This window comes from Semicossyphus pulcher, unplaced genomic scaffold (genome assembly GCF_022749685.1).
Source record: "Semicossyphus pulcher isolate SPU_LCO1_2020_fin unplaced genomic scaffold, fSemPul1.0.p SCAF_23, whole genome shotgun sequence".
NCBI lineage: Eukaryota > Metazoa > Chordata > Actinopteri > Labriformes > Labridae > Semicossyphus > Semicossyphus pulcher.
Genome location: NW_027211697.1, coordinates 6181938 through 6254026, shown reverse-complemented (window position 1 = coordinate 6254026; position 72089 = coordinate 6181938). Strand labels below are relative to the sequence as shown.

At 40.9% G+C, this 72089-nt stretch overlaps 2 protein-coding genes across 2 annotated transcripts; both read left to right on the top strand.

The window, feature by feature from the left end:
* The first annotated feature begins 25877 nt into the window (after positions 1-25877).
* LOC138603183 (primary amine oxidase, liver isozyme-like) lies at positions 25878-33789 on the top strand. Its single transcript, XM_069674885.1, has 5 exons — positions 25878-27474; positions 28516-28634; positions 30919-31085; positions 32243-32375; positions 32481-33789. The coding sequence occupies exons 1-5, from the start codon at positions 25902-25904 to the stop codon at positions 32757-32759; spliced, it is 2271 nt and encodes a 756-aa protein (XP_069530986.1). The 5' UTR covers positions 25878-25901; the 3' UTR covers positions 32760-33789.
* A 22303-nt stretch (positions 33790-56092) lies between these two features.
* LOC138602982 (primary amine oxidase, liver isozyme-like) lies at positions 56093-69298 on the top strand. The gene is made up of 5 exons (XM_069674623.1): positions 56093-57650; positions 58739-58857; positions 60898-61064; positions 66968-67100; positions 67206-69298. The coding sequence occupies exons 1-5, from the start codon at positions 56093-56095 to the stop codon at positions 67488-67490; spliced, it is 2262 nt and encodes a 753-aa protein (XP_069530724.1). The 3' UTR covers positions 67491-69298.
* Positions 69299-72089: the final 2791 nt, after the last annotated feature.

The following is a 72089-nucleotide window of genomic DNA, read 5'->3' as shown; positions in this document are numbered from 1 at the left end:
GAGACGTCAGAGAGCTTTGCGGGAGTGGGCGGTAATGGTCAGAAATCCAACGGGAGCGGGTGGAAGTGGGATTAAAAAAACAGTCCTATGCAGGGCTCTACTGTACACCAGGTAAGCATTAAGCAATATATAATTACAAGAATATTAAAGAAATGTTACCAATCTGTCAAAGCTATATTGTATAAACAAATCCTAAAAGGCTAGCTTATTTAAATAACTGGATATATTATAATATATATGAATGCACAAACATCACAACTGAAATATTCCCTTACACTGAGAATCAAAGACTGTATTCTTGAAAAAAATGATAGATGCTACATTCAGTGACACTGATGCAGAACTTTGAGTATAACTCTATTTCTAAAATATCGCCTACAAAGTATGCAACAGTTTCTTAGACTGTACTAGTGAAAATTTTATACTCACCTACTCATCTGTAGCAAAATTAAAGGAAATGTTGTTACACTGAAAAATTGTCATAAGATCAGTGGACTATTAATAATAAAGGACATTTACATTTCTGGACTGTGTGTTTTTTCATTAATTTATGCATTTATGCTTGTTGTTTTGTATTGATGCTGTGATATCCTATGTTGATACTGCAAAAGTTGCTTATATCTGAGTTTGAGAGTTTTCTACTAAATTTAGAATCTCATAATTTAGGTTAACAATGGCAGAATCAAGTAGTTTGGGGGACTTGGAGGAGCAGACAGCTGATTTGCAGCATGGAGTTCATGATTTGAGTGAGCATCACACAGAGGAAGATGAGTCTGAGAGTCCTCTTCTAAAGGAAACGACTGAAGGAAGAAAACAAGGCATGACTATTCTCCAAGGAAAGATTCAGCACACTGATGAGCCACCTGAAGGCCCCCCTTCAATGTGAAGAGGCCAATAAAAGGGAGAAAAGGCTGCTCTCCATGTACTAGCAATGGAAAGTCCTTGTACGAAAAGCAAGAGATCAGCTGAAGACACATACCAGAGAGTCAACTCTGGTGCCTCATCGAGGAACTTTCCATAATGTATGATGGAATTCGAGATCTCACAATACCTTCCATTGAAATAAGAAGACGAATTGACACGTGTGAATCAGTGACAACAGATATCATCACCATTGCTTATGAGAGAACAATAGACAATGAAGGTGACTTTAATTAGGAACAGGAAAGGCGCCGCCTTCATGAGCTGCTCCACCATGACTATGCTAGGTCTGTCTATGGATCAGCTGCTTCCGTGTTAAGTCACAGTAAGTCTGGCCACCACTCTGTGACTTCACTGATGGCAGCCAAACGTGCGGATGCAGCAGCTGAACTGGCAGTGAAGGAAGGGGAGTATGAGATGATGTCAAAGGAAGAAAGACAAAAGGAATTGATACGAGAGCTCAAGGATAAACAACGGAAGGCTCTGGAGGCAAAAAAGTGCAAGTTGGAGAGACTACAGGTGGAGAAGGAAGTAAGGGCAGCTCAAGCCAAGCTGAAGGTTTTTCGACAAGGAGATGAAATGCGGAGCTCCAGACTACATTAATATTGAAATGGTAAATGGACTGTACTTATATAGTGCTTTTCTAGTCTTCCGACCACTCAAAGCTGCTTTTACACTACATGTCACATTCACCCATTCACACACTGATGGCAAAGGCCTAAGTGCTAATCTCCAATCTATGCCCATTCATACCCGATGGCTATGACACCGGGAGCAACTTGGGGTTCAGTGTCTTGCCCACGGACACTTCGACATGTGACTATAGCAGTCAGGCATCAAACCCCCAACCCTCCTATTGAGAGACGACGACTCTACCACAGCCGCCCCAGGAAAAGGAAAAAGGAAACAGAGAACCTGCCTGTAACTGCAGTACCTCCATCCCATTTTGCACCACCCTTAATTAATGATATTTCCTCTCTTTCTCAGGTCTTTCAAGATGGCATAACCTTATATAGGCTCCCTGCTCCAGAGCCATTTGTCTTTAATGGTGATCTTATACAATTCATTGAATGGAAAGCAACATTTACCTCAATCGTTGACCAAAGAGCAATCACTCCAGCTGGAAAACTCTACTATCTTATGAAATATGTTGGTGGACCAGCACACCCGGTGCTAGCTGGTATCTTGCACTGAAACGATGATGATGCCTACCAAGATGCCTGGAATTGTTGCTATGGCCAACCATTCACCATTCAGAGAGATCCACCGAGGTCCACTGAGATTTACACTAAGGATGCGAAAGGACTCCTCGGATCTGTGAAGATGCCATATGAAATGATTGTGAAGAAAATAAGAAGCTCATTCATAAATTGCCAGACTGGGTAGTTTCAAGGACTTCAAGGACGCAGCATTCCTGTCAACTGAAGCTGAGATTTTCTGCAATCCAATTATGTCATTTCATTCTCTTCATACATCAGACTCTGAGAAGAGAAATCTCAGAGACACAAAGAGAAACAAGGCCAGCCATCTCACCACTCAAACAGTTATAGCCAATGGAAATAAAAGGTCGGACCAGAAAAGGGTCAAGTCACCTTGCATAGTATGCCAAGACAACAGACACCAACTTCATACATGCCAATTGCCAAGTTCAGACAGATGAGCCACGGAACTATGCAGAAGAGAAGAAACTTTGCTATGGATGCCTGAAACTTGGCCACAATGCTAAAGACTGTCGTCATCGCCACTTCTATGACACCTGCAAGGAAAAACATCCTACAGTACTCCATGACAAAAACTATAGAAAGGAAAGGTCCTCGTCAGAATCAGGTGCAAATCAAGGTGCTGCTGCCAGGTCACTCAGTGTAGCAGGTGAAGGGTCAACTAATACATTGATGGTGGTGCCAGTGTGGGTGTCATCTAAAAACAATCCAGTGGCTGAGAAACTTGTCTACACTCTACTCGACACACAAAGCGATACAACATTTATCGACCAAGAGGTAATTGACGGCCTTAGTACGGATAAGTATCCAGTGAACGAGGAACCCTATTATGTGTGGACAGATTTAGGATGGAGTGGGGCCCTCATCACAAGGTTATGATTCCCTGAGCACAAGAAGTCTGTGTCACAGAATCTCTGTTAAAGAGATGCCTCCAGTAACTCCTGCGGATGTTATTCGGATTCTGGAATCTGACTTCAAGGATGGCAGTGATGACAACAAGACAGTTTCACAAGATGACATCACATTCCTCAACAAGCAGACAAAGGCATACAGGAAAACATACATGGTCATTACGAAATGCCTCTTCCCTTCAGAAACAGACCCAGCCTGCTTGACAACAAAAACTCAGCTATGGTACGGCTCAATCACCTCAAACGAAAATTGTAAAGGGATGAAAGGTATAAAGAGCATTATGTTAAGTTCATGGAGGTCATCGAAAGGGGAGAAACAGAACAGATAGAAGAAGGAGGGAGTGAAGAGATGGTACATCCCACATCATGGCGTTCGTCATGCAAAGAAGCCAGTTAAACTGCACATGGTGTTCGATTGCTCAGCTAGATACAAGGGAACCAGCTTGAATGACCACCTCCTCTCTGGGCCTGACATGCTAAACAACCTGAGCGAGGTTCTCATCCAATTTTGACGGCACCCTGTGGCACTGACATCGAAAACACGTTTCATCGGTTTTATGTTGACAAAGCTGATCACAACTACCTGCGCTTTTTTGGTGGAAGCAAGGAGACCTAAACTCACAGCCCAGCGAGTTCCGTATGAAGGTGCATCTGTTCAGCACAGCCTCATCTCCTGGATGTGCAAACTACGGCCTGAAGTACCTAGCTAACAAGAATAGCAACCTCTACCCTCAGGGCTCACAGTTCATCATCAGGGATTTCTACGTAGACAACAGAGTCACAAGTGCTGAAAGCACTGAAGAAGCTATTAAGATTGGAAGAGAAGCATGTGAACTCTGTGTCATGGGTGGTCTATGTCTAAACATAAACTACACTGTGGCTCAGTCACATGTCGGAGTGTCCTTGGGCAAGACACTGAACCTTAAATTGCTACCAGTGGCATAGCCATCGGGTATGAATGGGCATAGATCTGATTGGAGATTGGCACTTAGGCATTTGCCATCAGTGTGTGAATGAGTGTGTGAATGGATGAATGTGACATGTAGTGTAAAAGCAGCTGTGAGTGGTCGCAAGACTAGAAAAGCACTTTATTAGTACGGTCCATTTACCATTTACCATTACACAAATTTGTGTCCAACGATGTCCTCGCGAGTACCACCCTCCGGACAAGCAACTGACGGGAAGAATATGGACCTGGCACTTAAAGATCACCCACTTTAGAGAGCTCTTGGGATTCAATGGGATGTGGAGTATGACCACTTCCAGCTTAACGTCAAGGAACAACCTGCAACACGCCGTGGCATTCTGGCTACAGTGGCCTCCCTGTATGACCCTCTTTGGTTTGTGGCACCATTTCTGCTCAAAGAGAAGATCATTCTTCAAGAGATGTGTAGGCTGGGACGATCCTCTCACAGACAAGCTTCGTCCAAAATGGGAACAGTGGATAAGTGATCTGGCTCATTTGGATAAGGTCACCATACCCCATACTTATGCACTTGCTGGATTGGGAAGGGTCACTAAGACAGAGCTGCATCATTTCTTGGATGCCACCATGAAGAGTTATGGTCAGTGTTTTTACCTGAGAAGAGGGAGATGTTCACTGCGCCTTAGTTGTAGGTGAATTACACGTCTCACCAACCAAAGTCTAAGACTGGAATTGACAGCCGCAGTTGTTCTACAAAGCAGTTAACCTGTTAAAAACAGCAACTTTGCCCAATCAGGATCTTTTGTCCAGTCAGTCTATTTCAGCCAAGTCTGATTTCGATGTGTATTCACCCTTTATCCTGAAAGTCTGTGTTTCTCTGGCAGATGGAAACTCAGTCAGTCATCCTGGAAGGGGTGCTGCCACTGTCAGAAAAATCCTCTGTCAACTCTGATGCTTTGGTCCGAGGGTTTGATATGCAGTTTGTGGGGGTGCCTTTACATGCTATTCACCTTGATACAGATTTGGTTAAGGGGCGAGTAGTAGTAGGAGTTGGTCCACAGTTTCCTATAGAAGGGGTGTCTTTCATTCTGGGTAATGATTTGGCCGGGGGCAAAGTGTTAGTTATTCCTGAGGTGCTGTTCCTCTTTCTGAGCATCCCGATGATTTGAAGCTTAGATATCCGAAAGTGTTTTCAGTTTGCGCCATTACATGTGCAATGTCAGACAAGCAGAAGCAGGATATGTCTGACAATGAGGGAGAGGTGGAATTGGCTGATTTTGACCGTTTAAGCCCTTCATCAGTTGTTCCACCTCCAGTTCCGACCCCACCATTTGTTGTTTCTCCTCTAGCCTGGGGTGGTTTTTTCCACTGCTGTGAATGAAGCAGGCTCAGGACTGTGTTGGTCCCTTTCCACGCACCAAAGCCGGTAACAAGTTTCTTTAGACTATAATGTGCTCCATAACCCCGAAGCAATCCCCATGCGTAAAATCACGGCTGCTGCTGTGGTCAAAGCCTTGGTGAAGTTTTTTTTTTCGCTATTTGGGTTGCCTAAAGTGATACAGACCGATCAGGGACGCCTTTGCCTGCCACCTGGTTGACAACACACCTGACCCCTTTGGCTATCCTTGCGGGTGGTGGGTCCACGAGGCAGGGGCTCCACGTAATTTTTTTTGGGCAGAGCCCGGCCGGGCCCCATGGATGAGAGCCCAGCCACCAGACGCTCGCCATCAAACATCCCCCCCCAGGTCTGACTCCAAGGGTAGCCCCAGTCTCCCTGATCCATTCACCTAGAATATGTTAAATTATAAAGACAGAGAAAGTAATTCTAATCTTGTGAAATGAATGCAGAAATGCTGGCATATATGAGGCTGGCCTAAGTCAGCTCTCAGAAAAACTGCAGCAATCCAGGAGATCAGTCAACAATCTCTCATAGCATCCCACAGGAGTAAAAACAAAGGAATCCGGTATCAAGCATGAATAAACAGAGCAATTATGATTTTTTGAAGTTTTAGTTATGTAAAGGAACATAAACAAACTGTAGATGTATAATTTGCAAACTGTTCTAATAATAGAGATAATATCAACTGCTGCTGAAAGAGGGACTTTTATGCAGTGCTTTAAATGTCCACAAGAGGTCTCTCTAAACATACAGGAGATCTACAACATGTTTTGTTGAAGTCCACCCAAAACGTCATTAAAGGACGTTTATGAGCAATAATGTTTACGAGCAATGTTTATGTCACTGGTTATTCACATCACAATTTTTATCAATTATATTAAAAATAATTTGTCTTGTCTAACATTTTTTCTTCTTCTTTGTCTTACTCCATCACTTGAGCTGCTGCCATTCACCGTGAATGACAAGATGGTTCATTCAGGGTCCATAAAGAAGAAAAGCTCCGACCTATATGAGAAGATGGAGAGCAGATGGAGGTTGTGTTATTGACAACATAAATTAATGTTTCCTGCTAGTCTAAACTGCAACCTTTAAAAGAATTTATAGATGATTGTAGAATATCTGAAGAGTGCAAGATCAGAGAGTCACTGTTCCTGCAGTGCATGTAGGGGGGGAGCTTGTAGCATAACCTAAGTCCTGTAGGTATTGCCCTCATCAAAAGTGGGCGCCAGACACACAATTAAGCTTCAAAGTCAAAATACAAAATAAAGTATAACCTCTCAAACATTTTTAACATATGTTCAGGACAAAATAAATAAATTCAGTTTAATCTCTTAAGGTAAAGGAAACAAATCAAACCCGCTCTTGGTGTTTGCTGGTCCTAGATTCCAGCTCAGCTCCAGCAGCTCAGGGTTTTTTACTCCACAAAAAAACTTTAGATATCTTCAAACAGTCCTCAAATAGACTTCCTTGTTTGTTCCTCTGGCTATTACACTCACTTCTAAGTCCTGCAACAGTTTTTGTTCAATGTGACTGTCCTTTTGTTACACACACAAATTTTACAGGTGTCAATAATTATTCCTCTCTACTCTGCTGGGCCCCATCCTCTCCCTCACTGCAATCCTCTGCTGTGCAGCAAAGGAGCAGTCTGCTATTTTTGGCTGGATACTACAAGCTTACTCTAGACAGGAAGGATGGCTTACCATAGGACAAGCTGCAGAGCAGTGCTGGTCTGTGTTTCAGTTGAATAGCAGTTTAATAGCAGTTGACACAAATCGCAATAGCAAGACAAAATAAGACAGAGTTCACATACTGCAGATAGAGATTAAAATTCTCCAACTAGAAATAAATGAATGTATTAAATTCTGGTCTAAACTTAAAAAAGAGAAATAGATCAATGTTAGTTTATTTTAATTGGTATATTTTTCCATATTCGAAAGAGAGAAATGTTTTGGCCCAATAATGTCTTAAGTGCACATGCTATTACATAAAAAAGGAACTAAAGATTTACTTACTTTAATCTTTACAAATCCAGTCCATCAAAACAGCGAGATGAGCTTGAAGAAATATTTGCAGGTTGTCTTAGCTCACGGCCTGATGGCCTCGACCAATAAATAAACTCATTATCCACGTTTCGAGGATATCAAGTATGTTTTTTTTTTAAAGACATTAAATGTAATGTTGTAATTTTGCAACAGTGGGTTTAACAGGATTAAGAAGGAATTAATGAAACACAAAAGGAAAAAAACTCCATAAGAAGCAGGTTAGAAATAAATATCTAAAATGAAAAATCACAAGGTCCAGAAAACAAACAAACAAAAAAGACTAGGATTAGCACTAAGATGTCATCCACACTAGAAACATGGTTAGATTAGTACAAAATGATTAGGCACAAAAACAGGGGAGACAAAGACTGAATGCTTTGGGAAGGTGAGGCTAATCAGACGCAGGCAAGACTAACTAGACACAGGTGTCTAGACACGCAATCACACAGGAGGGAAGTTAAGCTGCATACACAAGCGGGAGGATAGATGACAAAATAAAACAGGAAATAGAAACTGAACCCTGAAATAAATGAAATGCAAAATATTACAGTGGCAGTAATAATTTTTGCATTGTGTTCTGTCCCTAACTTTGAGCAATGAAGAAGCTGTCTTGACGAGAGATGGAATCGGTGGGTTGGGCAGTCAGGTGATAAAGAAAGGAGGAAAGGTCTGAGGGCATCTGGTGTGGAGAACAGCACTGACAGGACCTTGTAAAAGTTGAAATGTGGCTGAATCCATTCCCTATGATCCATCCTAATGACAAAAGATTATACAATAAATTAGACTGCTCATTAGTAAACCAGTGAACTGACTGATTTACCTTTCTTTTGAGAAATTGTAGACCACTTTTGTGTGATGCAGGGGATGTGCAGTGTATTGTGGGATACATTCCTTTCGTTCTCCTTCTGTGGTTAGATCCAAACACCAAATAAGGTGCTTGAGTAAGTAAACAAGCCTCTTCTCTTCTGGGAAAAGCTCTCCTTCTCCGTAGTCACTGGGCAGTAGGATAATACAGAAGGACAAACAGCTTTATTATAATAAGGATAAGGAATAATTTAATATGTATATTTAATTGCACTTACACTTGGATGGACATAACAGCTGACAGCAAGGACAAAAATAAGCTGAGCTAGTAACAGTAAAAAATAGACAGGACTATCAGGGTTGGAACAATGCCCTGACTTATATTTAAGATGATGCAGGAGCCATATGTTCCATTCCAAGTTGTGATGTATTTGGACGTTTTCAGGCTTATACTAATGAATTATTTTGTATTTAAATTCAGCATGATTCCTCTGACAAAGAGGCGAGGGCTCTTCCCATAACACTTCAAATGTTTCACCCAGTGATCTTTTAGTCTGAAAAATAGTTTGTCTTAAAACAGAGCAACACAAAGAAAGGCAGAAACTCAAATTAGAGTCAGGTTATATAAAACAGAAGATTACATTGTCTAAGACTCAGAGGAGACAGAAGTTATTCCCTGCACATCCACCAGCTCTGCTCCTTCTCCTCCATGGCCATCTACAGTGTTTGACACCCCCAAAAGAAAGGAGAGATAATGAAGTTGTTGGAGTTTTTAAGAGTATACTGAGAAGCAAGAATTTACTTTATAACTTTTAGTATAAGTTTTAAACTTTTGATTATTAATGAAAGAAAAATCAATTTCTCAAGAAACTATGAAAAATCAGGGGGTAGGCATGAAATGCTACTAGGCCGATTATTGCCTAAAGTTTGTATTGTCATTATTTTATAAGCAACATTTACTCAGTTCCTTAAAACTAGATAGGCCCTGATTTTAAAGTGAAAGTGTTTCAAAGTAAGGCTGTACTCACATTACACTACATTGTTATGTACCACGACAATCTGATTACCTTTTCTCCTCTCTCTCTGTCTCATAACTACGACGGAGTATTAGGGCCACGTTGAGGAAAAAAAAAATCTCTAAGATTTCAAGAATAAAGTCATAATATTAAGAGAATAATGTCGTAATTGTACGAGAAAAAAAGTCATAATCTTACGAGAATTAAGTCATAATCTTACGAGAATAATGTTGTAATTTTACGAGAAAAAAGTCATAATATTACGAGAATAAAGTCGTAATTTTAGGCCATGGTAAGCCTGTATCTTATTTTGAAGGGTAATATCAAAGGTACCTGGTGTGTTCAATAATACAGCTCTGCCTCAAGTTGTGTTAAGCCTCCTGTGCAATTATTTACAAGCATGACTTCACAAGATGTTCCCTGTGAAGTTATACTTCACACGTTCCTCATTTAAGTGAAGGCGGCTGTCTGCTCTTCTGATATTTATAATATTTAGGCTAACAGTCTAAAATTACGACTCTATTCTAATAAAATAACGACTTTATTCTCGTAATATAACAACTTAATTCTCATAATATTAGGACTTTATTCCAGTATTTTTACGACTTTATTATCGTAATATTATGACTTTTTTTCTCGTAAAATTACGACTTTATTCTCGTAATATTATGACTTTATTCTCGAAATCTTAGAGATTTTTTTGCCCCTCAATGTGGCCCTAATACTCCGTCGTACATAAGCATGTTGTATGAAAAAAAAAAAATTCACACTGCTTAATTTTCACACTGCATTTAGTATGGTGACATTTTATACAGCCGTTTTCTCTTAGGAGCCAAAACTCTGATTTTATTTGTGTTTTCCTGTGTGACAAATAGACTGCATCAATAGACAATTGTTCCATTCCACTGATGTAAAGGAGCAGAATGCAAAACAGAAATAAACCAAACTGTAGCTGCCCAGAAACCAGATTGATCTCTGGTTAATAAGAAGCCCTGTAACATACTGCCATGACCTGCTTTTAAATGAATCTTCTGCCATAGCATAGACTCCAAGCCATCTACACCATTTCTTGTGTGAAAGCATCTCCCCTCTCCTGTCACAAAGTACAGTTTGAAGGCAGATAAAAGTCCCTAATCATCTAATGTATTCCCAGTATTTCTCATAGTATCTCAAACTTGCTGTGGTGAGGATAGAACACTACATACAGTATAGAGTCATTTAAGGTCATCCAGATGTTTTCCCCAAATAAATCTGTAGATGGAAAAGAACTGAATTAAACAGTCATGTGGCTGTTAATCAGCAGCGAGAGGTTTGTGAGGTTGGAATGACTAAAGTGTTTTGAGAAAGACCAGACAAGGCAGTCTACTCTGTTAAAGGTATGAGTGCAGCAGTGTGGAAGACTGAAGCACACAGTTCAGCTAACACAGATATAAATCTAATGTAAACAGTTTGTTAGAGCTCTTTGTTCTCTCCCAGCTCTTTACACAGAAGCAAGAAGGGAGGACATGAACGAATATAATACCCTCTATGGCATGATTTCCCCCTTAGGCAACAAACTACCTTTTTGGACCTCACATTACGACTCCAAATAAAACAAAGCGTCTTTCAAAGTATGCACATTATAACCAGACTGTGTTTAATGAAAAGAGGGGCTGAAGTGTCTCTTGTCTGGGTTCAGTGAGTAGTTAGGTATTCTTTTTTACATGTGCAAAATTATGTATATTTAATATATTTGAAAAATGCATTTAGAATTTAGTTTGCTTGTTTAAAGACCATTTGCTTTAATGGAGCCTTTTTGTTTGTTGGCTTAGGGCAATATTGTGCAGTTGGACCGCTTTTGTTTGCACAATATCCTGCCAAAGGAAGGAGATGTACTTACATGCATAACTGTGAAGATAATCAATGTTTCTACTTTCCTGTGTGCTGATACTTGCAGAACATGAACCTAAAAACATTTCATGGGCATGAAGGAACACGATAAAGCACTTCGGGTCATTTCTGCTGACAGTGAGAATGAGCTAAAAGAGTCAGGGAGAGTCCATCCCAGAATCAGGTTTGAGTCAGCAAGGAGTTCAGTGGTCAGTTAGCATAGTGCAAAGTTATGTAGGTCCTCCTCAAACACAAACTTGTGCTTTTCTATAGGAAGCATCCTGGATTGTGAGACACATACACCAATCAGCCATTACATCATGACCACCTGCCTAATACTGTTGGACCCCCTTTTCCTCGACGAGACATGGACTCCACATGACCTCTGAAGGTGAACTGAGGTATCTGGCATCAAGATGTTAGCAGCAGATCCTTTAAGTCCTGTAAGTTGTCCTGTAAGTACCATTCCTGGACCATTTGTGCCATGTGGCAGGGCGCATTATCCTTCTGAAAGAGGTAGCTGCCATTAGGGAATAGCGTTTCCATGAAGGGGTGTAATTGGTCTGCAACAATATTTAGGAAGGTGGTACGTGTCAAAGTAACATCCACATGAATGGCAGGACCCGAGGTTTCCCAGCAGAACATTGTCCAAAGCATCACACTTTCTGTCGGCTTGCCTTCTTTTCAACAATTTGCAGACCGGGAACACCCCACAAGAGCTGCAATGTTGCCCTTGTCAATGTCGCTCAAATCCTTACGCTTGCCTGTTTTTCCTGCTTCCAACACACCAACTTCGAGGACAAAGGGTTCACTTGCTGCTTAACATATCCCACCCACTGACAATCAATAAATCAATCAAATCAATCAAATTTTATTTGTATAGCGCCAAATCATAACCAGAGTTATCTCGAGACACTTTACAGAAAGAGCAGGTCTAGACCGACTCTTTGTTATGTTATTTAAAGAGAGGCCCAACATGAATCCACCATGAGTAGCACTTAGCAATATTCGGCACATTGGCAAGGAAAAACTTCCTTTTAACAGGCAGAAACCTCGAGCAGAACCAGACTCATGTTGAACAGCAATCTGCCTCGACTGGATGGGCCGAAAATGGGATAGAAGGAGATGCAGGACAGAGACAGGCAAAAAGAGCAACAACAACATATGTTCTTGTTACAACAACAACATATGTCCTTGTTACATGAACAACAACAGACACATGACAGGGGCCATTGTAACAAGATAATCAATGTTATTCAATTTATCAGTCAGTGGTCATATTTTTAGGGCTGATTGGTGTACATTCAGAGCTTAATAGGCTAACTGTCCCAATAACCCTCAGGGAATTTCAATAGTTTAATGTCACAAGAGTGGAAGGAAATTCATTCTCTGTTTCCCTCAAAAAGTTGTACATGAATGTTATTTCAACAGGACATGACCAATAACCCTGCTCTGAACACAAAAACAGTAGGATACAGTATTGACTTTTAGGAAATGCTCAAAGACAGGCCTCCTGCCACATCCTGGCCTCCTAAAAAGGTTATCTTTTCCTTGTTTTCAGCTGTTTCCAGTTTTATTTTGGTATACTTCCCTGTCCTCTTGCAGATATCTTCACTTCCTGCCCTTGACTGTTTCACCTGTAGTCTGCCTCTGCCCTCATTTGTTTTAGATACTGTAGACTGTCTAGATATTTCCATCTGTCCATCATCACTACCCCCTCTCTTCTGTCTATTAGTCCCTGTGCTTAGCCTAACCTTAGACTAGTTTTGAATACATCAGACTATTTTTGGACTGAACCCCTATGTATGAAACCCTGCTGCAGTACAGACTGTCCTGAGTCTGCAACTGAGTCTGTTGTCAGTTGACTCTATTCTGATACATGCAATCCAATCAACCATATCTAAGTCTGCGTTGTTGAAATACCATCAATTCTTTCTTTAAATATTGACTTTAATCTTGAAAATGTTCTAAAAGTGACCCTAAAACTTCAGCTATATGATTCATTCTTCTAATTGCTAATAAATTGTTTCAGACCGAATAGAGATGCAGCTTATCCAACACATTCCTGCCGAGGAGGACGGAAAGAAAGATAAACAACATTGGAAAGAGGATGGGAGGTGAGGTGAGATAGAGTTGGGACCCTAAATAATGAAGGGAGGACATGTGTAGCAAATTATTCTTGTTACTTTTAAGAAGAAAAAGAAGAAGAAGTGATACTTTATTAATCCCCATGCTACACACACATAGGCCGGAGATACACACATGCAGGACTCCATGGACATGCACTAATGGAGAGATGTCATAGTGATGGAGCTGCACATGTGGTGGGGGCATGCTCAAGACACCTGGACGGAGCCCAGGAAAGGAGCTGGCACTTCTCCAGCTACCAGCCCAATTCCATGCTTGGTCCATACTGGGACTTGAACCGGCCACCCTCCAGTTCCCAAGCCAAGTCCCTACAGACTGAGCTTTTAGTCATTAGTTCACAGGAAAGGAAACAGAGTTCAGTCAGTGGACTGACAGAGGCAGTCAGAGTTCAGTTAAGGTCGGTGCTGTTTTCTGTACATTCTTTAAAGAAAAAAAAAACTACGCCCTGTGCACTGCCTCTCGGCATCTGTGTCCAATCACACTTGAAGCTGTTTGTTGGCACTTCCTGACTTTGTTCCCTCCTGTCTTGATTGTTGTTTGTGTTGTATTAAATCTCAAATATACATCGCTTTGGACAAAAGCATCTGCAAAATGAAATTGAACATAGAATGTATGAGAAAAACATCACTTTCTAAAGTATTATTTAGCACATTTGCATATCTTACAACATAAACATAATATTACTTTTGGTTTGCATAGTACTGCATAGTACTGTACATTAAAGTGATTATCTCGAAGATTTTCATCTAAATAAATGTCTGTTAAGTCATTATCTATCACCGAATGAGGTAACACAATGGTGATTGAGCCTATGGCCCACTGATGAAAGCCTTTGCATTTGCAGTATTACACACTGGGCGCCCAGTTAGTGACTCGTTTTCCATCATCCAGCAGTGGTTGGTCTACTAGAGAGGGTAGGCGGAGCTCTGCAAGTGTTGTGAGTAAACAGTAATCTACTATGGCTGAACAAACAAAGAAAAGATTGATAACTACAGATACAACTCCAAAGATAAGTGAAAATCCAAAGAAAAAAAAACAAGTTTGACACTAAGATGAAGGCAAACTAATAAAAAATAAAAAATTACAACCGAAGACAACCGTGGACGTCACACATGCAACACTGTCTGGATATCTGGGAAGTGTGCTCCGGCAATTACCATTTTGCAGCCAAAGAGAACAAAACTGAGATCTTCGAGATAACAACTTTCAACAATGAGACAATAGCCTGATTTAAAATCATGAGTTGGTTTCATTTTAGTTAAAAAAACAAAGTTTTATGTATAAAATCAAAGATTATGATAAAGCCCATCCTACCTCCTTTCAAATGGCTAACTAAATCACTGTGAAACTTTGCTGTGGAAAATTTTAACAAAGGCTCTTTGGCACAATGCTTTTAATCAGTTCAGTGATGACAGGCATTAAAAAAAATCTTCTTCCCGACAGTTTCCTTTGTTTATGGATGCCATACAGAGGCATCAAGTTCAACATAACTCGGGTATCTTTTCCTTCACTTAAACTAACAAAAATAATTGATAAGTCAACCGAGGGTTTGTATGAGCGTGTTCACATCCTGTCATGTTCAGATCAAATCTGACCGATTTACAACTTTCAATCATAAATATTGTGTTTTACATTTGATTGCCTCAAGGTCTTATGATATCCTCCACAAGAGGCATTTGAACATATAAAATTGCTGATCACCATTATCAGTGATATTTCAGTGGTTTAGTCAACTTTGTGACACCTGTGGTGTTCCCGGTCAAAAATGACCGCCATATAGGAAATGTATGGGTAACACTAGATTATGTTCATCCATCAGATGGAAAACATCCCCATTCACACCCACACATCCCCCCACATGAACCACACATTTCAGACTGAACAACTGGACTGATTTTTTGAACCAGTTGAAGAGGAGATTGAAGTTGAACCAGAGATGGAGGAGGATGTCTCAGAAATGGAAGACAACGATGGATTTTGGAATAACAATAACAATAACTTTATTGATCCCCAAAGGGAAATTCACTTGTCTGGCATCTCATCTATCATTTACTGAAGAATTAAAAATAATAAACATTTATTCTAATTCTAAAATATTCTTTATATATTCACTACAGTTATGCGTGTGTAAAAAACACTAGTCTGAGACATTGTTTACAGCTTAAAAAGGTGTTTGGGGATGATTAATGGTTTTTGTGTTGATGTAAGAGCAGTTAAAACAGACCGGTCAAATTTGATGGGGAACACCAAAGTAAGGGGAGAAACGAACACGACAGGAGGGTTCAGACAGACTTAGACTTATTCTTTTGGCCTCTGCCTCATGCCGTATCAAATGGACTTAGGGAGCAAATACATGTAAAAGCAAGAAGAATGCTTACTTATAAGGCTTCAGTGTTTTATTTTTGCCTGCGCGGATTAAAAGCATCCAAAAGTACCATATCCTTCAATTATTATGGAATTTTGGCCGTAATTATATTTATGCTCGTCTCTTGTACGCTCTAGCACCTGTAAATAATCAGCTGCGTGCGGTGTTTACAACCCTCTTAGATGAGCAAAACATTCTTGAGAGGACTTCTGGTCTGGACAGTCTGGTTTTGGGAGGTGTCACTCCACTGAAAAAGTTTTTCTAAGAGTCTCAAACATCTTAATGTGCAGTCATCTGAATCAGATTTTATTCGCAAAAAACTATTGAGTGTTAATTTGGCTTTGGCCATATTATGTGTTTTTTTTATTACATAACATTATTGTATTTTTTCTTACTGTGGAAGTTTCATATCCATCAGCTTCCTTGACAGATTATGCATTTATGTAGGTAAATGCTGATGCACATTAGCTGTTATGCAATCATAGACTGGACTATTGTCTGGCGACGATTTAGCTTTTTATTTATCTCTATCTCGCACCTAACAATCTGGTCATAATCGTCTTCCCTCACCTCCAACTCAAACCTTTAAGTTGGTTTCATTGTAAGACAATAGCCGATTGGTTCTGACACTGGTTGATTTTTAAATGTGCTATAGAAATTAAGTAAAATGTCTTCACTCTGTCCTCTTCTGTAAAAATCTACCCTCTGATCTACAGGTTTATAAAGACAAAGCTCTGAGTCTTGACAAAAATGGCTAAACTCAGGCCAGTGGTGTTCTTAGCTGAGATGGAGACAATTATTCATGTGTTTAGTTCCTCCTGTCTTGACCAGTGCAGCTCCCCTTTTCACCTGCCTAAGCAAGGTATACCTGGACCACTTACAAGCAGTAATAAAAATGCTGCTGCCAAGCTACTGACCAATATTTTAGATGTATTTACTAGTAGTTGTTGTGAAGCATTATCCTTAAGGTGTGGCTAAATGCCGTTTTGCTCCCAGAGTCCAATGTGTGTGTTGAATTGATACCAAGAAGTTTGAGTGTTCCAATGAAAGCTTTAGGGCAAGTTTGCACACAATATAAATTGTACTATAATTGAATTCCCTGATTCATTGCAATTATATTCATCTTGTTCCATAAAGACAAGATCATACCTGTCCTTAATGCCAAGCTCTCTGATGCCTTTGGGCACACTATTACATTTTAAGGCCTTTAAAAACTGTCCATTCTCCATGTTCATCAGTTGGCAAAAGTTTCAGATTTTGGTCCAATTTATTCTAAAGAAAAATTCTTATTGCAAAATAAGATAATAATAATAATTATATATATATATATATATATATATATATTAATTATTATTATTATTTGTGAAACATAGAAATCAGGAACTTTTGTATTCTTTGTTCAAGAAAAAAACATTGACCCCAACATCTTGTATAACATATGACTTGCACAGAGAAGCTTCGGGGAAAGGGACTACATTCATAGAAGTGCACAAAGCACCGGGGGGCTGGGAGCTTAAGCATCCTGTTTACTGATTGAGGCTCGTTTTTACATAAGAAAAAGGAGGCACAGGGGACTTTCAGTAACTCCAGCTGCATCTGACCTTAGTTTACCACAAGTGTACATATGAGAGGAGTGTGCATTGAATGATCCGACGTGCATTCTGCATAGAGGGAACTCTCTAATGAGTTGGCCAACTGGAGCTGAGACTGGGAACCTGTCCAGGAAAAAGCTGGAATGCATGAGGACCACAGGGTTAACTAAACAGCCATTTTTATAGCTTAACTGGGAACAGACGTGTGTGTTTGTGTGAAAAAGTGCATGACTGAATATGTGTAAGTTGGAAATGTATGTGCGGGATCCAGGGGTCGCTGCTAGGGAGAAACCAGTGTGTGTGTGTCTGTGTGTGTGTGTGTGTGTGTGTGTGTGTGTGTGTGCATGCATGTGTATGTTAAATAATGAGTTGTGCAGTTATCCATCCTGCTGTCTTTAAACATTTCCAAATGTTTGTGTTCACATGTGTGTGTGTGTGTGTGTGTGTGTGTGTGTGTGTGTGTGTATGTTTAATGCATGAGTTTGGCAGTTACCCATCCTGCTGTCTTTAAACATTTCCAAATGTTTTTGTGCGTGTGTGTGTGTGTGTGTGTGTGTGTGTGTGTGTGTGGGAACACGATAGTAACCCTCTTACTTCTCTCAACATTCTTTACAACAGCCAACCAGAGAGGGTTATTCTCAGGTCAGCTGCCATCTCAGTCCAATCAAAGAGACACAGCCCTGCCAAGAGGAGTTACACAACTAGTGGGGTTTTGGTGGGAAAAAAAACCAGACATAGGCTACTCATGCTGTTCTGATCCAGCAGATCTGCAACTACCATGAAATACAGGAAAGCTTATTGGCAGCTTGGTTTTGAGAGTTTCTACATTTATTTAATGTTTGTAACATGTCGTCCGAATGACAAGTAAATGTTTTTTTAAAAAGATGAGTAATCAGAGCTGTTGCACCTAAAGATTAACTCGCTGGTGACTCGGATAGAAATGTTGACATGGAGAAGACAGATCTTTGGGTGGGTCATAATTAATTAGCCAAAATTGTAACAGATTAGATACAGTATATAGCCACTTTCCCACTGGTCAAAAAACCCACTAACCAAAAGAAAACGCTCAGGGAGACCCTGGAAAAAACTCTTTAGTAAAACAAAAATGGGGGGATTTGAAGCGAGAACAGAAAAGGCTTTTGTGATAATAAACCCAACAAAGTTACAATTTTGATTTCTACTAACACACTGAAAACACAGGAAGACACAGAGAGATGCTCTCACTATCTCTGGAGGTGAGACTGGGTGCTGGACTCCGAGGGTATATATTAGCTCCCACCACCTGCTCTAATTCAAGAGCAATCAGGCACACACACACCTGACTCTGCTCTTTGATGATTCCTCTGCCAAACTGAATGGCCCAATCCCAATCTCCACCCTAAAGCCTAAGCACTGAACACTCACGGACTTTAATGGGGTCAGGCGTGCAGTGTGTGAGTCCATGAGGGTTTGAGAACGGCATAAAAATGAGGAATGGGACCGTTATCATGGCATCGCACATTGCCTGGAAACCAGATGGGCCATTAAATCTAATAAGTAAAAAAGCCGACCTGCAGCATGTATTTGTCTTACAGTGTTAACATATTTTAAGATAAGATAAGCTTTATTTAACAAACTATCAAAAGTCAGAAAGGCATTGATGTTCATAATTTGCGAATATTTAATTGTTGTCACTTACAGATAAACGGATTTGCAGTTCCCGTCACTGTCCATGCTCGCATTGTTTACATTTCTTATTATTTTTTGGTCAAACTTTACTGAATCGTCACCAAGTTCGCTATGAACCCTGGGTAAGTCCCTCAGGAAAGTCTGCAGATATGCGGACTCACGGAAAGTCTGTAATTTGGCGTTGTAAAGTCCGCATCCGAGCCCTCACATACTCTGTGATCTGACAGTGGGACAGCACTAAGCACTCACGCACTTACCAGGAACGCGCCTCAAAGTCTGTGAGTCCGTGAGTGTGGAGATTGGGATTGGGCCAATGACTGGCCAAAGTGAGTGCCCCTCACATATAAGCAGGTCTTCACAGGTCTGAAAAACCTGCATCAACATGCTAAATTAAGGTAGGAAAGGGGCATATTAGTATATATGTAGTAGCCATACTTTCTATCACCTCTTTGGTAAATGGACCGTACTTATATAGCGCTTTTCTAGTCTTTGCGACCACTCAAAGCTGCAATTTGGGGTTTAGTGTCTTGACACTTCGACAGGTAGCCTAAGGGAAATGGGGATCGAACCTCCAACCTTCCAAATGAAAGACGACCAACTCTACCACTGAGCCACAGCCGCTTTTGTGTCCTAATCTTCCCATAATCTACTTTGGTTTGTGGATGTTAATTTACACACAATACACACAACCATGGTGAAAAAGTGTAATCACACCACTGTGATGGGTCCAAAAACTGAAGACAGTCATGTCTTCAATCCCATCTTGTTTAACCTGTGATTCATATGTGCGCTATATGCGCCACCAGGGCCGTGCACAGACATTTTTTGGGGCAGGGGATCAAGCAAAAAAAAGGAAAAAAAAGGCACTTGCTCCACCAACATTTTCGCACCCTGATATTGTCACACCACCGCCATCCATAATCACACATAATGTTGAAAACATGGGAACTGTTGTTACATCTGTGCATATGGTTTACTAATCCAGGATCAGGGAGGTGAGAAAGATGTATTTTGCATTTCATTGCATAAAGGTGTGTTTGCCTCTTCTTGCAGTGTTTATGCTGCTTCTTATTTCACAATCAAAATGTATTTATTGACAGACTGAAACTTTTATTTTAACAGGAAAAACACACTGCCGTCCAACTGTGACACGCCCAAACAATAATACACTTTTAAACATCACATTTAAAAAACAAGGGAAGGGAAGCCCCCCTTGGTCATATCTGTGCACGTGCGCATGTGCCACAGATACTCTTATCTGCGAACACCAACCCTAAATTTTGTGTTTAATGTAACCAGAGGGTAAGTGTTGCTATAAAGGAGTAAGGATAGAGTGATTTGAAAAGAATGTGGGACAGGGGTTAGGGTTGGCAAATGCCCTCTTGGATCCCACCACTTTGGCTTCTGTCTTAAATAAAATAAGAAAGGGAACCAGTAAGACATGTGATGCCACTTTATTTTTAAAGACCAGAGACCAGTCATGTTTTAAGACATATAGTAAAGTGAAGACATAAAGTGCCTTTTATAGGCTCTCCTTTTAACACATATAAATTGTCTTGTTTTATCTTTCTTCTCTGTAGCACTTTGAGATTCCCTAAATATAAAGTGCAATACAAATAAAATGTATTATTATTATTGTTATTATTATTATTATTATTATTATTATTATCATTATTACATATAAAATGCTGTGCTTGAAATAATAATGCAGAAGACACAACGGCACAACTTTAGGTGAAGCCCCATCACACTCCCCCACCCTCACAATCTTCAACAGCACCGTGTCTACTGTGGACACCTTCAGGTTCCTGAAGGACCTGAAGTGGAACTCCCACATAGACACTGGCCCGGCAGTGGATGTTACCTGCGCCAGTTCAGGAAGTTCAACCTGCCTCAGGAGCTGCTGATCTTGTTTTACTCTGCCATCATCCAGTCTATTCTCTGCACTTCCATCACTGTCTGGTTTGGATCTGCCAACAAACAGGACAAAAGCACACTGCAACAGACAATCAGGTCTGCAGAGAGGATTATTGGCACGGACCTGCCCTCCATCCAGGACTTATATCGGTCCAGGGTCAGGAAACAAGCAGGTAACATCACTGCAGACCCATCACACCCAGGTCACAAACTGTTGGAACTACTCCCCTCCGGCAGGCGTTACAGAGCACTGTACGCCAAAACAACCAGACACCGGAACAGATTCTTCCCCCAGGAGTGTCAGGGACAATAAATGTGTAATAAACTAATCAACTGTACATGTGAGTTTCACAAACATCCACTGTGCATGAGAAATATGTTATTCATCATTCATTGTCATTGCTTAACTTACCATCTTATCATGTACATATTATCACTACATTGAAGGTCAATCCACTTTCTCTGTAAATACTGTAAATACTGCAACCGTCTACCTCTTGTTGTGTTTTCTTTTAATAATGTATATATATACTTATATATATTTATAATTAATAATAAAACATATTTTGTATCCATAGGTCTGTAGTTTAAGATTCAGTTTTTAGTGTCTAAGTGTCTGTGTTACCTCGTCTAACCTGTTCTTGTTTTTAAGTTTAGTATGTGTGTCTGTACTTTGAGAGCAGAGTCAAATTCCTTGTATGTGCCCACATACTTGGCCAATAAAGCTGAACGTTAGTAGTCAGTAGTGAGTTTGCAAAAAATTAGGATGACGGTTACAGCTGGCTCGCGCATCGCCGTAGTAGTTGCCATAGGTTGCAAATATGCATAGCGTCACCCCGTCTGTTAACAGGATTAACTCCTTAGGTTTGTGGCGTCTGACACCTGCCAATCTGAAAACATGTTGTTCAGCCTGTCCTATACACTGCAGTTTAAACGCAGACAGGCCCAGCCATGGAGATGCTTATGTTGTCCCTGATATGTCTTGTAGCACATGAAAAACACCACATGGAGATGTTTACAAGGATTTTCACTGGAGGGGGTCTTTAAGAATGGAGGTGACACTGAGATGACAAGAAAAGAGGCAAAGTTCAAAAAGGACATGCAAAAAATGAAGAATACTCAAGAAGCTAATGGATGAATGCTTGATTTGTATCCATTAGGGGTTTCAGTGGAAACACAGTAATGAATGATTACAGTTGAATAAATATAAATGGAACATTTTGTTTGAGGATCTGTTTTAGGCAAAGCTACAGTGGGAATGTGTGGTTACAGCTTTAGAATGACCACTTCTGAATCACATAGAAATAAAAGCTTTTTTTAGTATCCTCAGTCTCACTTCAACGTTCTGTTGTTTGAGATAAGCAGAGATGTTACACACACCCACCTTCCCTTTTTTGCAATCACTCAATAACTGAACTGTAAGGATGGCAGTCTCACTGTCTTGTTCTTGCCTCTTGGATGGCCAGGTAGGGAGATACGGCCCTCTGCCCTCTCTGAGCAATATAGACACAAAAATATGGATAGTTCTGATAGTGTCATTATAATGCCACCAAAATTGTGCATGAAGCCCAAATTGCATGTTTACAGGTAAGTTATCCCACAGGTGCCTCTCAATTAAATGTGGCTTAACTAATACAGACAATGTATGTATGTCATGCTGTTGTCGGGTTAAGGGAACCAAAAGATCCACACTCCTGTCAAATCCTAAAACGTTTACAGTATTTAGATAGCTAATCCTCAGTTATAAGTTATGATGACAAGTATGAAGAACAGGTCCCTAGATAGTAGAGCAATAAATACTACGCCAGCATAGCTGCAGCTGCAGCACTTGCATCACAGAATCACTGACTTAACTCACTGACTTGAAGTCCTCCTGAATCCCCTTTGCTGCTCTATACCTCCTCTGTGGCTGCTTTCAGCAGAATGACTGCTAAATACAGAATAAGTACACATTATAGGTTTTTGTAATGTAGTTTGAGTAGAAGGCAATAGTTCACACCAGAGTGTTACAATCATGTTAAAGATATTACATTTTCCCTGTAACCTAATAGTTTAGTAGCCTACTAACATAACAATTGCACGTACTAGACTTTACTGTTTATCTCTTACTAACCACTTAATACTCTACACTTAATGTTCTGTTTCTCTGGGGTTCTTTCGCGCCATCTGCCAACTTTGTCAGGACAGAAAAGTTCCAAGTACTCCTAACAGCCACTCCCCTCTTTTTCAACCACACACACACACAAACACACACACACACACACACACACACACACACACACACAGACATGCATATCTGAGCTAATGCAAACCCTGCTGCGGTTGGGAAGAAGATATTACATAAGAGGATAGCGGAAAGCTTCTACCCTCAGGTCACAAGAATCCTTAATGAGTTTATGATCCTTAAACTTGATCGTGCTGCTCCCTGAAAGCTGGACGTGTAAATAAGCAACTGTTTGAGCACAACAAGTTTTGTACAGTACGTGTTCTTTCATGTGACTGGTACTTGACAAAAAAGTCTGTAACTGCAGGTTTAAATGTCATAGACAGGTTGACATGGTGATCACAAAGATTAAATGTAAGAGAAAGTGTATGAATGAATGACATCCATAGTAAGAGAAGATAAAAGTATTCAGCATGCATAATCAAACGATTGCTTATGCCCATGAGAATGTCACCGTATTGCCACATTGTCTTTATTCAAACTGACCCTAATCTGTCCCATACCCTGTTTATGCCCTTTTGCATCAACATGTTTAAAGGGATTGTGGGAGAGAATGTTGTGTGCGAGCCTTATCTGAAAAAAACATTTCCCACTGGGATTACAGGAAGCACAGCAGGCTGAAAGCAGGCCAATTACAGCTGACTTCCCTTTCTGTGTGACCTAACAGAACCTGGAACAAACAACAATGGGGGTCCTTGGTATTGTTGGCCCTTCGACCTGCACGTCCAATGTTACAGGGTTCATTTAGGCAAGGGTGAGAGAGAAATAAACTTGAATACTGGGCTGAAAACATTAATAGTCATTGATAACACCTGTCTTGTTATGACGATATAAAAAATCATGCCCCTGTACTTCACAGGTTACCTATATCTACCAAGTGCTTGGGTAGCAAGGGGTTGCTGCATTCTGTGCATTCTGCACTGAAGAATCACTTTCTGGATTTTTACCCAGAATTCTTGAAATTACGTTTTGATTGTCCTATTTTTACCTTAAGCAGCTATAGCTATAGTAATAGATATTCTATATAGCTATAGAAATTCTCTACTTGTTAGTTGTTGTTGTTGTTGTTGTTGTTGTTGTAAACCTACAGCCAGGTTGTCAACTTCCCCACCAACCTATTCATATAATTAACTCTCATTCATGGCGCTCTCTCTCTCTCTCTCTTGCTCTCTCTCAGTCACTCAACCACCCACTCACTGTGCATTGCTGCAGACAGATTAGTTTTGAAGTTGATCATTTACAGACATGTCTCTTGTATTTAGTTTAAAATAACAGAAAAAACAATAAAAGTAGCTTATCGAGACAAAGCAAGTGAAAATGATTTACATCATGTTAAATGGTGTAACTTAGAAGACACCACATAATGCATTTATACTTAAAACAAGACCATCTAGATTTTGTCATTTTAAGATTATAAGACTTGGTAAGAGCTGCCGTTTTTGCAGTGCAGCTGAAAGAGAGGAGAAAGGATTGAACGTTCAGGTCCAGTTAGAAAAAACACAACTCTATCTATTTAGCTTGTTCTAACAGAGAATGGAGGCGAAAAAGAAGGCATTTGAAATGACTTCTCAATAACTGTTGATGTTTTTATTATTGTATGTGCTGCTGTTTAGCTAACGCACCATACTTCTACTGATGTGATACCACATCACACTTTGATATGGCACAGACAGACAGAAGGTAACATATGATGGAGAGAAAAAGAGAAGAGAGACAGCAGCAGATGATGAGAGGTGACTGGTGAAGACACTGCACTACACATGTTTCTGAAAATGTGTGTGAATAAAACAAAAACATTTTAATATTACAATGACCTTAACATTAAATAACTTTTACCAACTCTAGTCATTTAATGTAGGTGTTCTGAATTACACAAGTTTGAGGTACATAAACATTTTCAGGATGTGTTAAATAGAATCAAAGGTTGCTTATCTAAAAATTTCCCAGCGGAGGATCCCCCAGATCCCCATACCAACCCCCCACCGAAAAGCCCCTCAAATCCTATCACACAGGAGTAGGCTAGATCTATAACATACCAAATCAATAAATTGACTCTGTAATGGCTAACTGTTTTTGCAAATGCAGTACAAACAAAATGGCATTATGTGACACAATTTGACCTGGATCATGTTACATTGTATTTAATCACCGTGTTCATGGTGCATTACTGAGATTTGAAAGGGGGCTCCAAAGCCTAATCTCACCCTGTATGTTTTTGTTGCTGTTTGGGCTTGAAAACTGTTAGAACAAATCTTTAACCACGGTCACTGAAGGGGATTTGATTTTCAGAAAATGTGGTTTTAACGTGAAACAAATATAAAAATGTTTTTTATGTTTTTTAAAATGCTGTTGGAAAAAAATTAATAAAAAAAGAACTAGTGTTAAGTCTTGGAATCCTGGTTACTGCACTGAGCATTCAAAGTATGATTTATAAACAAATCATGTGATCATGTGGCACTTTTGACATGGATGTATTTCCTCAGTCAGATTGATTGTCAACAGCGAACACCAGAAAGCAGGTTTAACCCGTCTTTATGTCATGTGATTTGTCCTCGTTTTTTTGTCCAGTTCTGTGTATTTATTTTTTATATTATTTTCAATATTTGGTTTGAGTGTGTCCATTATAGAAATCTGAAAAATAATCGTGATGTTTATAGAATGTTTAACTAGCGTGCGTAAAATACTGGCTTTGAGGCTGAATAAAACGCTCCATAACTGTTCACTTAAAAGAGGGAGGGAGAAGTTGTGTTTGTGAGATTCCTACAGAGCGGGGTGGGAACTGAAGGGTTGAGGGGTGTGCCTCATCCTTCCAAATTAGTTTGAATGCTCGCTCCTGCCCAGCGCCTAAACCTCTCCTCCCTTTCTACACACCCGTGCGTAATGGTAGAGCAGAGGATGAACTCTCTTGTGAAATGGGCGCTGATCCTCTTTGTCCTCGTCTCCATCATTCTCAACATAGTCCTGATTGGCATCCACCCGAACAGGGCACCCAAATGTTCCACTCGGCGTGTCCACCCGCTGCTGGACAAGCATGACGAGCGTAGTGTCGTGTTCGCTGACCTCACCCGGGAGGAGTACTTGCAGGTCCAGCAGTTCATGCTCAAGCAGAAAGATTTGGACATATCCACCGACCAGAACACTAGGCCATCGGGAAATTTCTTGTTTTTAATAGACCTTTCGTTGCCAAAGAAAGCGGATGCGCTGGATTTCTTGGACATGAATGGTGCCAAGCCGGTCAGAGAGGCAACGGCGGTGGTCTTCCATGGTGCGAAAGGCTACATCAAGGAGTACGTGGTGCGGCCCCTTCCAAACCCATCAACGTGCACGGATGTCACCAAGGAGAGGTACAAGACAGATCTGCCTATTAATGCACGCACCGTCACCATTGGGGAATACGTATTGATCTTCTCGTTTGTAGAGGAACAGGTCTTCTCCAAGCTTAAGAAGCTGATGAAAGAGAGCTTCAACGTTGATGCAAACAATCGGCTAAATGCATTCGAGCAGATGCCTCGTGGAGTCCGTTCGGGAGACAGAAAAACTTGGTTGTCTTTCTTCAGGGATCTGAGCGGCATGTACATCCACCCTGTGGGCTTCGAAGTGTTGCTTAACCACGAGGACGTAAACGCATCTAACTGGAGAGTGGAGCGGCTGATTTATAACGGAAAATACTTTGACAGCGTAGAAGATCTTAAACAGAAATATGAAACGGGTTCTGTAAAGAAAATAGTTTACAAGGAGTCAGCTGACTATGGTTCACTGAAACCAAAGCTGAAGCCTCAGCAGATCGGTCCGCAGCAGTTTAACGTGGAGGGGAAACGCTACAGCATCAGCAACAACCATGTCTTGTACTTGGACTGGAGCTTTGCCTTCGGCCTCAGCTCGCTAACGGGCGCGAGGGTTTTTGATGTGCGTTTTAAAGGTGAGAGGATCATCTACGAGCTGAGCGTGCAGGAGGCCATGTCAGTGTATGGCTCAGTGAGTCCGGGCATGATGATGACAAAGTTTCTTGACACGAGCGTCGGGATAGGGCGCTTTGCCCACGAACTGGCCCGTGGTGTAGACTGCCCCTACGATGCCACATACGTGGACACATACCGCTACATAGATGTCCCAGGCCCGGTCAGATTTCGGAATTCGATCTGCGTCTTTGAGCACAATTTGGGTCAGCCCCTGCGGAGGCACTTCGCTGACTTTTTCCACAACAGTTACGGTGGGATGGCAAACAGCGCCTTAATTTTCAGGACGATCACAGCTATAGGAAACTATGACTATATGTGGGATTTCATCTTCTACCAGAGCGGATCAGTGGAGGCCAAGGTGCATGCCACCGGCTACATCGCCACTTCTTACCTGGTAGACGGTAGTCTGAAACACGGGCACCAGGTGGCGGAGAACGTGCTTGGGAACATACACACCCACTTCATCAACTTCAAGGTTGATCTGGATGTGTTGGGTGAGTGACAGTACGCATGTAAACAGGATTATATTTGCAGGGCAGAGATCAATAAAGGGCTGGGTGTGGAAAAAGTAGGCTAATCGTCTAATTTAAAATTGTACTCTCACACAGAGATTAGTTCTAGTTTAGTAACACTCCACAATAACGATATATTGTGCTAAACGAATGGCTCATAATGGTTAAGGAACTATTTCTAATAAGATTAGTTCACGATAAATAGATTATCAGTGTTTATTCACAGTTACTTAATTATTGTGCAATCCAATTAGCTGCATTCCAGAACAGAAGACTTTGTTTTAGACTCTGCATTTGCTCAGGCTCTCTGAAAGCAGAAGAGTACAGTCCTCATGGAAATATGAAGCTTTGATTTTAATTAGAGCTAGGGTACACTGATGAAAGTTTATGTATAGCTGTGTCCTTTAATAATAATAATAATATCTGGCTGCTGACTGCTTTAGAAAGAAAACTAGATGATTCAAAGCCTGTTGTCATCTGCTGATTTGACAACTTGGAACCCAAATAGATGTAAAAGGGACCAAGTTAGGCTTAGCACATTTTCTTGGAAATGACAATAAATAATTAATCTTTGTAAGTGATACCTTGATACTCAGGCTTAACACAAAGAACAACAACAAAAAAAACAAACAGGGAATAATCGCACAACATGGGCAAGTGTCCGAAGTGGTTTAACTTCTGTGGGACCGGTTACACAAAAATAAGCATGTGCTTACACATCATCTTATTATCTCTTATTAAGACAATTGTAGATTATTCTAAAACAGTGAAGTGTGAAAACTGAAGCAAAGACTCTTAAACACACCAGAGAGCCAAGATGAACTGTAGAGTTGGCGATTCCCATTATGTATATTGAGTCATAATTCCTTAAATTGTCAAACACAAGCGATGTAGTGCTGCTTTACATTAAAAAAATAAAAATAAAAAACAGACAGCTGACATTGATCTACATGAGATCTAAATACCCTGTCCAGTTTGACTACAGGAATACGTTTTAACATGTTTGCATGATTTCCTTTGCAGGACAGAAGAATTTTTTCCAGACCAAAGATATGAAATATGTCAACACGTCTCTGCCATGGATGCCTGAACGCTACGCTATGATCCCTCAGCTTGTGGAGAATCAACTGAAAACAGAAACGGTCAGCCTTTGTTCTTCATTTGAAATACTCAACATTTATTTTACTGTCAACATAGATGGTGAATTTGTTTTAATACAGCTTCAATCAAATGCTATCATTTCAAACTGCCTTAAATAGCAGTAATGTCATCGTCCGTGGCACAAGCTCACACTGACTGATCTGACAGCAGCCTGAGATAAATGAACTGGAGCCACAAACATGAAGAAAATGACTTTATGTCTGCAATGGGTCATATGACTGAGTGTAAAGTTCTTAGTGACTGCACATAATGACAATCCCACAGTAAATCATCGATTCTGTGGCTTCCCTCAGCTCAAGGGCCGCTCCAGCTTGTTCTTTTGGTTTAAAGGTCCGGAAACTATCTCAGTAATCTCACTTCCAACAGCAGCTGGCAACAGTGTTCAGCAATGGCTCTGATACACTTTACACTTGAACCCACGAGCATGACACCAAAGCAGTCAGTTCACCTTCATTAAGTCAAAAGGCAGGCAAAGGTTTAAAAAAGAAAGGCAGTCAAATCAGGCACTTATCTAAAGGGTTAAGGCAGACATTCATAAAAAATGAGGGTCCAGCAGTGTTTCAGGACCGCAGTGACAGGCAGGTGAAATAAGGGTGGTAACTAGAGCAGATGACAACTACACTATCAGATAGAGCTGACAACTACACTATCAGATAGAGCATGGGCAGAGATGGTTTGCCGTAAAGTAAGCTGAGATGGATGAGGGAATGTAAAAGGAGACTATTGGCTTTCTTGCGACTATCCAGGCTGTCTTATGCTTCATGACAGGTCTCACTTTCTTCTCAACAAGCATTACAGCCAACTTGATAAACAGTGTCACTACTACAATCACAGAACTAAATAATTAGTTCATAAACATCATGAAATGTGCAGCTTAAGCACCAACAAAACAGTGGCTATAATAGGTAGGTATAAAATATTTATCTCAGGTGTGCTGCAAGTGCCCATATACAGTATGCACTATATGTATGAACAAAGCCAAGGCCACCTATACCTGTGTGGCTTGGACATATTTAAATTGTTAAAATTTTGCAGGCGATTTTTATTTTATCAGTTTTTGTTGTAACATTAGTCCTCCCAACATCATTTTTTAAGGTTAGGGTAAGTATCAAGTGTCATGTCGAATTAGTTGCACCCAACAGGCAGGCAAAGAGCCTATGTGGTGGATGCTTTGCTCATAGAGTGTGTGTTTGAATGGGTGAATAAGCGGCATAAATACAGAGGTGTAAAGAGTACTGAAATATTCTACTCGAGTAGAAGTACTGTTACTTCACTGAAATTGTTCTCAAGTACAAGTATTTGGCTAAAAAATTACTCAAGTAAAAGTAAAAAGTAGCTCACTTAAAAAGTACTCAAAGTAAAGTTAGTTACTCTACCACCCCGCTGATTTTTAGATAAACAAATGTATCCTAGGTTACCATGCAAATGAAATAAAATGGAACTTTGTTATTTTCAAACCTGGGCCCTTTGTTTACATGTTTTGGTGTCAAAATGAAGAGAGATGGACCTTTTGTTCAAGAGTAAGATCCTTTGTTTAATGAGAAACAGCAGTTATATAGCTCTCTTCATAGCCACCAGACTCCACTGACAAAAACAGAACATGTGAGTCAATTGGTCTGTGAAGGTTCTCAGTCATCCAGGTCATTGTAATCTAAAGGTTTAGTCAAGGCGGACATCTTCAGAACTTCAACCAAGTCCAGTTGCCTTTTGGAGAAAGTCAATCATTTCTAAAGAGCTCCAGAAGTCTTTCTCCTTCCTTGGTTAAATCTCCAGCAACAAAAATACTGTGTTTGTGGTAGAAGGATTATTATTTTATCATTGTAATAAACGGTTGTGAATGACTCAACCCTATTAAGGTTGGACAAGTTATACCTTAATAATAAGAAGGTAGACATGATGCACCTGCTGGAGCAAAAGGATCATGAGCTTGTGGATTTATGTTGTTCCCATGCTGGTAAGATGTAACACTTTTTGCCCATGACGTGTGAGCTGTAGCACAAATTTGGTTTACTTTGTACCTGCATTGCCCTGTTTGGGCTCAGCCTGTCGCCTCCACTGTCAATCAACTACAGACACCATGTGTCATGTGTGTTCTTTCAGATACAAAGAAGAGAAATGTTTTTTTTCTAATATTTGAACTTTGTTTTGTATTTACAAAATTTAAACAAAAGACATTATTTTGCACTGCATACATGGATGACTTATTGTCGTATCATTTGAATCTTAGTAAATGTAAGACAAATTTCTGCTGTGATACCTCCACAGGAAGCTGCTCTACGTTATGACACAAAGACTCCGCGCTACCTCCACATTGCCAGCAACCAGACCAACCAGTGGGGTCATCAGCGCTCCTACAGGCTGCAGGTGTTCAGCTCCACTGGGGACCATCTCCCAGAGAGCGAGGCAGAGGAGAGGTCCATGTCCTGGGCCAGGTGAGACCTCAAATCACAATAAGTCAGTGGTTGCGAAAACAAAGAAGTATCTCACAATATAATACTCTGAAGGCTCAATAAAAACTCGAGTTACTCTTTTTAGAAATAAGTGTACAGAAAATCAAAGTCGATACTTGTTATGCACTTTAGCTTGAAAGAAACAATCAAAGGATGAGACCCCCTGTGGCCAGGGAAGTGCTGCAGTCAGAGTGTATGTTTGTGTTTCAATGTTTACGTTTTTTTTGTAGTCGAAGTACTTTGGTGATATAAAAAGACATTTGCCGTGTGATCGGAAAATGCATGTCCTAAATTGCAGTCACCTGACAACATATTACGCAGTCAGGAATGTAAAACCCAAATAATATAATATGCAATTTGGGGGTGATGTGGTTCAGTCAAGGTTTCTCCAGCTGAGGATCTTAGTCAAAAAGAAATCATTTTTAATCTGTATTTTTTTCATGTGGTGCAAGTTCTCTTTCATCTCTTTTCCTTTTTGTTCTGTCCAAGTAAGTAAGTCACTGTCGTCCACGTTTTTCAGAGTTTTTAACAAATACAAGACAAATGAACACCTGTAGCTCTTTAGCTTAACCTTTTTCCTGTATCACTAAATCCATGTCACTATCAGGACTGATTCTAGGGTGCTGTTGTTCTTCTTTGTCTCATTCTCCTTACTCTCAGTCAACTCAACAAATTTTGATGCCATAAAGTCAAGAGACTTGTTAAATCTTACTTTAGTACATCATCTTTCATGCGTGGCACACTGTTTCCCATGGTGCCCACCCATTAAAAGTTTCAAAGTCTTACTTGGCAATGCATGATCAGTTTCCTGTTTGCAATATAGACATGGACATCCACGGTTCAATGTCAGTATGACATATTAGATGATTCTATTAAAATTATTTATGTGCAGTAGCCCAGTCAGAGTTGTGCCTTCAATGTAGTGATACAAAGGTAAAGGTTTGGTGGTGAATCATGGGTGTTCAGAAAATCAGCTAATACAACATAATAATTTTTAGCCTTTCAGTTTGTTCTAATCATGATCTATCTCTAACCTTAGGTTTGCTCTTGTTGCCATGCATAGAAATTCATGATAGTTTGAATGCATTACATTGCAAATTGTTGACGTGTCTCTCTGCGCCTCTTCGGTCTGTCCCCAGGTACAAGGTTGCTATCACCAAGCATAAGGACTTAGAGCAGACCAGCTCTAGTCTGTACAGTCAAAACAACATGTGGACTCCGGCTGTCGACTTCAGCAAGTACATTGAAGACAACGAAAACATCGAAAACGAGGTGTGTTTTTGTGATTATAATATGATAATATAAATATTTGTAAACATGTCATTAGATGACTTAGCTGAAGGGATTTTCATGACCTGTATGAAAATGTGTCCGCAGGACCTGGTTGCCTGGGTGACGACTGGTTTCCTCCACATCCCTCATTCAGAGGACATCCCAAATACAGTAACAGTGGGTAATGGGGGCGGGGTAATACTGCGGCCACACAACTACTTTGACGAGGACCCATCCATCCACTCTGCTGATGGGGTGTACATTAGCCCGGGCAAGGAAGACAGCTGTGAAAACAACAGGATGGCCTGCCTTGCTCAAGAGACCTGCAGCCCCGTCCTCGATTCCTTCACCTACGACGGCTTTGAGGGAGTCATGAAGTTTTAGGGCTGGCTCTGATTTACTGAGCGCTCCAAGGTTATAGCTTTAGGGACACTAAAACCCAGCGATGTGTTTATCTACCAATATAACAAGAAGCTTCTGTCAATGTTAAAATGTTTATAGTGCAGTTTGGGACAGGAATATATTTTTGCTACAAGTGTTTTAAAGCTGAACCAAGCAATACATTGCGTAAAGGAATTTTCCTAAATGTTGTAAAATATGCTTCCAGGAGGGAGAGGGGGAGATCATCCTGGTGTCAGGATGTGATTAGCCTTGCTTAGCATAAACACTGGAAGTAACTTCAACTTAAGTGTCCCTTTAGGGAAAAGTTGGGATCATTATGTATTGATTGTAGTCGTGTCTGCCTTTACACCAATCTTACAACGACGCTTCAAGGGAAAAAGTCTGAAATGTGACAAATGTAATTTTTCATAAACAGATAACTTTATTGATTTCTGTTGAGAAATGTGTTTTATGCACTTGAATAATGCTCGTTACTTGTGGGCCATTCCTGACATGTATTTACTGACTGATGTAAACATGTAATGTTCCTCTGATATGCTTAACCCTGATCACCTCACTCTTTGCCTGCAGGTGTAGCCTTGACCTGTACAGGAGCTCATTTGTCTTGCTTAGGGATGCAAGAATGTTCCTTTATGTCCATATCCTGCACTTTGATACATTATTATTAACCTTTTCAATTTATATTTTAAACACAGCATTTAAAGTACCACAATGGGCAAATTATTGGATTTGTGTAAAGAAGGGGGTAAACTCACTGGCTGGGAAGCTTTAGGCCTCAAATGTTTTTTAGGACTCTTCATAAAGTTGTTTAATTTTTTGAAGAGAAATTGGGTGATAATTTTACAAATATACATGAATCATCCTAAACAAGTGCAGGATTTAGAGCCACAAGGCCTTGTGCGGTAACTAACATTCACAAAGTGCATGAAGATTCCTTTTAGGGTTATGTCATGGACCCCTTGTGCTGTTCACTCACCAGAAATGAAATAATAAATGTGAATGATTTGGCTCATTACTGCCCCCCTACTTTGTTGCTATTACTATCATTGCTAAGATGTTTTCAGTCCATTCCAATGACATACCACACTGAACAGGATAAAGTAAGATTTAGAAAATAGGCTAAAAAAAAAGTCACGTTTTCAAGTTATAGAAGGCCTTTCTTACATGATGGTGTTTGAAATCTTGATGACTCCACTATAAGAAGTTGGCAAAAGTCATTTATTTAGTCACATTATAAAACATGTACAAACTACATTTGTAAATATCTAGCCCTTAGCTACATGTTTACCCTTAGCGGACATGCATACATACATTTTATTTACTCCGCTTTCCTGTGATAAAGAGTAATTTTCTTGATATTTTGACTTATGTATCACATTATCTCGAGATAACAACGCTGCACCACTGTAACGTCAGGTCATCACGACTCGTATCCCCAGAGTTGCAAAAGCACAAAACAAAAATAGAAATAGGCTTAACTTACCTAATTAGTGTAGGCAATGACAGAATGGCATGTCACAGTCTGTAATATCACAGTGACAAGCCTATTGTTTTGTTTGCTTTGTTATCTTGAGATAATGACCTAAGTTAATACGTTAAAATGGGAAAACCAGCGTTTTGGTTGAGTAAATAAAATGAAAGGATATGTCCGCTAAGGGCTTCCGTAAACATCATTTATTTGAAAACACTTTTTACCAATTAACCTAAAACAATTCATAGATTGTCCTAATTCATTGTTAATAGTTGCTACAAAAGACTGTGTTTATATTTTATATTTGATCTGTTTTCAAATGATTTGTCATCATTTATTGATTAAATCACATTATTTGTGCTGTAGTTCATATATTGTTGTGGTTCAAATTCATAGACTACTAGTTTATCCTTTTGGCTTTATTTAATAAACTGCTATTTTTGTGAAATATACCTTTAATAATATATTTTTATTATTGTTTGATCTGCAATGGTCTGTTGTCTTCCTCAGCCATCCTAGCTATGTTTACAAGTTTGTGTGTTTTAGACTCTGCAGACTCTCTTGCAAATTACAATATTTGGCATTTGTGGAGGGTATGGTTTGTAGGGTCTGCAAGTTTCTGCTATGTCTCGTGAAACTCATTCATCTAAGATACTATGTTACCTGTACTTGTATAGTGTGTGAATTTTGGACAGGATAGTGTTGGCTCAAATCTAACAGGGTTTTGTGCAAGAAATAATGATGGCAAACATTTTAATGGCGAATTGCAACCACTTGGAGAACTTCAACCAAGTCCAGTTGCCTTTTGGATTAAGCTTAGAAGAACCACTTGGAGCTTTGTTGCCATCATTTGAATGTGATTTTCACACTTCAAAATATCGTTCACTTTATTTGCTGACCTTACATCAAGTTTCGGTTTTATTGTAATTAATTAAAATGAATTCTCTGTGAGGTTTATTTGCTTAGCCAAAATGGAAACCATTGAGATTAAGAAGCTTTTAGTTTTCCTACTTGACTTCTACTTGACTTTTCACTTGTTCTCCTTATAATTGTAAATATAAATGCACTTAGGAAATAAACAACAAAACAACAAAATCACGTTGGAGGAGGACAGATTGTGTATACTGTGGCGGGGTGGAAGGGGCTCTTACGCTTTGTAAAATTATTTACAGAGACCAAACATTAAACACCAATGAGAAAGCACTTGGCAACAGTGGCAACAAGAAACTTCTTATAAACCAATGTCAATAGAATATTATTAGAAATCCAAGCAATATTAACAATTAAAACTATCATAATGGTGGAACAAGTGTGACTGATAATAATAATTGTAGCAGTTGGAGTCAAAACCGGTTCGTGGCAGTAGGCGGTCTGCAACAAGGACCACAGGGACCTGCAAGAAGAGAGAGTATTAAAAACCTCAGGGCACAGGATGTGAGGATACATGCATAGAAATCTTCTTCTGTCTTTTAACTGTCAAACTAACTTCTCACTGCGAATCTTTTCCGCAGAGAATGTGAATAAAGGCACTTCCGGTGTGCGTGCCATGCATTGCTACATCAGACTCAATCCTCCATGGCAGCGGTTACAGGTATTGAAAATAACTATGTTCAAAGAATAATTCTTCCTTCTAAAGTTCTTGTTTCCTTTATAAGGTCACTTTAGGCATCAGTATTAATTTCAGTCTGTTTTATAACCAGTTAAAAACTCCTCACAGAAGATTTCATGTGAAAAGAATCAGATGTGGCAATATGAGTGCATGTAAGGTTGGTGATTGTTTCTGTGCCTGTGTTTGAGTATGTGATTGTGTCCCTTGTGGAAGTTAAAGCCTCGGCGTGGAGTGAAATGTTCCTTTTAATACTTTCCTTTTCTGCTGTGACTTGCGCTTGTTGTGAATAGCCAGGACAAGATGTGAAAAACAAATACATACAAGCCTGCTGAAGTGAAAGCTTGGAGGGATTCCCAACCATTTTCAGAGGAACTTGTTGATCTTACTCTCCACTCATAGGCACTTCATTGGCACTTGTGTACGAAGTTCCTGTGACAAATGCACCCGAAAAACTGCACCATAAGAACATATGAAAACATGCTGACACAAACTGGTTTTGATTCTCACAGATAAACCTACCTTAATTCCATTTTATTTCTATTGCCATACCCCATTGAACAGTGAAAGAAGGTAAAAGTCCCAATACAAAGATATTAAACACTATGTTACATGTTAAAGTCCTTAACTTTAAATCCTTCGAAAAGAAAAGAAACATTGTTAGTATGTAGTTATCAGAAGTGGTTGTCAAATAGAATTCCTCTGTGAATGATTTATTATTATGGGACATATTAGAATGTTATTTAAATAGATAACCTTTATCTAGTAATCTTATTGAGGTCAAGACAAAGCAGGGTGAGGCAAATCTATCTCAATTACGCCCTAGGCGACCGCCTATCGCCTATGCCTTGAGCCAGCCCTGAGTGGGTGCCAGACACACAGTTAAGTTTCACATTTATAACTCAAAACACAAAATAAAGTATAACCTCTTCAGGACTAAATAAATACATTCAGCTGTTCACAAAATGAATCTCTTCAAATCACTTCTGGCTGATGGCCCCTTTACCTTCTTACTTTTTGACTCATAAAAGAAAAAGCACCAGGCTTTTAATTAGTTGGTCACATTAAAATGCCCGTAGGTACTTTGTGAGCGTGAATGGTTGTCTGTCTCCATGTGCCTCATAACTGACTGGAGACGTGAACACATTTCATGTCCAGATTTTATAACGGTTGGTTATTAAACACAAAGGCAGAGGACCCAATTGCAGACTTTAACCCTGTAAGACCCAAATATAGAAAAAAAGTGGAGCAAAACATTTTTTCACCTTCCAGATGTTGTAGGGGCCCTTTGATGCAGGAATGGAAGAGATTTTCTTTTTTATGTTTCGGTACATTTTTTTAGCTAAAGGTTTAACTGGGAGCAGAATTTCTCTGCATGCACTCAAATTATCTGAAATATTACACATGACATCTAAGGGTTAATTTGCAGTATATAAAGATGTGTTGCTTATTTAGCGCCATAAAATTATATCATGGATAATGATCACACATTTTTTAAAGAATATTTATATATACCGTATATGCATTCACAAAACTGAAGGTTTACTTTGGACCAGGGGCAGATCCAGACTTTTTTGACTGGGGTGGCCCAACTGGGGCACTGACTTATGCAGGGGTGGCATGAAATATGTGTCCACATACACACACACACACACACACACACAAATGATTTCCTTCTAAGCTTAATTCTTTAAGGACTCAAACAGAAGATGTGGTCAGAGTAATAATTTAAAGTACTAAAGGAAATGTGCCACATTGAAATGGAGAGAAAGCTACTAGCCGCCTGTTGCTACACAGCCCATATAGTTGATTTTAACACAAGTCCAGCCTCTGGCTAATAGCCAATCCTAGTTTAGGATTTTGGGGTGGCCAATCAGATTCCAAGGGGGGCCCAGGCCACCCCTCTTGATCCGCCACTCAACAGGAAGTCATGAGTTACAGTTTAACAAAGCCTACTTTCACTTGTCTAGGCTTTCAGGTGTCCTACATGTATTTTCAGGTTTGTGGAGGGTTAATGAAGGAATTGTTGATTTTATTTCACAACCTTTATTATCACAGCAGACTCCAATATTTCACCGTCACACCTGGAATCATTTCGTAGACTTAAGATATAATTAAGATATAATCTCAAAGATCTTTCCCTCGCACTTTCTGGTAATTACACTGAGACTGTTGAACTATACGTTATTCCCTCATCTACAACTCCCGTAGTGTTAGGTCTTCCCTGGCTTAAAATACATAACCCTCTTATCGACTGGTCTACTGCTTCCATAACTTCCTGGAGCAGCTTCTGTTACCAAAACTGCCTGAAATGACTTATCCCAGTCAGTACTTCTGTTTCCCAATCTCCACCTGAAGATATAGACCTTTCAGCAGTTCCCAGTGCTTATCATGACCTTAGACTAGTATTAAGTAAGGACAGAGCCTTACCCTTGCCCCCACATACACAATATGACTGTGCTATTGACTTGCTATCTGGTGCACCTCTGCCCTCCAAGAAGCTTTACAACCTGTCGAGACCTGAGAAGGAAGCTATGGAGACCTACATCAAAGACTCGTTGACTGCAGGTCTCATCCGCCCATCGTCGTCTCCTGAAGGACAGGACTCTTCGTCTCTGCATCGATCACCGAGATTTAAACGATATATAACTGTTCAACAAATATCCTCTGCCTCTTATGCCTCTGCCTTAACCCCCCTCCACGACGCAGGAATCTTCATCAAGCTGGACCTTCGCAATGCTTACAATTTGGTAAGAATATGGGAGGGGGATGAATGGAAAATTGCTTTCAACACTCACCTGGGTCACTTTGAGTACCAGGTAATGCCTTTTGGTCTCACCAGTGCTCCAGCTCTGTTTCAGGCGTCAATCAATGATGTTCTCAGAGACATGTTGAACAGGTTTGTTTTTGTTTATCTAGATGACATTTTGATTTTTTTCTAAAGACATTAATGAGCACATGGTCCATGTTAGAGCTGTTTTGCAAACAAACTGTTTGCCAAAGCTGAAAAAATGTGAATTTCATGTGCCCTCTGTCTCTTTCTTAGGGTTCTTTTTACCCATTTATTGTTTGGACTGACCATAAGAAGCTGTTTTATCTCGATTCTGCACGTAGGCTCAATTCTCGCCAGGCTCGGTGGGCTTTGTTTCTCAGCAGGTTCACACTAACCTACCGACCTGGATCCTGGAACATCCAGGAAAACCTGCACCCCCAGTGGAAGACGTCCCAGTTGAAACCATCCTGCCTTCCACCTGTGTAGCTGGGGTGGCCAGTTGGGAGATTGAGCGTGTGGTCCAAGAGGCCCACCAAGAACACCCTGCACCTGAGAGCTGTCCACCGGATCGTCTCTTCGTTCCCCCTCCTGTGAGGTCCCCAGTGCTCCAGTGGGGGCACTCTTCGAAGATGGCCTGCCATCCTGGCTTTCATCGTACTCTCACCCTGCTGCATCAGCGCTTCTGGTGGCCGTCTATGGCTGCGGACACACCCCTGGTCTCATACGCAGTGGATTTCATTACCGGGTTACCACCATCAGAAGGTAACACATTAATTCTGACTATAGTTGACCGTTTTTCTAAAGCTGTCCAGCTGACCAGGGTCCCCAGTTTGCTTCCCAGGTGTGGAAAGCATTCTGTCAAGCATTGAGGGCCTCGGTCAGCCTGTCATCTGGTTATCACCCTCAGACTAATGGCCAGATTAATCAAGATTTGGAGACTTCCCTGAGGTGTGTTGCAGCTCGTCTTCCGGCCTCCTGGTCCACCCACTTGCCATGGGTTGAGTACGCACACAACTCCCTGATCAACTCCGCCACAGGTATGTCACCTTTTATTTCACTGGGCTTCCAACCTCCACTCTTTCCCTGCCAGTAGAAAGAAGTTGCTGTGCCTTCTGTTCAAGCCCACCTTCTGCGTGCCTGCCGAGTCTGGCGGGAAGCCTGTGCCGCCCTCTCACCTGGCTGACCTACTTTCTGTTCTCTCGGACTGCAGCTGAGGCACACCTGGTTCTCATTGACAAGTAATCAAGCTCTCCATAAAAGCCTGGTCTTCACTCCAACACCTTGATCAGCACGGCTCCTGTTACCTCCTCTGGAATTTTTTGGAGGGTTTTTGCTTTTGAACTATATATTTTATTTTTATTATTAAATCACTTTAAGTGAGCCATTGTGTCTCTCTCCGCTACTGCCTGGTCCAAATCTTTACTGAAAACGTGTCGGTATATAGTTTAAGTGGATTTAGGACTGGTTTTATTCGACATTGGGCTGGTTAAATCACCATCCTCGACATCAGATTGTGCAAGTGATCCATCCTAATAACCAAAGATTATACAATAAATTAGACTGCTCATTTGTAAACCAATGAACTGACATTTACCTTTTTGGGGGGAGATAAATTGTAGATCACTTTTTTGTGATGCAGGGAATTTGCAGTGTATTGTGGGATACATTCCTTTTATTCTCCTTCTCTCATTAGATCCAAAGACCAAATAAGGTTCAGAAGGGATTCAGAATATAAACAAGCCTCTCCATAGTGACTGGGCAGTTCCAGGATGATCAGAAATAGAATCAGCTTTATTGGCCAAGAATGTGTGCACATGCAAGGAATTTAATGTATATTGTAAGTACACTTGGATGGAAATAACAGCTGAGAGCAAGGACAAAAAGCTGAACTAGTAAAAATAATAATTAGAGGACTGTCAGGGTCGAAACAATGGCTTGACATTAAGATGATGCAAAGAGATAGAAGAAAATGAATATGAGAGTAGAAGGTATGTACGACACCTCATGTACCCACAAATAAACCAAAATCAGAACACTTAGTATATATATATAAATAAACGTTTGTCTATGGAGCCCTGTGACATACTGCCACTCACCTGCTTTCTTCTGTCTTCTGCATTGCATTAACTCCAAGCCATGGTTTTACTGTTGCTTGTGTGAAAGCATCTCCCCTCTCCTGTCACAAAGTACAGTTTGAAGGCAGATAAAAGTCCCAAATCATCGAATGTATTCCCAGTATTTCTCATAGTATCTCAAACTAGCTGTGGTGAGGGACACTACATACAGTATGGAGTCGTTTAAGGTCATTCAGATATTTTAATCAAATAAATCTTTAGATGGAAAGGAACTGAAATAAACAGTCATGTGGATGTTAATCAGCAGCGAGAGGTTTGTGAGGTTGGAATAACTAAAGTGTTTTGAGAAAGACCAGACAAGGCAGTCTACTCTGTTAAAGGTATGAGTGCAGCACAGTGTGGCAGACTGAAGCACACAGCTTCAGCTAACACAGATATAAATCTACCTTAAACAGTTTGTTAGATCTCTTTATTTTGTCTGAGCTCTTTACACAGAGGCAAGAAGGGAGGACATGAAAGAATATATTACCCACTATGGCATGAAGTCCCCTGCGGAAGCCCTTTCTGGTTGTTTTCTAGAGATCTCGACTTATTTATCACATTATCACGAGATAGTGGCACGGCTCCACCATAACGCCAGATGAAATAGGCTTAACTTACCTCATTAGAGTAGGCAATGGCAGCATGGCATGTACAGTAATATCGCAATGACCAGCCAATTGTCTTATTTTCCAGAAAATGATCCTGTTATCACAAATAAACAAGCTTTGTTATTTCAAGATAATGGGCTTCCATTGTCCCCCTTAGGCAACAAAGTATCTTTTGGACCTCAAATTGAAGTTGCTTGAGTCTAGGTGTAGTAAGTCGATGTTTTTTACATGTTTAAATGTGCATTTGCATAAGAAGTACTTTTGATTGTTTAAAGACTTTTTCCATGTACTTAAACAGGGCCTTTACCCTGGATAAAGGACAGCACAAGACACAGTCTACACTCTACTTTGATATATGGTGACAGTGGGCTACGCAGGTACTGAAGTAAAATCTTGCCTTGTTTGTATTTTGAATACTAAAATAGCGGTGTAGCTCATTGCGATTCGTTCTTCCACAGATCTCCAGAGATTCTTTTGGGCCTACCATTTTCAGAGGCCATTGATATGTGGGCATTGGGGCAGTTGGTTTTCGCCATACTCTTTGGTTGTCTACTGATCAAAGCAAAGTCTGAATATGAAGCAGTAAGTCATTTGCTAATCCGACTTTTTTTGGTCTACTCTTTTCCTAAAAGTACAGCTTTTGTCATGAGCTACAAACGCAAGAAAATGATTTGTCCATTGTTAAAGTTAACTTTCAGGATGACTGAGGGACATAATGTGATGTTTAGTGCTTTAGAGATCTTTGAATGTTAGCTGTGGCAGTAGTTACAAGCATTAGCATGTCGAGCAGACATGTTGCTGCTGCGTATCCTGACGTGACGCTCTTTTATCTCCAGATGAAGTTAATAGTTGATCTTCTGGGTGTGCTGCCTTAATCTGGTCAGATTGTTTTTATACACAGGAAGCGTACAACCGATGAGGGAATTGTTCCACCTCCCACAGCCCCTCTATCCTGTGTGATCCAGGTCCGGCCTGCAGCAGCCGAGAACACGCTGCAGCTGGAAGATGAGGAGAGAGCCGACAGGTAAGGGACTTTTACTTTCTTAACTGTAGAATAACTGCTCTACTTGAAGATCAGATAACTTCTACCATCTCTGTGTTTATGTGTTCATGACAATCACAGGGGGAAAAAAAGAACCGCGCGTGTGTGTTTAGTTTTCAGGCCGGACCCAATGAGACATTCGAGGTCTCATGTGACACATGTAGCGGATGATCCAATGATGAAGAATTAAAATCATTAACTCCTTAACAAAAACGGAATCTTTTTCTTCCTGTTCACATGACCTCTGGGTCAATAAACACAAGTGAAGCCAGCTAATTTATGGCTCTTGTAGGAGGACGACTTTCCTTGATTTCTGGCTAACATCAAAAGACTCACTCGAGCAACAAGATGGAGATATCCAAAAACTGTATGAAAATAAAGAACTTTATGATTAAAATGTACATTTACTAATATGTTACGTGTAATAACCAACTGAAGTTACTGGACTGATGCTTAATGTTGATTGTTGATTCTAAATGTACAGAGAGGATGAGTGTTATCTGCCCACTCTCCCTCTCATTCCCCCATTGCCTACAGATACTACAGTTCTGTGACTCTCTGAATTTCAGTTGTTCAAGAAACAGACAATTCCTAAACCTATAGGCCGAACCCTTAATTAATACGTATTCTATTACCTCAATTATTTTACATTATCGTGTTAGACTTATATTTCTGTAACATGTTTCCTAAAGTCTCTGATAGGAATGCATGTGCACATTAGTGCATAAATCTAGGGAGGATGTTTGAGCAGACATCCTGACACTTCCTCATGGGCTTTGCACTCAAAGTCATACAGATGACAAAAGTGATGCTTCCCGGTGATATCCCAGGTCCCCAGACACCTCAGGAAATGACCTTTCAGAAGATAAAGGGGTTAAACAGCAACAACCCTTATACCTCTCTAATGGGCCGTGGACCCCCTAACAAGGGATTAACAAATAAACACTTTCTTATGGACTGAACAACGCTCAGACAAAACAAAGTGAATCAACAAGAACTGGTTGATAAGGACACTAATTGACAATGGTTGCCTTTCCTGTGTTTTGTATATTGTATGAATTTATCTGCCTGCAAGATCTCTCTGAGCACCTCTGCACGCCGCAGGACACAGACACATTCCTGTGGTAGAGGGAGCATTGATAAGACTATTAAAGTTATTTCACTCACTTGAAAATGGTATACAGATGCATATATATAAAACGTATGTGTACAGGTATGCATATTTGTCTTAACAACTAAGGTCATCATCTATGTGGTTGTTGAAATCGTTTAATACTTTTATTTCAATTGATGAAGTTTTATTCGGTGAGTGATATTAAGTATTTGGTCTTATTTCAAAGGAGAGAGAGCAAAACTTTCAAATATGATAGAATTAAAAAGGTGAAGCGAATTAATATTAAGTTTGTTAAAGAAGTTTCACTGAAAGAATCAACAGATGGTTTATGATGGGGAGTGGTCAGCAGCTCCCGCCAATGCAAAACACCCCTATCACAAAGGATAATACCCAAGGAGAAGGGATAAGACTAGTCTTCTGCGGTGGCTCTTCTGCTGAGATCCAGGACTGATGTCCTGATGTGATTCTCCCTCTCTCTGGCCTAATGGCCGAAGGCCGGAGAGAGGGGGGTAAAGCCTGCCATCTGGCCACCCAAGGCCCGCTGCAGAGTTCTAGCCACACCGAGCATGTTGGAAGGGACATCCAACCAACCCTTGAAGAAAACTTCTGATTTTGGAAACAATTAGAACTTTGAGTCCTGCCAGCAGGGATCCCTTATTGCTGCTTGTGCTCTTCGCCTCTGGTTCTCACCTTGATGCTGCCCTGCAGAATGCTGGGCCAGAAAACGTCGCCTGCTGCGACTCCTGAATCCTGAATCCTAAGTTGCACTGAACTTGCCTGAGAGCCAAATCTTGCGACTATTGAGTAAAAGCTTTTGAATGAAGAATGACATTAGAGACAAAGACGTTGAACGGAAGAGACTTCGAATATGGCAAAGCTGCCATTATGACCCCCCTCAGCCAAAGGACATGAAGAGATGCTCCAGCTGCTGCTGAGAGAGATGGAGAGACACAGACTCAAAGCCTGCAGTCTGCAACGTGGGACCCAAAATGCTGAGGCCGCCAGGAAGAACTTCTGCTGCTGCCACTCTGCCCATGGTCAGGTGAACAATACTATTTCAGGTGTTAAGAGTTGATGTCAGACAACTGATGCTAAATTACCAATTGAGAAATTAATCAAGAGATTTAATAAGCATTAGACCTAAACTAGGATCCCTAATCAAAATTATAGTTAAACCTATCATAAATTGCTTCACAGTCTTCCATGATGCTCCTCAAACTCTCCACTGCCGAATGGTGTTTTATACATTCAATCAGTTGATAAACCTCCAAAGATACGGTCACTGATTTGACTTGACTTAATGCCAATCCTATTTAGAGATTGTTCATTGTGCAACCTATTCATTGTGCTCACTCATTTATTCCTCATTCATTCATGTATTTTCTATTCAGTAGTTTAATCATGTAGTCAGTAGTTTAATAAATATCTCATCTATAAAGACCTTGATTCTGTGATTTGTGTGTGTATGAAATGGTAAAGTCACTGTACACCATGGCCAAGAACCTCGTAGCAACCCTGAGATCACAAGCCTAAATTGATTAATAACTAATTATAAGTTTTCCCTGTTTTGTCAAAATTGGGTGGCGTCCAACATCGAATTTAAGGTAAACCTAAATTCTGTTATTTAGTAATGAACTAATCGTTTCTAGGAGCCGAAGATGAGTGCCCTCACTCTCCTTCAGCTTTTACACCGATGTCTGTAATAATGATGCAAAACCTTGAGTTATGGATTATTGTTACATAATTTGATATTTATTAGTTATTAATTATTAGTCCTTTGAGCCGCTACACACATCAACTCAGTCATCAGTGATGACTTCAGAGGACAGCGAGGACGAGCAACAGAAGAAGAACAACAACAACATCTGCCAGCGCTTCTGTTCATGGATGAAGAGGACCTTCTGCTGCAACCGGGTCGGCGTCATTGGGAATGAGGAAGGTAAGAAGTGAAGCTCTGTGCATGGTTATCATTCTGATAGCAGAACCACTTCCTGTCTGTGTGGAGTTTTCATGTCCTCCCTGTGCATGTGTGGGTTTCCGGGGGCTCCGGTTTCCTCCCACGGTCCAAAAACAAGCAGCTTGTAGGTCAATCGGACACTTTAAATTGCCCCTTAACCTGGTCAGAGAAGAAAAAATAAAAAATTGAATAAATAATTAAAAAAGAATTCTCTGTGTTGTGACTTTGATTCAAAATAAGTGAAAAAATAAATGCCTTTGAACTGACTGACTGTGTGCTATGTGTTATTTCACTGTTCGGTAATTGAATCAATAATAATGCATCATATTTAACAAAAAGCTGATATCATTTGTGTATTAAATGTTTAGGTGTTTTTATGTTTCCTTGTTGGATCTCCTCTCAGGTCTGTAGGATGTGAAAAAACCTTGCTTGACTGTCACGCTCAGACTTTCCAACCATCATGGGAACAATTCCACCTCTGTGTGAATCACAATCCTGTGTAAATAATAGTTTGACATTATCATATGTAAAATCAGGGGTTTCACTTGTCCCGGACAGTCACACTTTCCCCGATGCTTGGAGACAGTATGGAGCCGTTACAAAGGACAGAATAAGAGAGAAGTTTTATCTGGTCGAACTGCTCTGGTGGTTTTGCTGTCTGCGTTACAGACACAGAAACTGGACTCACATCTGTTGAGGCTGGACTTGCCTCATCAACTGAGATCTTTGAGATTATATCCAAAATAATTCTTTGAAAGGCTGTGACAAATTTCCCTCAAAAGATACTTTGAAAACTCTAAAGTTACTCAGTGATTTCAATAAAACATGAACGGTTATGGAAAGACTTTTATCTTACGAAATGATTCCAGGAGTGACAGTGAAATATTGGAGACTGATGTGATAACAAAGGTTGTGAAATGAAATCAAACATTTCCTGCATTAACCTTCCACAAATTTCGAGGCTGTCGGCTGGTGCTCCCTCCCTGAATACTGGATCGATTTCAATAATTGTTGTCTCCACTAGTCACTTACACACAAACGCATGGGAAAATAGGGTTTAGGTTGAAAAATCCCTAAGTTGTCCTTTAAGCTCTCAGCCCCCTGGTGCTTTGTGCACTTCTGTGAATGTAGTTCCTTTCCCCACAGCTTTACTGTGCTGTCAATATTTTTTTTCTTTAACAAAGAATACAAAAGTTCCTTGATGTCTTTGTATAGTAAAATAAGCATTACAAAATTATTCGGCAATAATTATTTAGACTGGATAGAAAGATTGGAACTTCTGCCAAGTGATGTACATGGACAAGGAGGACACCAGTGGTTTTATAGCCTCTCAAAGGCTGTTAAATGTAGTGCCGCCCCCTAAAGCATCAGAGAACTTGGACAGGTATGAGCTCGTCTTTATGAAACAAGATGACTGAAATCGAAATAGCACTGAGCAACGCTTTCTGTACTCCAACACAACAAACGGCACTTCTCCCTCTTCGTCTTAATCTTCCCTCACTCCTCTCTCCTTCTTCCTGCAACAACTACGGTCTCGTGCGAGATTTCAGCGCGAGACTTCTCCGTGAGCGAGACTTGGTTACAGGCAACAACAAAGAGCATAAGGTAAAGTAGCATGCCTACCACAGTGTTGTCAGACACTTATTATAACGATCTGAGCCTGTCAGTAGCAAAAACAAGCGCTTTTAGTGGCTGTATATTGGCGTATGCCCGGTGCCCCGTTTAGTGACATTGTATCTCATTTCGCGGCTCCCAGCCGATGCTCCCTCCCTGAGTACTGGATCTATTTAAATAATTGCTGTCTCCACTAGTCACTTACACACAAACACATGGGAAAATAGAGTCTAGGTTGAAAAATCCCAAAGTTATCCTTTAAGCATCCTATTTACTGATTGAGGCTTGTTTATTACATAAGAAAAAGGAGGCACTGGGGACTTTCAATAACTCCAGCTGCATCTGACCTTATCACACTAAGTATTATTGAATGAGAAGAGTATGCATTAAATGATACCAAGTGCATTCTGCATAGAGGGAAATCTCTAATCAGTTGGCCAACTGGAGCCGAGACTGGGAAAGACAGGAAAAAGCTGGAAAACCACAGGGAACAGATGTGTGTGTTTGTGTGTCTTTGTGTGAAAAAGTGCATGACTGTTAGGGCGTAACCAGTGTGCGCGCACCCGTGTGTGTATGTATGTTTAATACATGACTGGTGCAGTTATCCATCATACTGTCTTTAAACATGTCCAAATGTTTGTGTGTCCACATGAGTGTGTGTGTTGGAACACGATAGTAACCCTCTTACTTCTCTTAGCATTCTTTACAGCCAACCAGAGAGTGTTATTCTCAGGTCAGCTGCCATCTCAGTCCAATCAAAGAGACACAGCCCTGCCAAGAGGAGTTACACACCTGGTGTGGTTTTGGTGGGAAAAAAAGCCAGACACACTCCCACTGTTCTGAACCAGCAGATTGAGCAAGACTGAGATTTCACATTGCCTTACAAATCTGAAAACCTTCTGGAAAAAGCAAAGTAAGGTATTTTCGGTTGTGCAATGCAAAATGCTCCAAAAACAGATGTCCATGTTACTGAGAGGACAAAGAGAAGAAATGTGGCAGGCCAAAAAGTTAATGTGTGTGTTACTGTGTGTGTTATTGTATGTGCTACCGTGTGTGTGTGTGTGTGTGTGTGTGTGTGTGTGTGTGTGCAGTGCCGGTTCAAGGCATACAATATAGGCGGTCACTTATGGGCGCCACGTTCTGGGGGCCACTGGCTTGAGCCTCAAACATTTTAATGAAGCCCCAATGTTAAATTCAAGCCTACTGCAAGATTGACACCTTCATTCCCAACCTTTCTCTCTAGTCCGTGCACATTAACCATCACTCTGCCGCCTCTCTCTCACTTCCTCGACCACACTCAGTGCGCCCCTCCTGACACAAGTTATAAGAGAATAGTGGTGAGATGCATTCAGGCTCAGTGTGAAATACTCAAACTCGATCTTTTAATAGAGGGGAGGGTAAGTGGTTTTGTCGTACATATAATGTATGTTCTGTTGTTTAATTAGCTTGCCCTACTCGACTAATCCCACATGTGATAGATACAGACAGACAGACAGACAACATATAATGGAAGGGGAGGAGAAGAGAGACAGCAGCATATGATGGAAAGAGAGAGCGAGGAAACAGACAAAGAAACTCTTAAAACTGTAAAAAGTTTATTGTTAGTGTCTATGAATGAAGAAAAACCCTTATAATATTACAGTAAATTAATGGCAACTTGTGAATTTCACATTTTTCCAAGTCAATTCAATAAATGTTAAATGATAGCAGTTGACAGTGGTACACATTTTAAAAATTGAAATGATTACTTAGAATGTAAATAAAGAGTGACCGAAATAGCATCAAAATAGAGCTTTTTATAAAACAAATTCCTGGGGGACAATCCCCCAAACCCCCCTACTGGCACCACAATGTCCTCCCAACACATTAGCTTGATCGATCTTTATCACATTATCAACTCTAATAATCAGGTATCTTATGGATAACTGTGTGGCACTGGCATGCCAAATAAAAAATATATATTTTACCATTTTAAACTCACCTAGGGCGCCAAAATGTGTGTGTGTGTGTGTGTGTGTGTGTGTGTGTGTGTGTGTGTGTGTGTTATGTAATAAAAATCTAAGGCATGATACTAGATTGGACAGGAATGATTGAAATGTCTTATTACCAAAACACGTTGGAAACATTGCAGCCACTTTACAGAGAACATGTAATATTTTTAAGTACCAGTATACATGACATACAAGAAAGCTTATTGGCAGTTTGGTTTTGAGAGTTTCTACTTTTATTTAATGTTTGTATAGTCGTCTAAATGATAAAATGATGATCAATTTTTTTTAAAATATGAGTAATCAGAACTGTTGCACCTAAAGATTAACTTTCTGGTGACTCTGATAGAAATGTTGACATGGAGAAGACAGATCTTTGGTTGGGTCAGAATTAATTTGTCAAATTGATCATTTACCAAGATAAACTTGCAGATATATGATATATTATTAGATTTTACTATAATTATCTTTGATTAAAGTAGCCGTACTTCCTTGTTTTAAACATTGCTTTCAATTTCGTGTCCCAGTCATCCTGTCAGTACGTTTTTTTGCATCAGCCTGCCATTGTAAAAGAGGCGGTATTATGCTGTTTCACATTTAAGACATAATTTTACAATGTTGGATGACCAGACGAAACGTGTGTGAAGTTTCAAATATGTTGGAGTAATCCCCAGGCTTCTCAGCTCAGTCTGCAGGCTGCTGTAAATGCCAGGTTTCAGACGCTGCACTTTGTGACCTCACAAAGAGCTGGCCAATCAGAAGAAAGTGGGCTTGTAGGGGCGGGGTTTCTTAAAGGGACTGAGCCATTTCGAACATATGCTGTATGAGGGCCTGCACAGAGCACCAGTGTAAGAAAAATGATGACTGTCCTTAATGCTAAGCTACTCCACAGGTATCATGGAGTGAAATATGAAGCTTGGGCAAGTGTTCATAAACGTGGGATAACTCTATGTTAGAACCAGGTGCAGGTGTCGGCCAACTGCCGAAGGGGATTCAGGAGCAGGTGTCGGTCGGACCTCGGACAGGGAATCAGAACCAAAAGCAAGTGTCGACCGCACCGCCGACGGAGAACCAGGAGGGGAATCCTTCTGTTGGTACGGAACAGGATCAGGACCTGAAGGGACCTCTGGCTGGGCCGGAACAGGATCTTACGAGACCTCTCGAGCCGGATCGGGACCCAACAAGGCCTCCCGAGCTGGAACACTGGGACAGGAGCCAGAGTCTGTTGGTGAGACGACTGGAGCTGGGCAGCGGAGGCTCTGGGGCTCTAGGCAGGAGAGACTCTGGGGAGCTGGTCAGCGAAGAGGGGTGAGGCAGACACTTTTGAGGAAAGATGATTCTTAATGCTACTAGCTGCAGGTTACACAAACAGAAAGTTGACTTTTTCGCACCTCCACTATTCAAATTTTCCATTGGGAAAATGACAGAAAAAAGACCCCAGTGGAAATCAAAGGCATCCTCATTAGAGCCGTGAATGGACATGGTGAAACACTAGCGCCCTCCATTAAGATTGAACCAGTGCCTAAGAAATGCTTGTGGAAAAAACTCTGCAACACTGCAGACAGTGACCCCACTCCCTTTTCGGACTGGGCCAGAGGGGAGACTCATGATCCTGTCCCTGCCCAGAGGATGAGAGGAGGCAGAAAGGATGATGATGGAGTTCAACCCAGTCTCAGCTGAGACGGGAAAATTGCCCAAACCAAAGGATTAATTACTTTCACAGTCAAAAAGCTACTTAAAGTGTCCATATTCCTCCTGATCCTCAACATGGCCTTGATTGCAGAATACTCAGGAGTCCCCTGTCACCAGCTCACCACCTCCAGTGAGCTCAAAATCACAAAGCCCAGTTGGCCGTCTTTCGATCCCCAGCTCCCTCAGGCTACATGTCGAAGTGTCCTTGGACAAGACACTGAACCCCAAATTGCTCCCAACGGGTATGAATGTGATAACTGATTAACAGTTAGGCACTTTACGTAGCAGCCTCTGCCATCAGTGTATGAATGTGTGTGTAAATGGGTGAATGTGATAAGTAGTGTAAAAGCCAAAGACTAGAAAAGCGCTATACAAGTACAGTCCATTTACCATTTACCATTCCTGGTGAGTAAATGGACCTCCTTGACAATTGGGGTTGTTTATGAGTGACTAACAGTTTAGTAGCTAACATAACATCTGCACTTTATGTTCTTTTTTTCTGGGGTTTGTTTGCACCATCTGCCAAGAAAGCTTCTACCCTCAGGTCACATTGCCCTTAATGAGTTTATGATCATTAAAGTTGATCGCTCTCTGAAAGCTGGACGTGTAAATAAGCAACTGTTTGGTAACACGCTTGAGCACAACAAGTACATGTCTTGTGTTTAAATACTTATTTTATGTGACAGGTGACATATGGTGATAACAAAGAATAAATGTAAGCAAAGTGTATGAATGTATAACATCTATAGTTTGCATCAACATGTTAAAGGGATTGTGGGCCAATTACAGCTGACATCCCTTTGTGTGTGACCTAACAGGACCTGGAACAAACAACTGGTATTGTTGGCCCTTCAACCTGCAGGTCCAATGTTACAGAGATAATTTTTGCAAAGATAAACTTGAATACTGGGCTGGAATGATTAAAAGTCATTGATGACGTCTGTCTTGCTATAATGATATAAAAACCATGTCCCCACTTCACAGGTTACCTTTATCAGGTTTGTCGGGTAAAAAAACAATCAATGGGTGTTCCATAAACTGTTTAAGTGTATCTGTACAACAACATTTCAATAAAAATGCCTCTGGACCCGAATCAGAGCACCATTTAGCTTCAACTTCTGAACTTATTTAACGTTTACTGTGTTTTTACAACACCACAGCTGCGACACAACCCCCAGCTGCGACTCATGTACAGTGTACCAGGTCCCCTTTAATGCTGCTTGCACCTTTAATTGATCATTAATAAACCAAGTATCTTATATTGTTAGCATAACTTTAGGTACAGTACCTGTTATAAAGTTTCTTCTTTATTGCTATCAAAGCATATATATTGTTGGACAACATGTGAATTCATAAATGTTATATCAACCACCACCAGAGGCCTGCCATTGGCTAATTCAGTTTTTGAAGGAGGGCGAAAATACCACCAACAGAGTGGGACGGATTGTCACAGTGGGTAAGTAGGATTTTACTGTTTTACAACACAGAGGGGTCGCTGCATTCTGCACTGCTATATAAATTCTTGAGTATGATTGTTCTTTTTAGCTGTTATTGATATATTATTATTATAGACCTACAGCCAGGTTAAAAATGTTCCCACTAATGTCTTTGTGTAATTACCTCTCCTTCATGGCCCCTTCCTCTCATCTACTCAACCACACACTCACTGTACACTGCCGCAGACAAATTAGCTTTGAAGTTGACCATTTAAAAAGTAAGCATTTGAAATGACTTCACAATAATTGTTGATCTTATTATTATCGTATGTGCTGCTGTTTAGCTAATGCACCATACTTCTACTGATGTGATACCACATCATACTTTGATATGGCACAGACAGACAGAAGGTAACATATGATGGAGAGAAAAAGAGAAGAGAGACAGCAGCAGATGATGAGAGGTGACTAGTGAAGACGCTACACTCTATTAAATGTTTCTGGAAATGTGTGTGAATTAAAAAAACAATGACCTTGTGGTAACATTTAATAACTAGAGTGCGACCAACTCTCAATAAATCTAACTGTATTTTTATCATTACTTTAAGATAATACAGATCAGTGCAATTTCTGCTGTTTTAATGACATTAATGACGCTTATAGATGACATGCGGATGTTATTTTTCCTATCATTAATAAGAAAAATCAATATTTATCTATGACAGTAAAATGTGTTTGTTTGCAGTCCAGAGTGCTTCACACATTAGGTTACCTACAAGCCAAGCAAGTGTAGACTACAATAATATTACCACAACTAAGATACAGGATAAAGTGAGATGAATAAGACCATAGAATATGATTGTATTACAAATATAACAGATATATCACAACAGAATAAGACTTCAAAACACAAATACAGTAAGATAAGAGTTATAAAAATCATTCATAAAATCATTTTTTATGTAATCTGAGGCTCATAAGTATGAAATTAGCGTTTAGAGATATGAACACTTCAGGTGTTCTCAGATCCTCCGACAGACAGTTGCAGCGGCTAAAAGCTCGTCCTAAGGGGCCGTACTGGTTCCAACACTGTAAGCACTTACATGAGGTCATATTATCACCGGGTTGTCCACGTTTATTTGGCTGCATGAAACAACACAGTAAGATCACGCCAGGCAATAGATGCGCCCTTTGTAGTCCGTCTTCAGTGGATTGTAGTTTTTGTACGTGAAAAAACCCACGTGACATCAGTGTAAGTGCAGTCGGATTCTCTGAGCACTGCGGTTGTTTTATCCTTACTCCTTATGAATTCTTCTCACACCTTGAAAAACGTCACAAGGTCAAGGGAAAGTGGTTAGGAAAAGAGATAGGGGGTTGGCCTTTTCGACCGCAGCCATAGTAGTAGGCTAGATCTATAACATACCAAATCAATAAATTAACTCTGTAACTGTTTTTGCAAATGCAATAAATAATAAAAATTGGCATTGTGTGATACAAACGGCTTATAGGAAAAATAGAAAAATTAAAGGGCTAGTTCCCCAATTTTTAACCTGAGTTCTGTCATGGTATTAATGGGAGCTAATACCATTATGGTGTGCTGTGCTTGGAGGATGCAATCTGCTTCTCCAATGGGCCCTGGAAAACCTCCACCATGGACTACGTAAAACACATCATCAGGACAGGGAGCTTGCTAAAATACACTTCCTCAATCTAGGATGCCTGCTCGTCATGTCTCGTTCAAAATTGTCAGGTTTGAAAGGTTTGACTGCAGACCCGAAGATTTTTTAGACTATCTTCCGATATATTCTCGCCGTATTACGGATTCTGTACCGCTCTGAGCCATTGCCTGTAGCGATCAACGTCCTTGACTAGAAAATGGTAGTATTTCACTCCAGCATCTCTCGCTCGGCCGTTCCTTTCAGAGGGAGGGGCGCAATGCACGCTGGGTGTTGTAGGAATGTAGAATAGGCGAAACCACAAGCTGTTTGTACAGCTTTCTCAACAGCTATGGCGCCAATTTCAAATATTACTGCGTTATTTCCCCTCTGCTCTTCTCCCTGTACACCAACAGCTGCTCTTCCAGTCTTCAGTCCGTCAAGCTCCTGAAGTTCACAGACGACATCACCCTCATTGGACTCATCTCTGGTGGGGACGAGTCTGCCTACAGGTGGGAGATTGACCATCTGGTGACCTGGTGTGGTGAGAACAAACTGGAGCTTAATGCTCTGAAGACAGTGGAGATGATTGTGGACTTTAGAAAGAAAGCAGCCACACCCGCCCTCATCACCATCAGTGACTCCACTGTTTCCACCGTGGAGTCTCTCCGCTTCCTGGGGACCATCAGCCAGGACCTCAAGTGGGAGCTGAACATGGGCTCCCTCATCAAAAATGGACAGCAGAGGATGTACTTCCTGCAGCAGCTGAAGAAGTTCAACCTGCCAAAGACAATGTTGGTGCACTTCTACACCGCCATCATTGAGTCCATCCTCACCTGCTCCATCACCGTCTGGTACGCTGCTGCCACTGCCAGGGACAAGGGCAGGCTGCAGCGTATCATCTGCTTTGCAGAGAGGGTGACTGACTGCAATCTGCCATCTCTCGAGGACATGTACACCTCCAGGACCCTGAGGCGTGCAGGCCGACCCCTCTCACCCCGGACACAGTCTCTTTGACACCCTCCCCTCTGGCAAGAGGCTGTGCTTCATCAGGACCAAAACCTCCCGACACAAGAACAGTTTCTTCAAATCTGCTGCCAGCCTTGTCAACAAGGCCCCGACCCCACTCCGTCCCCCCACATGACATGGACATCCAGCCCCTCAGTCACTCAACATTACACGAATGTCTAAGACTCTAATTCAGACTCTATGCATTACATTAACGCACACTGGACTTTTAGATTGCCTGTACACTGCACTATTTTTATTTTTAACTTTAACTTTATACTGCAAGCTTTTGCACTCACTAATATCCTGCACATCTGTACAGTTTTTAACCACACCATTTTGTATTATAACTATTGCTTTATATTTTTTTATTCTTATTGCCTATTTTTTTTAAATCTTATTCTATTTGAGTCTTTTACTTATTTTTATTCTAGTTCTGTGTTAATTGTTCTGCACCAAAACCACCAAAACAAATTCCTCGTATGTGTAAACCTACTTGGCAATAAACCTGATTCGGATTCTGATGTTGTTGCTTTGACTGACAGTGGCTTTTTTCAGAGGCGAATTGCTCCTTTAAGAAGCCTTTGGGCTTCATGAAAACAGTACCAATTTTTTACCACTGTCACAGAGGGGGATTTGATTTTCAGAAAATGTGGTGGGGCTGAAAAGTTTGAAAATTGGTTGATTTTATTTTAATGCTCTGAAAAGCAAAGAGAGGTATAACTTTTTTTGGAAAATTTGGCATCCTGGTTCCTGCCCTGAGCATTCAAAGTTTGATTTATAAAACAAATCATTTTGACATTGATGTATTTCCTCAGTCTGATTGGTTATTGACAGAGAACACTAGAAAAAAGGGTTAACTTTAATTAAAAGTCAATATGGTAAGGGGGAGTCACTAGGGTTTGACTATACTTCAACTTTGAAATACATTTGAGGTGCAAGAATGTTACTTCTATTTTGTTTTTGTCTTTAGAACATCAAATCTGGATGATTATATAATATTTAAATAGCGTGCGTAAAATAGTGGCTTTGAGGCTGAATAAAACGCTCCATAACTGTTCACTTAAAAGAGGGAGGGAGAAGTTGTGTTCGTGAGATTCCTACAGAGCGGGATGGGAACTGAAGGGTTGAGGGGTGTGCCTCATCCTTCCAAATTTGTCTGAATGCTCGCTCCTACCCAGCCCAAACCTCTCCTCCCCTTCTACAGACCCGTGCATATTTTTTAGAGCAGAGGATGAACTCTCTTGTGAAATGGGCGCTGATCCTCTTTGTCCTCGTCTCCATCATTCTCAACATAGTCCTGATTGGCATCCACTCGAGCACGGCACCCAAATGTTCCGCTCGGCGTGTCCACCCGCTGCGGGACAAGCATGACGAACGTAGTGTCGTGTTCGCTGACCTCACCCGGGAGGAGTACTTGCAGGTCCAGCAGTTCATGCTCAAGCAGAAAGATTTGGACATATCCACCAACCAGTTCACTAAGCCATCGGGAAATTTCTTGTTTTTAATAGACCTTTCGTTGCCAAAGAAAGCGGATGCGCTGGATTTCTTGGACAGGAATGGTGCCAAGCCGGTCAGAGAGGCAACGGTGGTGGTCTTCCATGGTGCGAAAGGCTACATCAAGGAGTACGTGGTGTGGCCCCTTCCAAACCCAACAAAGTACAGGGATGTCACCCAGGAGAGGTACAAGACAGATCTGCCTATTAATGCACGCACCGTCACCATTGGGGAATACGTATTGATCTTCTCGTTTTTAGAGGAACAGGTCTTCTCCACGCTTAAGAAGCTGATGAAAGAGAGCTTCGACGTTGATGCGAGCAAACAGCTAAATGCATTCGAGCAGATGCCTCGTGGAGTCCGTTCGGGAGACAGAAAAACTTGGTTGTCTTTCTTCAGGGATCTGAGCGGCATGTACATCCAACCTGTGGGCTTTGAAGTGTTGCTTAACCACGAGGACGTAAACGCATCTAACTGGAGAGTGGAGAGGCTGATTTATAACGGAAAATACTTTGACAGCGTAGAAGATCTTAAACAGAAATATGAAACGGGTCCTCTAAAGAAAATAGTTTACAAGGATTCAGCTGACTATGGTTCACTGAAACCAAAGCTGAAGCCTCAGCAGATCGGTCCGCAGCAGCTTAACCTGGAGGGGAAACGCTACAGCATCAGCAACAACCATGTCTTGTACTTGGACTGGAGCTTTGCCTTCGGCCTCAGCTCGCAAACGGGCGCGAGGGTTTTTGATGTGCATTTTAAAGGTGAGAGGATCATCTACGAGCTGAGCGTGCAGGAGGCCATGTCAGTGTATGGCTCAGCGACTCCGGGCATGATGATGACAAAGTTTCTTGACTCGAGCTTGGGGATAGGGCGCTTTGCCCACGAACTGTCCCGTGGTGTGGACTGCCCCTACAATGCCACATACGTGGACACATACCGCTACATCGATGTCCCAGGCCCGGTCAGATTTCGGAATTCGATCTGCGTCTTTGAGCACAATTTGGGTCAGCCCCTGCGGAGGCACTACGCTGAATATTTACACAACAGTTACGGTGGGATGGCAAACAGCGCCTTAGTGATGAGGACAATCACAGCTATAGAAAACTATGACTATATGTGGGATTTCATCTTCTACCAGAGCGGATCAGTGGAGGCCAAGGTGCATGCCACCGGCTACATCGCCACTTCTTACCTGGTAGACGGTAGTCTGAAACACGGGCACCAGGTGGCGGAGAACGTGCTTGGGAACATACACACCCACTTCATGAACTTCAAGGTTGATCTGGATGTGTTGGGTGAGTGGCAGTAGGCATGTAAACAGGATTATATATGCAGGGCAGAGATCAATAAAGGGCTGGCATATGTGGAAACAAGTAATCGTCTAATTTAAAGTTGTACTGTCATACAGAGATTAGATCTAACACGGATGTGATCATAAGTGATCATACCGTAAAATAAGGGTACAATTAATATTGTGCTTAAGTAATAGCTCATAATGATTTCATGTAAATAATGCAGATGTATTAACACATGATTAAGTAACTATTACTAATAAGATTATATTAGATAATAAGATATGTACTAACTAGTTGCATATCAGTTCATATATGATATGTTCTTTTTCTCATACTAAATCACCATGAGGCATGAAGGATTCAACTAATTAATGATCTGTTCCATTATTGTTTATTGTTACCCAAATATAATTTAGCAACTAGATTTTTTCATCCCTGTTTCAAGTTCATTTTCTTACTGACAGCTTATTGTATCCGCCCTGCAGGTCCAAAACTCTTTGGCTGCTGACTGCTTTCGAAAGAAAACTGGATGATTCACAGCCTGTTGTCATCTGCTGATTTGACAACATGGAACCGAAATAGATGTAAAAGGGACCAAGTTAGGCTTTGTGAAGACTTTTTTTCTAGGAAAGGGCTATAAATAAAGAATCTTTGTAAGTGATGCCTTGATGCTCAGGCTTTAAAAAGAAACGAATATGACTATAAATCACACAACATGGGCATGTGTCCGAAGTGGTTTAATATGAAACTTCTGTGGGATTTGTTTTACAATAATAGGCATATGCTTGCACGACATCTTATTCTAAGACATTAGAATAAGAGTATTCTCAAACAGTAAAGCGTGAAACTGAAACAGTGACTCTTTAACACACCAGAGAGCCAAGATAAACTGTAGAGTTGGTGATTCACATTATGCATACTTTGTCGATCAGTTGGAGACACAAAAATAGTGTTAGGTGCGGCTTTATAGTAAAAAACAAACAAAAAACGAACAGCTGACATTTATCTACATGAGATCAAAATACCCGGTCCAGCTCAGTTTGACTACAGGAATACGTTTTAACATGTTTGCATGATTTCCTTTGCAGGACAGAAGAATTTTTTCCAGACCAAAGATATGAAATTTGTCAACACGCCTCTGCCATGGATGCCTGATCGCTACGTTATGGTCCCTCAGCTTGTGGAGAATCAACTGAAAACAGAAAAGGTCAGTCTATGTTCTTCATTTGAAATACAACAATGTTACGATATTACAATTTCATTTAGCAGACGCTTTTGTCCAAAGCTTTTGTACATCTGAGAGTTTATACAAAGCAAGCAACGATCAAGACTGGAGGGACCAAAGTCAGTTAGTGCCAACAAACAGCTTCAAGTGCGATTGGACACTGGTGCCGACAGACAGTGCACAGGGCGTCCTTATCAACATCATCATGAAAATCCTAATCAACATCAATGACATCCTCACTGTCATCATCAACAATAGCATCAATATCATGAAGTGCAGAGGTGTTCATGAAAGAGCTTTTTCATAAAGGTGGAAAGGGACTCTGCGGACCGAATGGAGTTAACTCATTCCACCAGCGGGGGACTACCGAGGAGAAGAGTCTAGTTAGCGACTTAGGGCCCTGTTGTGATGGGAGTAGTAGGCACCTTTCATTGGCAGAGCATAGTAGGTGAGAGGGAGTGTAGACCCGAGGAGCCGCTTTTGTTGCTGCTTTGTAAGCGAGCAACTGGGAGCCAGTGGAGGGATGTTAGCAGTGGAGTGTGTGCTGTTTTTAGTTGATGAAAGACCATTCGCGCTGCTGCATTCTGGATCATCTTTAGAAGTTTGAAGGTGCATGCAGGAAGGCCTGCCAGTAGGTAGTTGCAGTAATCAATTCGTACTATTACGAGAGCCTGTACCAGCAGTTGTGTTTCATGCTCTGATATGCAGGGTCTGATCTTCCTGATGTTGTACAGGGCAACATGACCGAACATGAACCTTGAAGGTTAGCTGGTCGTCAATTATGACGCCCAGGTTCTGGGCAGACTTACTAAACATTTATTTTAATGTCAACATAGATGGTGAAATTGTTTTATTACAGCTTCAATCAAATGCTATCATTTCAAACTGCCTTAAATAGCAGTAATGTCATCGTCCGTGGCACAAGCTCACACTGACTGATCTGACAGCAGCCTGAGAAAAATGAACTGGAGCCACAAACATCCAGGCTGTACAAATCAAGGACTTTATGTCTGCAATGGGTCATATGACTGAGTGTAAAGTTCTTAGTGACTGCACATAATGACAATCCCACAGTAAATCATCGGTTCTGTGGCTTCCCTCAGCTCTAGGGCCGCTCTAGCTTGTTCTTTTGGTCTATCTCAATAATCTGGCTTCCAACAGCAGCTGCCAACAGTGTTCAGCTCTGATAAACAGTACACTTGAACCCACAAGCACGATACCAAAGCAGTCAGTTCAGGACGAAAAAAGAATGGCAGTGAAAACAGGCAAATTGATCCAAAGCTTTAATGCAGACATTTATGAAAATGAGGGTCCAGCAGTGTTTCAGGACAGCAGTGACAGGCAGGTGAAATAAAGGCTGGTAACTAAAGCAGGTGCAAACTATACAATCAGACAGAGCATGGGAAGAGGTGGTTTGCTGTAAACTGAGATGGATGAGGGAAATGTAAAAGAAGACTATTGGCTTTCTTGCGACTATCCCGACTGGCTTGTGCTTCATGGCAGGTCTCACTTTCTTCTCAACAAGCATTACAGCCAAAAATAACTTGATACAATCACAGAACAAAACATTTTTATAAATAAACAACTTGAAATGCGCAGCCTATGGACCAACATAAAAGTGCCTGTATTATGTCGGTATAAAACATTTATCTCATAAACATCACTTAGATGTTTAACACATTCTACTCATTATTACCTTACCTGATTTATAAACATAAACAATGCACAAAATGTCTAAATTCATTAGTGATTTGTCATCTATGTGTTATGTTCAAGCTGTTGCTAGGCTATGAGTCAGAGGCAAACGTTATAGGCTATGACGCTTTACGCTATGACCACAAACACCAACATGTTCTTTCAGAAGTAGATAATAGAAATAGATTTTTTTCTTATATGTGAACAAAGACCTTTGTTTTATATTCACAATATTGTTTTTAAGAAATACATTTTGTACTGCATGAATGGCTTATCAGTTGAATTTGAATAAATGTGGGACACATTTCTGCTGTGACATCTCCACAGGAGGCTACTCTGCGTTACGGCACCAAGACTCCGCGCTACCTCCACATTACCAGCAACCAGACCAACCGCTGGGGTCACCAGCGCTCCTACAGGTTGCAGGTGTTCAGCTCCACTGGGGACCATCTCCCAGAGAGCCAGGCAGAGGAGAGGTCCATGTCCTGGGCCAGGTGAGACTGCCAGAAAAGTCCAAAAACCTCAAATCACAAGAAGTCAATTATTGCAACAACAAAAATGTATCTAAGAATATAACATTCTGAAAGCTAAAAAAAAATGGGGTTTATATTTATATATATTTAGAAATAAGTGGAGAGAATATCAATATGTGTAACACACTGAATGCAGACGTCCATCCAGGTGCCAGATGTTTATTTACTTATTTACTTTATTAACTGTTAAACACAAAAAAAGACTCAGTTATGCCGTTTGCCTTATTGTTGTTGCTGATACTGTTCAGCTTAACGACTGGCACTAACTTCCTCCTAGATAAGGATTACCTACATCTGTAACACTACAACAGTCTTTAAGAATAACCTAACGATGAACAGGGAATTATAACTGTTGTCACATTAAATGACTTATCAAAACCAACATGGAATGTACAGTCTACACCAGGGGTACTCAATTATACTTGAAAGAGGTCCAGTTAGAGATTTTTTCTCTCAAGAAAAGTTCCGGAACATCATAATGTCTGACCTGCGTTATGATTCAGTACCATACATTTATACATTTTGAACGTCTGTCAAATCAAATAAAGAAAATACAATTAGGCTAAATAGTTTTTACAACAACGCTTCTAACTTTTACACAGAGCTCTCATAATTTAACAGTAATAATAATGAATACTTCAATATTGGTAAGAAAATATAGTGTGTGTTTGTATGTTGGGGGTCTCCACCAGGAAATTTTGAGTGTCAAAACCTTTATTTCCTGTATTTTTGGTTTATTTTATGCCCCAGTTTGTGATGGAAGTTTCTTTATTTGTAAATGAAAACAAATAATATAATGTCTGGTACTACTGGTAGTATAATGTTGTTCATGCAGAAATCAAATGGAAGAGAGAGACAGCTTTACCTCTTCACTTAAGCTGCTATCTCTCTGCCTCCTGACAGAATTATCAAGATTTGACCATAATAGGGGGATTCACTTCACTATATTTTATTTTATGTTTGTCAAATTTTATTTTATGTTTTGCTGAAATGCAGTTGCATTAGACTTTTTCTCATGGCGAGTCATGGTGAGTTTAAAAACAGGCAATGACTATGAAATAAATAATATTTAAACGCACTGTACACTGACGGACTGCTAGAGAGATCGAGAGCAAGGGGGGGAGAGAGAGGGCACATACCGGTACATATAAGAACAGAACTGTGGAAATAAGAGGAAAACTAGTCATGATGATGAAGCCTGATAGCTCTGTGTAACTCTCAGGTTTATCAATGAAGTGTTTGAACTAAACTGCAGCCTGGAGTCTCTGTTAACAGAGACAATCGTACGGTGGCCCTGAGAGCTCAACGCACAGCAACTTAAGAAAACATCTTCATCAATTTGACAACACATGCGCAGCATTTAGAAAACGGGCAGCAAATAGAAAACGAGCAGCAAATAGAAAAACGCAGCAAATAGAAAAACGCTGCAAATAGAAAAACGCACCAAATAGAAAAACGACAACAGAAACTGTAGAAACTGTTTCCGGGGCACGATAAAAAGCACTTTTATGCTGGTCGAGGCCAATCTTGAACAGCCTGCTCTGGAGTTTGTAAGGGGGCATTGTTAGGCTTGTTAAGTTACCTTGGTGATGTACCCCGGTTAAAAAAAGCACAACCTTCGTAGTACTGAGAATACCCTAGGTTACATTGCTAAACTGCAAATTTGGCTGTCAAACAAGCCAGCTGCTAAGAAAAGTATATTTGTACAAGGGAGTGTAGGAAGAAAAGACTCTAAAGGTTATAGCTATGACATAGTGTAGGGGTTAAGCTATCAGCCTAGAAGCTGGTAGAGCGGAGTTCAAGTCCAGATATGGACATCCCTTCTGTAAATGAATAAATGATGACCATAGCTACTACATATTTAATTAAGTAAAAGTGTGCCAAAGTGGAAGAACATGAATTAATCCAGAGCCAAGCCCCGCCCAGTCACAGTTATAACGCCCGCCCATGTGACTGACATAAGCCACACCCCCCAAAACAAGCCTTGCCCATGTGATAGATACAGGACACGCACAGGCCAAGCCTCCCGCCATGGGCATAAGCCACGCCCATGGAACACGTGCAGGCCACGCACCTGTTACAGGCATAAGCCACGCCCCCAAAACAAGCCCCGCCAATGTGACACGTGCAGGCCACGCCCCTGTTACATACATAAGCCACGCCCCGTAACAGGAATAGGCCACGCCCCGTCACAGTCATAAGCCCCGCCCATGTTACACATGCAGGCCACGCCCCCGGCATATACATAAGCCACGCCCCCAAAACAAGCCCCGCCCATGTGACACATGCAGGCCACGCCCCTGGCATATACATAAGCCACGCCCCCGTAACAGGAATAGGCCAAGCCCCTGTCACAGGCATAAACCCCGCCCCCAAAACAAGCCCCGCCCATGTGACACGTGCAGGCCACGCCCTGTTACAGGCATAAACTCGCCCCAAAACAAGCCACACCCCAATAACAGGAATAGGCCACGCCCTTGTCACAGGCATAAACCCCGCCCCCAAAACAAGCCCCGCCCATGTGACACGAACAGGCCACGCCCCTGTTACAGGCATAAGCCACGCCCATGTGACACATGCAGACCACGCCCCTGGCACATACATAAGCCACGCCCCCAAAACAAGCCCCGCCCATGTGACACGTGCAGGCCACGCCCCTGGCACATATATAGGCCACGCCCCGTAACAGGAATAGGCCACGCCCCTGTCGCAAGCATAAGCCCCGCCAATGTGACACGTGCAGGCCACGCCCCTGTTACATACATAAGCCACGCCCCATAACAGGAATAGGCCACGCCCCGTCACAGGCATAAGCCCCGCCCCCAAAACAAGCCACCCCCCGTAACAGGAACAGGCCACGCCCTTGTCACAGGCATAAGCCCCGCCCCCAAAACAAGCCCCGCCCATGTGACTCGAACATGCCACGCCCCTGTAACAGGCATAAGCCCCGCCCATGTGACTTGAACAGGCCACGCCCCTGTAACAGGCATAAGCCCCGCCCATGTGACACGTGCAGGCCACGCCCCTGGCACATACATAGGCCACGCCCCGTAACAGGAATAGGCCACGCCCCTGTCGCAAGCATAAGCCCCGCCCCAAAACAAGCCCCACCCATGTGACACGTGCAGGCCACGCCATGTTACAGGCATAAACCCCGCCCCCAAAACAGGCCATGCCCCTGTTACAGGCATAAGCCCCACCCCAAAACAAGCCCCGCCCATTTGACATAAACAGGCCACGCCCTGTTACAGGCATAACCCCGCCCCCAAAACAAGCCACGCCCCGTAACAGGAATAGGCCACGGCCCCGTCACAGGCATAAGCCCCGCCCCAAAACAAGCCCCGCCCATGTCACAGGTACACGCCACGCCCCTGATCCATAAGCCCGGTCCCAAAATCAAGCCCCGCCCCATGACAGGTAAAGGCCATGCCCCTACATCACGCCCCGCCCCTGTGACAGGTATAAGGCCAATATATTAATAATAAATATGCCAGCTATTTAATTTACAGCATTTGAATAGGCATTTTGCACTCTTTTCCAGATACTCTGGTAGTTAGGGTCGGCCGCTTCGATTGTGAATTCAAGTTTTTGCTTGTTATGTTTTTGAGAGTTTCTTTAAAGTCTACTACTTTGTCTCGTTTTGCCCGAGTGTTTTTGCCTGCCAGCCTGCAGTTGAGGGATTTTTTTAGGGTTTTTCCCAAAACTGAAAGTTGTGAAAGTTATGAGAGGATGTTAAAGACAAAATACAAGCAGTTTGGAGTCAGTATATTCATCAATGAGCAAGCTATTGAAATCATGGAAATATGCATATTTAATACAAGTCACTAATAATGGAGTGAAGGGATTTTTTATGGGATTTTACCAGAAATGTATGACTGTGAATGTTGTGAGAGGATACCATTGACACAATATAAGCAGTTTTGAGTCAATATATTCATTAATGAGCAAGCTATTGAAATCACCACATGGAAATATGCATACGACAGGTCACTAATATGTATCATATCACTGATAATGGAGTGAAGGGATTTTCTATGAGTGATATTCTGATATTTTCTGAGTGACCCGCTGGGGTGTTGTACTATCACTCTGAAGGGAAATGAGTGTGTGCTAACACATGTGCTAACAGGAACTTTCCTTTTAATCCTCATCTGAAATCAGGGGGAAATTTGTTAATGTAAGCCATTTTAGAGGGCTTTCATTTTTAAATTCCACATCAGAATGACCTGATATTATATTATTATATTTTCTGAGTGACACCCTGGGGTGTTGTACTATCACTCTGAAATGAAATTAGTGTGTTATAACAGGTAGTTTCCTAAATAAATAGAAAAACGCTGCAAATAGAAAAACGCACCACTAATAATATAATGTATGGTATTACTGGTAGTATAATGTTGTCCATGCAGAAATCAAATGAAAGAGAGAGAGACAGCTTTACCTCTTCACTTAAGCTGCTATCAAGATCAAGATTTGACCATTGGGGGATTCACTTTATATTTATATATATATATATATATATATATATATATATATATATATATATATTATTATTATTATTATTATTATTATTATTATTAATATAAATTATTTCAAATATATATATGTATGTATGTATGTATGTATTGCTTGTGTACTTTTAGTTATGAGGTTTGCCTTGCTGTTGTTGTTGATACTGTTCAGCTTTTCGACTGGCACTAACTTCTTCCTAGACGAGGATTCAAGCGCCTGTCACTAAATAGCAAAGCCGCCACTTACATCTAGTGGCAGAAAACGAGTATAACCCTACCATTGTTTATGAGAGAGAAGATTCTTTACAGTCTCAAAGTGACACACTACGCAATATAACATCAGAAACACGGACAAAATAATGTGGGGGACACTTACCTTAGCCGTACTCTTAATAGTTTAAATAATCTTAATAAATGAAATGTCCAGGGTGCCACGTATGCACTATGGCCTAAAAGAAATAAAGGACGAGACCCCCTGTGGACAGGGAGGTCCTGCAGTCAGAGTGTATGTTTGTGTTTCAAGGTTTCTCTCTTGTCAAAGTGCTGTGGTGTAATAAAAAAGACAGCCTGATGACAAAATGAATGTCAACATATGACGCAATCAAGAAATTAAAATCAGTTGAAATGCAAGACCTTATGGCACAAGTAATACAATATGCAATTTGGGGGTGACGTGGTCCAGTCAAGGATTCTCCAGCTCAGCATCTTATTAAAAAACAAATCATTTTTAATCTTTTTTCAGTCTGGAGTACTTTCTTTCTTTCAACTACTCTTTTTTTTGTTCTGTTCAAGTTCTCTTCATTCAGTCTCAGCTGAAAGTAAGTCACTTACTTAAGTCAGGTAAACAAATGCAAGATAACAAGAGCCGCAGTTCATTGTCAGTAGGATTTGTGAACATATTAGATGACTCTATCAAAATTATATATGTGCAGTAGCCCAGTCAGGGTTGTGCCTTTAATGTAGTGATACAAAGGTAAAGGTTTGGAGGTCAGGGTGGTGAATCATGGTTGTTGAGTAAATCACCTTTCATGCAGGATGCTGGAATTAATAAACAAAATAATCTTGGACTTTCAGTTTGTTCTAATCATGATCTATCTCTAACCTTAGGTTTGCTCTTGTTGCCATGCATAGAAATTCATGAAAGTTTGAATTCTAGAATTTATTTTGCATTACATTGCAAATTGTTCTCATTAACATAAGCTGGGGTTTTCCACAATCTGTTGCAATTTGTTGATGATAGTTTGGCATTTCCTATGAGCCCCAACGTTGCCAAAGATCTCCAGATATACTGTAGCTCTATGACAACAGTTATCTATTGACATGTCTCTCTGCGCCTCTTCTGTCTGTCCCCAGGTACAAGGTTGCTATCACCAAGCATAAGGACTTAGAGCAGACCAGCTCTAGTCTGTACAGTCTAAACAACATGTGGACTCCAGCTGTCGACTTCAGCAAGTACATTGAAGATGACGAAAACATCGAAAACGAGGTGTGTTTTTGTGAAAATAATATGATAATATAAATATTTGTAAACATGTCATTAGATGACTTCGCTGAAGGGATTTTCATGACCTGAATGAAAATGTGTCCGCAGGACCTGGTTGCCTGGGTGACGACTGGTTTCCTCCACATCCCTCATTCAGAGGACATCCCAAATACAGTAACAGTGGGTAATGGGGGCGGGGTAATACTGCGGCCACACAACTACTTTGACGAGGACCCATCCATCCACTCTGCTGATGGGGTGTACATTAGCCCGGGCACTGAATACAGCTGTAAAAACAACAGGATGGCCTGCCTTGCTCAAGAGACCTGCAGCCCCGTCCTCGACCCCTTCACCTACCATGGCTTTGAGGGAGTCATGAAGTTTGAGGATTAGCACTGATTTACTGAGCGCTCCAAGGTTACAGCTTTAGGGACACTAAAACCCAGCAACGTGCTTATTTACTATTCTTACAAGAAGCTTGTGTCAATGTTAAAATGTTAATTGTGCAGGGACAGAAATATATTTTTGCTACAAGCGTTTTAAAGCTGAACCAAGCAATACATTGCGTTAAGGAATTTTCCTAAATGTTGTAAAATATGCTTCCAGGAGGGAGAGGGGGAGATCATCCTGGCGTCAGGATGTGGTTTATAAAAAAAACTTTATAGTCCTTTGGGAAAATTTGTCAGAACATTTAGACACAGGAACATCATGGTAAGAGACATACATACATGACTAGATAAAGTGTCAACAGGACACAGAGAATATGTCAAACTCAGTCAGTCATCTAAATCTTTGTCCAGAGAGTTGGAGCTTGAATTCTCACTCCAAAGGATAAAGGGGACACTATAAAACTATTCTGAACCTTACAGGTTACTCTCTTACTGAATATATGAGACAGATCAAGCTGTTTAACACCAATGATCTCACTGGCTACTTTAATCATATGTTGCAGCCTGTGTGGGTCAGTGTGGCAGGCTGCTCAGATGTTTAACCCAGTGACCCATCCTGCCCTCAGGTCAAACCACACATTATATATTGATTGTAGTCGTGTCTCCCTTTACACCAATCTTACAATGACGCTTTAAGGGTAAAGGCAGATTAAGTTGTACATGTGACAAGAGGCATGTGAGAAATGCACATTTGTTTGAATTAATTTATGATAAACAGATAACTTTATTGATTTCTGTTTTATGCACTTGAATTTGATTAATGCACTAAAAGGTAATGCTCATTACTCGTGGGCCATTCCTGACATGTTTTTACTGACTGGTGTAAAATAAAGAATAATGATAATATTTATTTTTATAAAGCACTTTTCAAGCTTGGAGCACAAAGTGCTTTCCAGGTTAAAAGATTTACAGAATAATACAGAACCCCCCCCCCAATGATATACAAAAGTCATTCAACATACAATAGTATCACGCAGCACTCAGCCCATACCTAAACACATGTAGGTGCAAGTGCAAAATAAATAAGTTCAGGTATAACTAAGTAAAATGTGGATAAGAGAATGAGCCCATGTGGAGCAGGTGGAAGGAAATAACCGCATAAACACTATTAAGATGCAGATATAAGATATGATCTCATAATAATACAAACATTCTTAGGAGTAGGCCATCTTGTAAAAGTGAGTTTTAAGGAGGCACTTAAAAGCTGCAGTGGAGTCTACTGATCTCACACTGAGGGGAAGGCTGTTCCAAAGCCGAGGGGTCATAACCGAGAACGAACGGTCACGCTTGGTTTTCAGTCTGTTCTGTGGAACAACTAAAAGGTTTTGATCAGCTGATCTCAGGGGCCTGGCTGGACTGTAGGGGGTTAAAAGTTATTTTATGTAATCGGGAGCCAGACCGCTTATGGCCTTATAAGTAATTAGTGAAATTTTAAAATGTATTCTAAATGTAATGGGCAACCAGTGTAGTGCTGCTAAAATTGGAGTGATATGACAGAACCTCCTAGATTTAGTAAATAATTGGGCTGCTGAGTTCTGGACAAGCTGTAATTGTGAGACTGAGTGGGAATTTAAACAGCTAAAAAGGGAGATACAGTAGTCCAGGCGTGAAGATATAAAATCATGTAAGACTTTCTCTGTATCATTAAACTTGAGCATGGGTCTGATTTTTGAGATGTTTCTTAATTGATAAAAAACAGGCTTGAATAATATTTTTGGTATGCTGCTCAAATGATAAGTGGCTATCAAATGTTACCCCAAGACTCTTTGCCACAGCCTTAACAATGACGGCCAGTGACCCAAGGGAAGACTGTATCTGAAGTGTGTGATGCTCTGGACAAAAGATCAACACCTCTGTTTTATTGCTGTTGAATTGTAGGAAGTTGGCTGCCATCCTTTCCTTGACATTGGATAAACAGGAAATCAGTGTGATTAAATTGTTCAGTTCATGTGGTTTAAATGAGAGGTATAACTGTGTATCATCAGCGTAGCAGTGGAACAAGATGTTGTGTTGCCGAATGATATGTCCAAGGGGTAATGTACAGTGAGAATAAAATTGGTCAGAGAATAGATCCTTGGGGCAGTCCACAGGTGATGGTAGTAGCTGTTGGTGATTTAAAATCCTGAATTGAGACAAAACATTTCCTGTTTTCTAGGAAAGAGGAGAACCATTCCAGTGCGACTCCTATGATTCGTGCCCATTCCTTCACTAGGACACTAGGTCCACTAGGACAGAGCAGTGACCAGAGTCTGCAGCCAGCAATAAGTCATTTGTGTCATTTTTGAGAGCTGTTTCCGTACTGTGCAGTTTTCAAAAGCCACTCTGGAATTTTTCAAATATGTTGTTGTTCCTTTGTGCCTCTAAAAGTTGGATCAGAACTGTTCTCTCTAATATTTTTGAGATGAGTGACAGCTTAGAAATTGGCCGAAAGTTTTACATGTCAGTTGGGTCCAGTGTGGGCCTTTTCAAAAGTGGCTGAATGCATACTATCTTAAAGAGGTCAGGCACAGATCCAGAGGAAGGAGAACTGTTTACAATATTGAGTAGACGGAGTGCGATGGTGTCCATTATCTCCTTCAAAAGTTTGGTGGGGAGAGGGTCAAGTGGAAATGATGACATGCCCATATGTGACACAGTGTCCCGGAGGTCCTGTAGAGATAAAAGCTATTCAATAAATCCAAGTGAGGGCCGGGGATATCGTTAGATGTTGCTGGAGGAGTTATATGTGCTCTTATCTTATTTATTATATTAATAAAGAAAGTAAGGAACTTTACTCAGCCCTAACTATTAGCTTTATCAAAAAGAAAAGCTTAAGTAGGGAGATTATTTGATTCCTGAACCCAAAGTAGTACATTATTCCACCAGAGTGGGGCCTGATTAATGAAGGCTCTGCCTCCCATACAAGTCTTAGAGCATTTAGGTCCACAAGCCTGCATTCTGCGAACACAATGTTCTTTAGATGGTGATAAGTCACTATAAGTTAGAAACAGGGTGCAGGGAAAGAGGGAGAAATAACTTGTCCCACTCCAAGGGGGGCTGATAACCTAGGTTGTGATTGTGGAAGCAGCAGAGGTCCTGTATAAGGAAAGTAAAGGCAAACAGAGGACTGTGATGCTCAGTGACTATATCAGCTATCTTACTGACAGAACTCGGAGTATGGAGGATGGCCATCAATCTGGTTTCCTTGATGTTTCAAAAGGGGTGCCTCAGGACTCAATACCACGTCCTATCTTGTTCACTTTATACATAACGACCTGGGAGCATTGGTTAGTAATAGCAGTAATCATTATTATGCTGGTGGCTAATTTAAAGTCAGATTTTCTTGCTATTTAAAAGGCCCCAATTGAACTCAAGCTTTCATTAAACCCAGACTGGAGACTGGAGACAAGACTGTTACATACTCTTTACCAGATCCCAAATGCCAGTGAGGAGAACCGAGGTCACACCAAATCCATTCTATCCAAAACCAACAGCTTCTCCCTCACTATTGATAACTCCTCCATTTCACCCTCCACCCAGGTTAAGAGTCTGGGAGTCATCCTTGACAGCACACTATCCTTTCAATCCCACATCAATAACATTACCCGGTCTGCCTACTTCCACCTACGAAACATCAATCGTCTCCGCCCCTCCCTCACCCCCCACACTGCCGCCATCCTTGTCCACAGTCTCGTCACTTCCCGTCTGGATTACTGTAACTCCCTCCTCTTCGGCCTCCCTCACAAATCCATCCATAAACTTCAACTGGTCCAGAATTCAGCTGCCCGTATCATTACTCGAACCCCCTCCATCCACCACATCAGTCCTGCCCTCCAACAGCTCCACTGGCTCCCGGTTCAGTTCCGTATTCAATTCAAAGTCCTCCTGTTAACATTCAAGGCCATCCACAACCTCGCCCCCCCACATCTGTCTGACCTCCTCCATGTTCCCACTCCCTCCCGCTCCCTCAGATCCTCTTCCTCCTTACACCTGTCTGTCCCCTCCGCCCGTCTCACCACGATGGGGAGCAGAGCATTCATTACCACCCCAACTCAGAAAAATCGATTCATTCCCCGATTTTAAATCACAACTCAAAACACATCTGTTTAAATCTGCCTATTCCACATGACGCTAATTGCTTTGTCACTTTTAGTGTTTTTTGTTTGTTTTTTTGTTTGTTTTTTCTCTCTCTTTTAATGTGTATTTTGTGTATATATATATATATATATCTATGTACGGTGTCCTTGAGTGCCGAGAAAGGCACCTTCAAATAAAATGTATTATTATTATTATTATTAACTGAAAAAATCCTCCAAGTTTTACATTCAGATAAATAAAAATAAAAAAAAGTCTCATGTTATAAGTCCCTGGGTATCTGGTAAGTAAAGGAACTGACTAAGGGTTTCTTTTTCAGAAATAATCATTTGATCCAAACAGTCACGAATACAATGAATGACTAAAATTTTTTTTGTGCTAATCCATCAGGTACATGTAAAAGTATTTGTGGGAATACTGCAAGTTAAAGTTTGACCTGCTAGACTAGCTAAATGAAAAGTCTGTAAAA

Bases quoted from the DNA above. Each gene is read 5' to 3' on its own strand.
- LOC138603183 (XM_069674885.1), top strand. From the start codon at position 25,902: ATGGTAGAGCAGAGGATGAACTCTCTTGTGAAATGGGCGCTGATCCTC. The intron at 27,475-28,515 runs GTGAGTGACAGT...TTTCCTTTGCAG, and splicing joins GGTTGATCTGGATGTGTTGG to GACAGAAGAATTTTTTCCAG. The intron at 32,376-32,480 runs GTGTGTTTTTGT...ATGTGTCCGCAG, and splicing joins ACGAAAACATCGAAAACGAG to GACCTGGTTGCCTGGGTGAC.
- LOC138602982 (XM_069674623.1), top strand. From the start codon at position 56,093: ATGAACTCTCTTGTGAAATGGGCGCTGATCCTCTTTGTCCTCGTCTCC. The intron at 57,651-58,738 runs GTGAGTGGCAGT...TTTCCTTTGCAG, and splicing joins GGTTGATCTGGATGTGTTGG to GACAGAAGAATTTTTTCCAG. The intron at 58,858-60,897 runs GTCAGTCTATGT...ACATCTCCACAG, and splicing joins ATCAACTGAAAACAGAAAAG to GAGGCTACTCTGCGTTACGG.